This window comes from Pseudopodoces humilis, chromosome 1 (assembly GCF_049639895.1).
Source record: "Pseudopodoces humilis isolate 2021_Gansu_Grassland_sample_001 chromosome 1, ASM4963989v1, whole genome shotgun sequence".
NCBI classification, from domain to species: Eukaryota; Metazoa; Chordata; class Aves; order Passeriformes; family Paridae; genus Pseudopodoces; species Pseudopodoces humilis.
The window spans coordinates 20,693,922-20,755,735 of NC_142200.1; the positions used below are offsets into that span (position 1 = coordinate 20,693,922).

The 61,814-nt window shown below is 39.6% G+C and overlaps 1 protein-coding gene across 2 annotated transcripts; it reads left to right on the forward strand.

The window, feature by feature from the left end:
• Positions 1-356: 356 nt before the first annotated feature.
• On the forward strand, positions 357-58,383 carry RNF19A (ring finger protein 19A, RBR E3 ubiquitin protein ligase). Of its 2 annotated transcripts, XM_014257619.2 has the most exons (11): positions 357-491; positions 3,377-3,531; positions 37,090-37,840; positions 43,678-43,886; positions 45,775-45,919; positions 46,441-46,603; positions 51,136-51,250; positions 53,244-53,405; positions 54,077-54,290; positions 55,664-55,807; positions 56,169-58,383. In XM_014257619.2, the coding sequence occupies exons 3-11, from the start codon at positions 37,224-37,226 to the stop codon at positions 56,851-56,853; spliced, it is 2,454 nt and encodes an 817-aa protein (XP_014113094.1). In that variant the 5' UTR covers positions 357-491; positions 3,377-3,531; positions 37,090-37,223; the 3' UTR covers positions 56,854-58,383. The 2 variants fall into 2 exon arrangements, with proteins under 2 accessions (XP_014113094.1, XP_005517044.1); XM_005516987.3 differs by lacking the exon at positions 3,377-3,531.
• Positions 58,384-61,814: the final 3,431 nt, after the last annotated feature.

Sequence of the window (61,814 nt, forward strand, 5' to 3'; positions counted from 1 at the left end):
TACCTTGTGCTGCTGCTGCTGCTGCAGCAGGCAGCGCTGCGGCGTCCCCCGCCACGGGGGCAGAGACACCGCACCCACCCCGCCGGCTCCGAGCGTCCCCTGCACCGCGCCGGGGGCGGCAGGGAGCGGGTGCCCCGGGAGGCGCCCCCGGCTCCACCGCGGGGTCCGCAGCGCTCCCGCCCGCCGGGGCCGCCCTGCCGGGGGCGGGCGAGGGGCGGCACCGCCGTGCGCGTTGACCACAGCGCGGCGCGGAAACCGACGGCCCGGGCGCCGCCTCCCCCGCGGGCAGCCCCGGCCCCGGTCCCGGCCCCGCGTCGCCCCGCCCCGACCCGGCCGGGCGGTGCCGCCCCCTCCGTTCCTCACTCACACACACACAGACACACACACACACACACACACAGACACACAGAGACACACATAGGGAGGCGCTTCCTGCGCGGCGCCGGGCTCGGGCGAGCGGAGCAGCGCCGCTTCCTCCCGCCGACTCACAGGTATGGGGGGTGGGTCCGCGGCGGGGCGGGGGGCGCCGAGGGGCCCGGCGGTGGCGGCGTCCCCCGGCTCGGGCCTCTGCCGGCGGCCGCCGCCCTGAGCGTGGCGGCGGGTGAGGGGTGGAGCGGAACGTCCGAGCCGGAGCCGCCTCTGGGCGGGAGCCCGAGCCCGGCGGGGAGAGGGCCCGGGAGCGTCCTGGGGGCCGGGGGGAAGTCGGCGGCGTCCCCCGCTGCTCTTCACATTGCTGGAGGGTGAAGTCATCGTCCATTGTCTCCCCCCGGGCGGGGCGAGCGGCCCGTGGCGGAGGAGGGGGGCACGGCCGGCCCCCAGGGCTGGGGGAGCCCCGGGTGGGCCCCGCTCGGCCCCGGCGCGGCGGACGCGGTGTGCGGGGAGGAGCTGCCGCCCTCCGCCGGCTTGGGTGGGCCGCGGGGGCCCCTCGGCCGGCGCCGCGTTTCGCCGCCCGGCAGCGGCAAGGGGCCGGGGGCCTGGGAGCTCCGGCACTGGAACTTGCGGGGCACCAGGACACCTGGCACAGGGAGAGGAGCTCGAGCAGCTCCAGGGCCTCCAACGCACCCCGGGGGCACCGTTCACACCCTCCCTCCTGAGAGTTTCTAGTTGACCCCTCTGTGGTCTGTTGCCCACCCTGGATCCGGTGGTCGGAGGAGTGGAGGAGTTTGCAGGGATATACTGCATCTCGGCTGTGAAGGCGGTGGGGGACAGGCAGTGGGAATAGCCCGCGTCCTGCCGAGTGTTTTCCTTGCACAGGTCCTTCTGCAAAGCTGGGAGTTTTCCACCTGGCAGTTTGCTATACACACGCAGCAGCTACTGCAGGCGCACGTTCGAAAGATAGGGAAGAATTGGTAACAAACTGTGTGAAAAGCCAGCGTGCATGTAAGTGAGCTGAAGAGGTGATGGCTGGCGAAGGGAAGGCGTCCTTCTGCCTTTCTCCTGCTCCAGTACTGCCTCTTGACAGAAAGAAGTGGGGCTTTGCCAGAGGGGTAGTAGTGAAATGGAGTTATGGGAATATGCCAAAGGGTCAGTAGTAGAATTCTGTTAGTGCTGAGCAGAGAAATCAAAATCTGAAGCTTTCATGCCCTTGTGGTTGCTTATTGCATATGTGCCTGTGTTTCTCCACGAGGAGCACAACAAATCTTGTTTCTGTTGAAATACTGTAGTTTGCATTAGGACTGATTAGTGCTTTATCTCAGCCACCATCAGGGATAACATTATTTTATTAAGTGCAGTTTGGGGAAATGCATCTTGCAGGGTTTAATTCTGGAGACAAAACTAAACATAGATTCATTTTTTAAAATGAATTTTCCTTTTCAGTGTTTTTTTAATAATTAATATTTTTTTCAGTCAAAGAACCATATTTCAGTATCCTATTAGTTCTTATTAAATTCACTGGAAAATAAAGTTTCTGATTTCAGGTCAGACTGAAGTAAAATTATGAATTGCCCAGCTAACAGAATTCACTCAAATGCTTAGAAATGATGGCTGTGTAACGTTACTTAGCAGTTTACAAAATCTGGCACTTACTTAACTGTAAACATTTAAATGCTTGTACTTCAAGCTTTCAGAAAGCTGAGAAAGCGCTTTTTTATTTTTAATTGTGTGTGAACTCAGCCTCTTTGTCCAGAAAATGAAAGTTTCAGTTTTGCACAATGATTATAATGCTAATCTTGAAAACGAGTTCAGTAAAAGGCTTACATATGTGTAACTCTTCTGTGTGCGTATTTCTTGAAGTATGCCAGTTTCAACTGTGTTTTATACAATTCAGCATTTAAATTGAATTCAAGCTGTTATGTTTATGTTGTCAGCTATTTTTGAGTTTGTGGACATCAGATCATCATTTCTAAAAGGAGTTTAAGTGTGGTTTTCTTCTCTCTCCTTCAACTTAAGTGTATCAGACAAATGACACATTCCTTATGCAGAGCAATCATCAGGTTTTGATGAATTGTACTAGCTGAGGCTCAGGAGGAAAGAAGATGCTTGACAGATGTATTTGTTTACCTTAGTAGAGAGTACAAATACTGGTCGCCATTAGTAAATGAATCATTAAAACTCACTTAGCTATGGGATTCCCAGTTAACATTAATAGACACATTAGGAAAATTTGTTTCACGTAAATATTATCAACCTGTGAAAGAACATAAGCCCTTGAATTCTTTTGGCAGTTAGGTAGAGTCTTTTGTGCTGGAAAATATATGGTATATGCTTTCCCCCCCTTCATATTCTTAATTAACAGCATTTAGCTACTATTCCCCTTGAGAAGAACTTCAGACTGAATTTGTTCAATGAGTAGGTGATTCTCCCTAACTAATACAGTATGTAGGGTTTTCTCCCCCGTTTCCTGGCCCTCTTTGATCCATGCTTAGTCTTTTTAAAGTATTCCTTAAAAGACAGAACACACACACCACCCCTCTTCCTTCCCTGATGACAATGTAGGATTGCCTTAATCTTTTCATAGGACTTCTGAATCTTGGTTTGGAAGCACTAAGAAAGATCTTTGAGCTCTGAAGTACGGCTATATCACTGTCCTCTGATGGCCTTTAGCCAAGCTTGTGGTCTCCATTAGGGGGTCAGTTTACTCTGGCCGTGGTCAGACATCCATATTAGCTTTGTGATTTGTTTTCTGAATTGTACGTAAACATCATGTACTGGCCTAGCAGAATAAATTTTAATACCTGAATTAAACGAGTTGATGGATACATGTCTCAGGTTCTACTCTTACTGTGATTTGTGGTTTGTAGCTGAGATGTGAGTCAGTCTGATTCTTTCTGAGGGTCAGCGAAAGCTCATTGAATGATTAGTAGAAGTATTGATTTTAACACTGGCTAATCCATAAAGAAGTTGATTTCAGATTTTTGTCTTGTGTTTATCTTAGCTCTGTTTCCATTGTGCTTTCTGTGTTAACGAATGGAAGATGTGTAGCTGAATGAATCAGTGTACCCAATACAGCTTCAAGACACTGGGACTGGTGTTGGATCTTACTGCTAAAGGCATGTGAATTGCACCTGGAAGTAGACTTCTACCAAGAAGGTAAAAAGTTACATCGAGTCTTAGGGAACTGATTGTTTTTATAAGTGGCGCAATGTACCATTTTTTTCCCCAGTAGGAATAATATGGAAGAAGCTGTATCAGTACCTCTTAAAACAGTTTGGCAGGTTTTTTTATGCTTCTATTTTTCACAAGAGGAGACTTTCTTTTATTTCTGAGTCTCTGAAGTGAAAGTTCTATTCTTGTTTTATTTTAATTTTAGTTCATTTCAAGTAGTTTGTATTTAAAATCATCAATTAAATCATCTTTAAGGAAAAATGTATGCCTTTGTGAGTTTTATATAGATTACACATCAGATACTGTTGTGCTCTACTTTAATCCTGAAACTTACAAGTAGAATTCAAAGTAGAATTACACTCTTCCCCCTTAAGTATTCACTTCAGGGATTACTTCAGCAGATTTCTTCAGATGCTTTCTAAAATTCATTTCTTGATGCATTATAATAATAAATAGGTATTTAGTCTGTTGCTGATATTTATGGATTTCTTCCAGACTTCTGTAAAGTAATGTTCACCTCATTATCACAGTAATGTTTTAATGTACTTTCTGTAAGTTTATTTGTTAGTTGATGGAAAGAGACTTTGCAGAAGAGATTTCACTCATCTGCGTCATAAGGTGGCTCAGTCTTTTCATCAGTGATCTTGATTGTTTCATGTACATTTCTGGCAGTTCTCAAGCACTTCATAACAGTGTTTTACCTTGGTTTTGGTTGCTGGTTCTTCTCTGGCATGGCTTGCTTATTTTTTCTGGTTTTTTTTCCTCTTAGTAGAAGTACTGACTCAAGGATCCAAACCAAAGCAGTAGGTATCTAGGAAGAGCCAAAAATGTTGTGTGGGACTAGAATATTACAGAGCTCTACAAGAAGTTTTCTTCCTGTTGTAAGCATGTCTTAGGCCAGCTTTAGAATGGTCTTTGAGCTCTCAAAGTAGAATTTGTAGAAGGAAGAAAGGCTCCACAGGTGAGCTGTGAGATGTCATTTGTGATACCACCCTTAGGTGGCAAGTGAGACAGGCTTTGAGTGTCTGTTTTGCTTTACCTTCATTGATGTTGTGGCATACTTACTAGAAGAATTAACCATACCGTGGGGCTTATCCATGGAAAAAAAAAAGTGGGAGTACTTTCATTTTAGACTACTTTTTTTTGTAATGGGAAGATTACTGTTGGCTTTTCTACTCTTAAGCCAAACACTAATTACAATTGTTAAGACGAGGATAGTTTATTGCCTTTTTATCCTTTTTTTTTTTTTTTTTTTTTTTTGAAAGGTGAGTTTCCAAAGATTGACTTTGCATCTAGACATACTGCCCCAGTCTGGAAAGTTGATATAAAAGTTATTTTAACCTAAATGCAAAATGACCTAATGAAATGAGCTTAAAGTTTCATATATACAGGTGTTTCCTCAGGCATTAAAACTTCCTCTCTTTAGAGGCCAGCATATCCCCTAGTGATGTCTTCAGCGAGACATTTAAAGGGTATCTTGCAGAAATAAATGTTTGTACCAATTTAGTTTGGTATAGTCACTTGGTTTTGCTTCCTAAATAGAGCACAACTCTATTAATGCAAGTATCCTGTTATTGTTCAGCACAAACTGTCATTGTCCATGTCTATAGACTATGTCAGTTCTGTTCTGCTTCCATTTATAGTTGAGACAAATTACTGTTAAACAAACGTTTTTCCATAGGTCCTTTAGTTGCTCCCGTAAGGCAGATTAGAGCTTACTCTAAATTGGAGCTCCTGGCTGTCCCCTTCTGTTGTTCCATTTAGTGGATGAAGAACTGCTTCAGCAAGAGGACTAAATCTAGGGAAATTGTATGCAGTAAGAATCATGTTGTTTTGTTCTCATTGTGTTTCACTGATGCTGCATATCCTTAATAAATAAAATTACCACTTTTAAATTTCTTGGTTAATGATCTGATTTTTCACATAAAACCAAACTTTGTGAGCCACATCAAATAATCAAGTTCTATTTTTATCCTAAAATGCTTAATTTGTTAGACCATTTTGTGCATTGTGTACAACTTATGGTGAGACAAATTTACCTCACACATATTTTCAAGAAATGCTTTTTAGGGAGTGCAAAGTGGTCTTTGCACCTTGGGGGATCTTCTGGACAGTGGAGGTTCAGGTGGGATTGCAGGTTTCAGTTGAGCCATGGGGCTTTGGCAGTGCTGCCTGGCTAGTGTTCTGGATATGATGGCACCACAGCACTAGTGCTGCTGTGCCTTGTTTTTATTTTTAAGTATTTTTACAAAATAACCTTGTTAACTGCTCTTAGACAAATAAGAGTCTTTCTTAGCACCATAACAGTTGCATTCCAGAGGAAAATACTATTGGTGTTGCTATGCCTAAATGCGTCATTCATCTGTTTCCTTTGCTAAAAGTACATGGTGCTCAGTACTTACTGTATATTTCTGTGAAGCTGGACAAGGGGAGGGATGTTTTGGCAGATCTTCTGCAGTATCGTCATTCAGAACTCAATCTCAGGAAGAAACATTTATACTTTTTTTTAGGAAATGGAAGGCTTTTATTTTGTGTAAATTAGATAGCTGAGCAGTGCTTTAGGCTTTTTATGACCTGAAATTTGGGGCCATATGCCAAGCCCATATTTAGTGTTGCAGCTCTTCCTTGTATCAAGATCTAATAGGAGTTCCCCAGTCAATGTTTTAGTGAGCATTAATTAACATCTGTACAGGAACTGTATACAGTAAGTGACAGTGCTGACAGAGAGTGGTTGTTGCAACATACTGTTTGGCTTTTCTCCTTCATATTGAAATGCATTATGTAAGGAACTTCCAGGTGTCCCTCAGACTTCTGATAGAGGAAGATCATTTGGATGGGAATAAATAGTAATTGTAGTTAAATCATCCTGCTGGCAAAGACGAAGCCTGATAAGAAACATTTTCTTCTGGTCAGTCATTGGGAAGTATCTTACTCTGAGTCTGCCTTTCATGTTTCCGTAATAAGCAATCTAATACATTGATCAATGCAAAAAAATGTCTCTGGAAGGTAGAGTGTGTTCAAGGTTACTTTATTTTTAGATTGTGTACTGGAAAAATAACTTTAATCAAAGTGTTCCCCACTGGGTGTCATGATGGAGGAGCTCTGAATTTGTGTTCTACTATACTATTAAGTCAAATATAAACAGAATAAAGCCTTTTAAATTAACTTTTTTTTTTCCTGAGTTGAAGACCTTGCTTCAGGTCACTGAGACAAGCAGCTACCTTTTCACTTTCATTTTACCTGTGAAGCTGTATCTGATACTTACTTTTTGTTTGAATTTGCTTTTATCAAAAGAAGAAGTTAAGCTTTCCTTTTTATGGTACTGCTAAAAATGTCTTGGGGTACCAGAAGCCCTTTTACTCATGGTCAGAGATAGAGGTATCAAACTTCTGGCTCCTTTTTAAGCAAAGGAAATGATAGTGCTTATAGTCTGTGATTCCAGGCTGATGCTTTACTGAAGTGTAAGATTTTACAGTTAGTGTAAGTCTTATCTGTGGGACAACATAGAGGAGAAACCTAAAAAGCTGTTGTGCATGCTGCTCTTCCTTTCACATCACCATGGTTTTAATCCATCTGCATTTTGACTGAAAGGTTTTGGTGCCTAATGATCAAAAGTATTTTCCTCCTAAAGTTCCTATATGACTAGTTTGAGGTTTTTTTGATCTCCTCTCTTCCTTCAACTTCCTATTTCCTATTGCATTTTCTTGCCTTTATGTGCCTGTGTGCATTGTTTGGACTTTGTGGTGGTTGTGCATAGCTGCAGAAAAGTAGACTGCCTTCTGTGACCTGACACCAGGCAGAAATTCAGCCAGGGCAAGAATAGAAGAGAGCCTGTAAACTCAGCACAGGAGTCCTGAGTCTTTCCATTATTAACAATTAAAGATGATTCCAAGATAAATTAGGTAATGGATTAACTAACTCATGAAAAGAGAACAAGGATAAACAAAGAGATATATCCTGCTTTGCAAGAATTTAGATGATTAGGATTACATGCTGCCTGCATGTCTGGGAAAGGAAGAACAAACTTCCCTGTTTTCAGTGTTTAATTTTCTTAGTAGATAAGGTATATGTTGTGACAGATTAATTCAACAGCAGAAGATAAGTTTAAGCTTTGCAGGAGGTGTTTTTACTGGGGAATGGGTTAAGAAATAGAAGCATCCTGTTTAGTCCTGCTCAGCAATGTTACAGCTTTTGCTTCAAAACAGTAAGCAGTGAAAATGGTTTCTTCCTACCTCCTACACCCTGTCCTAATCAGCATAATATCTTGGCTGGATCTAGACCAAGAACTGTTGATTGAGTAAAATATGAAGACAGTGACATGGTTTTGTTTCATTGTTCCTTTTTTCTGTTTTGTTTCTGAGGTGTGAGATATTGCTGTTTTTTTTAATAGGGCTATACAGTCATACAATTTTTCTTATCTCAAAGGTCATACAATATTACCTTTCTGTTTTAAGGGTAACAAATAATCTGTAAGTCACAGTTGCAACCTAAATTGTCTTTCACAAGCTGTGGGGATCTTTTCACTGTATGCTTTTTAAAGCCACTTTATGGAGAATTGCATATGCACAATTAATATAAAGCCACAATGCACTGCATTTGTGGGATGGATTTTCATATTATTATTTTCTGTAAGTTTGCTTTTGTTTCTCTCTGGTGGATGAAAATAAAAATAATAAAAAATATTGGTAATAAAAAATACTTGATATGGTTGGTATTTCTCATGAAATGGTGAAAATGCACCTCTAAGTATGCAGACTAATAGTTTTATTGTGCTAAAAATCATTCAGTGAGAGAATAAATTAGAATCCTGAAAGGAAGGAGCTTCCAGTTGGCAGGACAGTGAACAGAAATGCAACACTTCATGGGAAGCCTTGGGTAGATGGATGCTTTTGTCTGTAAAAACGCAGTGTGGGAATGAAGCTCTCTGTAAAATACAGTTCTTTTGAAGTTAGAACTATTCACCTTTGAAGTTCATCCCTGAAATAGGGATGAACAGTGTTACTATAGATTAGTATCTGGATGTGGGTGATTTTGGAGTATTAGGTGATGAAGTCTTATTTTGGTGGTCTGATTTTCTTTCAAAAAAAGGGAGTTTATTAGATTTAACTTCATTATCACAAGTCTCAGGTCATAAAAACAGTTGACTGGAGTACAGCTTTGTGTATGTATTATTGAAGTCATTACCTACTTGCAGTAGCTTTAACTTACCTAATGTACATTTTGCAAAACAGTGCATTTTGTAGGTGAAGAATGGATCAGGTTTTCATTGTGTACAGAATGCAAGAACACTATTGTAAAGACATAGAAAACAGCTTTAGGATGCTGGTAGTTTAAATGTTTCTCCGAAACCATGATAATGAGTGGACTAGAAATACTAGAAAGGGCAAGGTATGGCTTCTGCAGCAATTACATGACTGGTTTGCCCAGGCTTTGAAATGTGAAGGACTGCACATATGAACGAAAAGTGAAACTGATTCTGCCACTGCATGCAATTAATTGTAACTTTAAGGTTTCAGGTAAAATTCTCAAATGTTAAGAAAGGCCAGAATTAAAGTTGAAGAAGCAACCATAGCTAGATTATCATTTGTGCCTACCTTTATTAAGTTACTGTTCTTAATTATACAGCTGTGCTTTTTCCCCCTGCAGAAGCATTCTTCAGAATACAGTTGCTCGCTCTACTGGGGTATCCATCTACTTTGGGCAGAAATAAATGTAGTCTCTAGGGCAGTTCTTTCCATTGAATAAGAGATATAATGCAAATAGAGCAAAAAAAGATTTTTATCTTGTCTGAAATAGGCATCTGAATCTTGGCTGTTTTTGTTTGGGGTAGGGATGTGTGTATACTATTGATACTGAAGGTATCTTTGAACATATTTACTGTGTAACATGCCCAAGAACTTACTTTCATTTAGGCTATCTCACATCAGGCACCTGAGGTGGTAAATAAATTAATACTTAATCATATTCTAATATTGTATCTGTTAATATATGTGCATCATGCTACTTCAGTGGAATGAGTATGGTTTTGACTATTTCAGTAATATTAATCTAACACGGTGGTGCTCTGCAATGACTTATGAGGAAATCAATTTCTTCTTTCAATGTAGCATTATGCAGTAGTTATTTATTTGTTTATTTAATATGTTTTATGGGAAGTGCAGTGAGTAAAAACGAACAAAATCCTGACCAGTGACCTGATAAGTGTGTACCAGGCAAAGACATTATTTGGTGGTGGGGGGAAAGGGATAGAAGCCATGCAGTTAAACTGTCATAACTTACTTCAGCAATCATTTCCAAATGCAGCTTCATCAAGGAAAGAGAATTAAATTAATGTAGTTTGTGTGTTGTTTTGTATCCATTAAAAATAATAACTGCAGTCATATCAGGAGGCTTGGAAGCTGCAAACTAGGCAGACTGGTGCTGTTTTGAGCTAGTAGTATCTAATAATACTGTGTTATGCTTTATAGGGATTGACCTGAGACAGTATGATCCACGTGCTTGTGTAGAGTGTTTTATGTCTGTCTTTGGACTGTAGGGGAAGGCTTGCTTTGACAGTACAAGCTGGTTTTTTTTTTTGTCACCAGCAATGTAACATTTATTTTCTGCATCATTAAGAGTGTTTTATGCAAATCCTGTTTATATTTAGCCAGTAAAGATTTTTGTTAGGATGATACCGTAGCAGATCTAAAATCACATCCTTTTCAATACCTAATCTGATGTCTTTACTTTTTCTCTCCCGTGACTGAGATGCCTTTCCTCTAAGTTTCCTGTTCAACTACTCTGTAGAATCTTTCTTGCTTTTTTTGACTTGTTTTCATCTAGTGTTTGTGATCAGCCAGTCCATTCTGTCTCTCATACATAATCTCTTATTACTTGTGCTAAAGTTCATAGATTACTCCCCCAAACAACACTGTTAGTTTCCTCACTCTGCAATCCCTATTTTTTTCTTACATATTTCTCTTTAGCATGCTCTGATGGAGTTGCTGTTCAGCCTTCCAGTTTTGGTGCAGGTTTCGGTCGCCTTTCTGGCAGCCATCACTTTTGACTTGTTGGAATTGCAGCACGGTTTAGGTTGAAATCCCACCCCTTCCACATTTGGTTGAAGTTTCTTCTACATTGCTGCCACTTATTAGTTGGATGTTGGAAAAGATAAGTCAGCTTCCTACTTTTATTTTCTGGTACTTTGATTGAGGCATATTGTTCACCTGGAAGTGAAAGGAAAATTCTCTTCAGTTCCAGGCTGGATCAAGTTTAGTAGAGATATTAGCAGATAAAATATGTGCTTTTTGTTGAAGACTGGGTATCTTTTTCTCACATTCCTGAAAATTTGCAAGCATGGATATATTCACATTGCTGGAAGGGTGATAAAATGTACATCCAAGTTACACAGGCCAGAATTCAAATTCCAGCTTCAAAGTGTGCTAGTGCTAAACATTTCCAGAGAAAACACTGTAAGTTTGTGATTTATTTTCTCTTCTAGGATAATTTTCTCCATTAGATTGTTGTGGTTTTTTGAGCTGTGGTGTTTTCATGTTAATGTCTTAAGTACTCTGGTTGAAATAAGAGTTCTGAAGAAGATTCTAGTATATAACTTTCAAACCGATTTGCTTGAGAAGATTCAAAGCAGGTTGGAAAATAGGATGCTAGAGTGGGAAGTGTCAGGCAGTCATAATAATAACTAGCCTTTCTTTTAACAAGAAAATACTGTGTTTTGAAGTAAATTACTTGCTAAACTGTAAAAATGAGGTGACACAGTGCATTTAACTTATGACTTTTTCTGCTTTCAATAGCATAGTTATATTTTTCCAATTGGACTTAATCTGACTGTGTGCTTACATTCTCCTCCCCCATAACATCTGCTGTTTAACCATGAGGTGCTATATCCATCTTTGCTTTAAAAGCCTGCTGCTGCTTTTTGTAGGACTGCTGTACTCTTTTGTGTGCTGCTGGTATCCAGCATCTATAGAGTGAGTTCTGGTAAATGATTGCCTTTTGGGAGTTAGTCCCACAGAATAGTGTATAAACTAGTTTGGAAACTTGGCTGCAAGCCAAAGGACATTGTTAATTTAGTAAATAGAATGTTATGCTCGTTACCACCTTCTATTTTTTAATCCCTTTCTCTTGGAATTCACTAACCTACTAGCCGTTCATATAATGCAATGAGTGTCCTTGCTCCTATTCAGATCCAAAGATTTAGCTTAAACCTCTACTACAGGCAGTTTAAACCAAATGCCTGACCTTGTTCTGAAGAGTGAAAGGTGGTCCTGTTCTGAATTTATGCTTCAGGGTGGGTTAACCTGCAACAAGAGTCAGCATGGGCCACTGCTTGTACTAATTTAACCCTCTGAAGCTAATTCAGTGGGGCCTGCTTCTGTAGGATTCTGAAAATATGCAGTGAAGTTTACTGAGCATAAAGTCCCTCTATACCAGAGCTTCTTGCTCTGTACATTGGAAAAATTGTATTCTCTTTAATATTTAAATATTTTCATATTTTAAAATACGTCCTTATCTATGTATCTATCTACCTACATTCATGTATATCTGCCTTGTCTCTGTCCACACTGAGTTGCTTTGTGCATTGTTGGACGAAATTATATTAAAATACAAAAAACCTGCAAGCTGCCTAATTGCACATTAATATAATTTTGTAAATGTATTTTTTTCCTGCTAAAATACATTTCTTAAAGCTATATTTAGTTTAATTAGTCTTAAACGAGTCCAGATGTTACTGTAACTTCAGTGATAACTGATTTATAAAAGGAGTATGTTTGAACTGAAACTGAGGGCATTGAAAGCAAGTGATGTAGTATCTCATGGAATTATGCAATCTAGCTTAAAGGGGGAGGTTGTGTTGTTTGTTTGTTTGTTTTAACTGTCATGTCCCTAGGTACCTTACTACATTATTTTGGTGATGCTAAGGATTTTCTTCATATATTTACAGCTTGAAGTCATGTTGGTGTTTTCTTGTCACTATGATAATTTTATTTTGTGCTTAGGACCACAAAACATGCATGGCTTGCTAGTACTGTGAAATACTATCTTATGGTTGCTTTCTTTTAATACAGTAGTGAGATAAATACTAAATTCCTATGTTCTAGCAGGTAACATAAGGAAATGCTTGAAAGATCTCCTGGGCTGACATAAAGTTTGTTTTTCAGAAGTTTAAGTAGCTTTTCAATGAAATTATTCACCTGCTTCCTCTAATGTATTTGTGTAACGGTTTTCTTTGGAACTGTAGGAGGAAATAAGTGGTTTCAAGTAAACAGTGAAGCTCCTGACTTCAAAGTACTTCTTTCAAAAGTGAAACAACCTTACTTTCCTTTCTCAAATAAATAAAAACCAAATGTACCTTTCCGTCTTACATTTTTTATTCGTATGTGTAAATCTGAAGGGATTTTCCTCTTGAGTCTTCCATAGCAAAAGGACTATTACTATCAAACACCTCAGATTGGATTATATTAGGGAAATTGTTTAGTGGTGGACTTAATAGTGTTGTGTTAACACTTTGGACTCAATGATTTCAGGTGTCTTTTCCAACATAACCGATTCTATGAATTTATGTTGGAAAAGGTTTACTGGACTCATTCTAAATTTGCATATCTTTATTATAGTGGCGTAAGAATAAGAGTTTTCCATGGAGATGAGCTCCCTGGTTGAAAGAGGCAATACAGATAATTTAGTTTTGTAGTGGTTACTGCAGGGCAGTGTCTCTTCTTCAGTGACTCCTTACCTAGAGTATCCCAAAACCATAGGTAGCAAGTATCTCATGCTTTGCTTAACCAGGACATTACTTAAGGAATATAATTAAAATAGAATAGTTTTACTGGCAAGGTTGCTTAATTAGGATGTCTACAGATACTTGATTTTTAAATAAGCTGATTTATGCACACAAACATGCAAAATTGTTGGATGCCTTTTTGTTTTCGTTTTTCTTACTATAGCTACAGTATTGAATGCTCCTGAAATTGTCATATTTAGATTTCACTGCCAGTTCATTTCTTCTGCAGATCTGACCTGTGAGGACCGCTTCCCCGCATTCTCTTGGGATGCCATGTGTTTAATATTCTTGCTGTGTCTGTATAAGTGTGTGGTTAGCATTTTAAAAGACATGATGCTTTATGTTTGCTTTGGTCTGTTACCAAAACATTTTATTAAAGTTTGCTCCATTTATATTATGCTCTGTAGGGAAGTGCTTTCAGCAAGCTCTTGGAAATAATGTAATTTCCAAGATTTTTACCAGTTCAGCTCTGTTTCACAGCAGCTTTTTGATAGCTTTGGAGAAACATTTATCAAGTCCTTGATTGGTGAAATACTTTACTCGTGTTGACAAACCAGACCAGGTGTAAGCTACATACAAATACAAGGGCTATGCTTTATAAACTTGATGTTCTCCCTGGCTCAGTAGTTAGCTTGACTTCCTCTTGTCTTTATTCAGGGCATAATACTAAATATTTGTATCAAAATTGTGAAATTATTTGGCATAAGAAATCTGTCACAACTAGATGAGGTTGTACTTTGATTCATTAGAATAAAGTTACTTTAATTCTTTTTTAAGGAAGCTTTTCTTCACAAGCTTGTTTATTGGTTAGAATAAGTTAGTACACTTACATTGTAATATAGTATACTGCTTTCCATCATGTATTTGGTATTTTGGGAAAGACTAAAAATAAAAAACAACACATTTGTTGGAAAACTGAGATACTAATGCACATTTATATGGCCATAAAATTTTAACTTCAAGGTTATCTGTGTGATTTAACACTTTTAACTAGCTTGTTCCTCAGCAAAAATTGTATGCTAATACTGTTTTTAAAAGGCAGATTTTGAGTTACTGGACCATCTGAAATCCAAGGCATCAGTTTAAAAATTGTCCTTCCTGCCGGCTGTGATTGCAGACTATTCTATGGCTTATTATTATTATATTTCTGAGGCATTTAAAACAATGAGGAAAAAAGATTTGCAATAAAAATAATTCTTTTGAATAACTGGATTAGTGTTACAATATTAGATTTTTTAAAAATTTAAGTAATTTGATAAAATGTGTGGACTCTTATAGATGTTAGATGTAATGAGAAGGGAATATGGAAATAGGAGAGAGTTATTTCACTCTGTTCTGTAAAAGAAAAAACAAAGTTTAGTGACATGCAGAGGATCAGAATGTTCCTGCTATATTCCTTTTTTTTTTGGTAGCTGATACAGTGATTGACAGGAGTTCAAATTTCTCCTCCACTTTTAAAATTAAACCAATCTGAATCCAAGTTCCTTCCTCAGCCCTGACTGGGTAAGGACATAAACTATAAGTTGGTTTTGAGAGACAAGTTTGTTTCTGACCCCTCTGGGTGGCTGGTGAAATCTTGGCAGTGTGGGATTAAATCGGTGTCAGCTGAAAGACATCCAGCGTGTTTCAGGGTGTTTCTGTCCCACCTTTAATAATGCTTCACAAATGAGAAAAAAATGTGCTGCCAATTTGCCATAAAAATTATTATTAAGAAAAAACCTGTGCCTGCACAGGATTCAATTTTGTTAATTTCCTTCCCCCATAGATTAGTTTTGATTGGGGGCACCAGGGAGTGGAGAGAACATTTTGGTGCAAAATTGAAATTCAAGGAACTAGTGCGGTCTCTAGTTGGCGTCATAACCTGGTTCTGTTGTTCTTTTATATATGCAATTCGACAGCAGTCTTAAAATGTCATGTGATACCATGAATCAAAATAATCTGGCTATTGACTGCCATTTTATTATTTTGTGGAAAAGCTTTCTCTTGAATAGCTAGCTTTTCTATTTTTATTTTTTTTTTGACATGGTTATTTTTCACTCCTCTTAAATAACAGATGGGACAGACCAGAAGAAATGGTGCTCAAAGATGACAGGATTTTACACTTTGATGGGAAAGTGGTTTCAGAGCTTGTTGGTGTCATTGTATGTTACTTCTCACAGTTCATTGAAGGAAGTCCAAGTGAAAAGCAGATGCATTATCACCAACATATCTGTAAAATGGAGGCCCGGATTTGTTGGAAATAAAGCCTCTTGTGTGGCAAAGCTGGAGAGAAAATGAAGGGTTCACTGTAATTTGGCACTGATGCTTGTTTGGCAGTCCTCCCACCTTTCTTATCTTGGCTGGTGTTCCATCAGTCAATGAACTTGTATATGGATCATGATGCATCAGCAAGACTCCTGTGATATGACATAATATAAAGAAAAAGAAGACCCTAATCTGTTTTCCTTTTCTGAACAATCCATAGATACTCTACCATCAGTTAAAACTATGATTTTTAGATCAATTTGTCTGTAGAAGTTCCTGTCACTTTAAAAAATAATGAATCTTATGTAAGATCAAAAAATTTCATGGTGTTTCTTCTCAAGATTTATTATTTCAGCCTGATTAATTGCTTATTTTTCTGCTAACCACTGACAAAAGGAAAAATAAGTATTTTCCAACTGTTTGTTTGTAAATCTAGAAAATATGTAATTCACTGTGTTACGGGTGGCTGTGTGTGGCTGCAAATGATGCAGAGATTTCTGCAGTACTTCATCAGCCTCAGGTCATGCACTTGCTTCCCTGGCTGACACTGCTGTTGCAAGGCTTCACATCTTTCTAGGTAGAAATCCAGTTCTGATAGGAGAAAGATGAGGATAAGTTAGAACTTCTGTCCTCACATTATAGTGTAAGAACTAGAATATATTCAGTTGGATTAATAGCAAATTAAGTCCTGATTTTTGAAGGAGCAGTTCTTTGAGCTGTGTTTCATTTGGCTGTTGGGCTCATTGCCATAGATTTTCTCGGGTATTCACAGTGCTGACAGAGAGATTTGGTATTTATATGGATGGCAGTATAGAAGGTACTAGATCATAGTGGCTGGGAGATAAATGTGCTTCTTGAATCTGAAACCACTCTGACACATTAAAAGTTTGTGTTTAGGGCCTGGGACCAATAAGAAATTTGTTGCATGACCTTTCCTTCTAAAGGTTTCAACACTTTTCTGTTAAAATTCAGAGTCAGTACATTAAATTCTTTGAAATTGTTTATGTCTGTTTTTTATCAAGTGTTTGTCTTTCCTTCTAGACGTGTCTTTCCTTCAAGGATGAGAAACGTGTACTGTTGAATGGCATTAAATACCTCCAGGCTACCATTACAGACCATATACTTTGCTGAACAAAAGAAAATGTAACTGGTCTTCCTCCAGTGATGTCACTTCTGTGGAGGATATTGTACTGTAAAATGAGCAGGAGATAAAAGGGAGAAACAGTTGTTTGTACTGACATAGTCTGTGGATATTTGGGACAGATGATGGAGTTACATACGAAGGAGTAAAAAGCATTCTTTATTTCTGTTCCAAATGATGGTGGGATTTATAAATGTTTTTAAGGACAGCCCGTGGTGATGAGTGGACTGGTGTGCTACATATGTTAAAGTACAAGCAAGTAAGAACAAGCTGTGGAGTTACTGTGGCTTAATGCTTAGCAGCTCAGACAGAGGAGGGTGATCACTGCTGTCATCCCAGTCTGGCTGTGAGATAAGAGATGTTCTCTTCTGTCCATTGTCAGCTGTTCTTTGCATTGTCTTTGAGAGTTAGGCAAGTCACATTATCTGGCTGCTTCAAACATCTGTCTGTAAAATGAGTGATGCATCCTTTCTCTTCATGTTTTGTTCTTAGAATTTGTACTAGATATGAAAAAATGCACCTACATGTGCTAAAAGTGTATGATATAATGGAAATGGTCTTGGTAGGTATTTATTTGGACTGGGGCTACTACCTCAAGTAAACATCAAACAATTCCTCTTTTTAGGAGTTTGTTAGGAGCTACAAGTATTGCGTATACAACTGTGTATACAATACTTAGAACTGACAATACCTTATATAAGTAAGATAAATACTTCATATTATGAAGCCAGGCATTCAGATTATTGGTTATATTTCATTCAAAATGTAGTTGGTCTAAAGCAAAAAAAAATCCCACCAAATATTGTTTCTGAGAATGCAGAGGAAAAGTTTCTTAATGTTTAAAAATACATTGCAGTGCAACTGCCCTGGGAATGTTATAATATCTGGGTTTTGGATCAGAGGTTGAAGGGTTTTTAGTTTTCTTTTGCTTTTATTTTCTTAGAGAAGCCTTGCTGCGTCTTTTTTCTATCTCTGTGAATACTTGCAAGGAATGGCAAATTTTTAGAAAGCGGTTTTGAACATTTTCTTTAAAGACTGATCGCTGTAGCACCAAAATTCTGAACATTTCACAGACAGCTCCACTTTTTCAGCCATTGTAGCAAGTGGTGAGGTACTTAAATTTTGTATCATGGCTGCTGGGCATCAAGTCAATGATGAGAGACCCAAGTGAGAAGGGGGAATGCTTCCTTCTGCTCTTGATTCTCTGCCAGGATGAAAGGCTTGAGACAGAGTGGGAGCTGTCTGCCTTCAGTTAAAGGAGGTGCAGGAAAACGTGATGGGCAGAGGCAATGAAGAGGTAGAAAGGAAAGGGATAAGGGAGGAGTGGGACGAAAAGGTTGCATGAAGGAATTGAGGGTGATGTAGACTGAAACAGCTGGTTATAAACCAAATCTCCCTTTTTATGCCAGCTTTCCCTGTTTCACATTTATGCTCTTGAACTACAGCACCTGCAAAAGAACATTATATAAAAAAAGAAGAGGCTGTTCACAGGTCCTTAACACCTGCTAATTATTGACCAACATCTGGGGAGGAGGGATGGAAAGGTTTACATGAAGTTTTGCCATGCACAGCCCTCTCAGCTACCACCTGTGTCTGCTGTTGCAGGAGCATGGGTTTATTTCACAGGACTCCTCCTTTAAGATGTATTCCACAACCCCTAGTTCAAAACATGCTGTAGTAGACTGTAGTGTCCTTGAGAGAAGGCATTCTTCTAGCTTTGTTGTCCTCTTTAGAAACCCATGGGCCAGTGTTAATCAAATCTGTCACGGGGATAGAAGTTTCAAAGAGAAACTAATTCTAGTTAATGCTGGCTGAGTCTTGTCACTTGGTGCCTGCAAATTATTAAATTGCAGAAAATTTGTGTAAGAGAACAGTCTCATGCCCTGACAACAGAAAAAAATACTGTTGGCGTTTAAATCATTAGACAACAGCCACGTTATTTGGGATGTGCTGGGATATAAACTTAAGATAGGGAATGCTAGAACAAGGAATCTGTGGCACCTCATTTGTACACTGTTTGTAGTGTTGTACAAGGCCCTTATAGAACAGTTAGGTGTTTTCCTATATGCCCACCTTCAGACTTTCAGGTGTTGCTCAGCAGGTCAGTGCTGTCAGTGCTCAGCCTAAGTTTTGAAACTATACAGCTCTATATTGATGCAAAACAGCCTTAGAACTTTGGCAGCCCACAATATCATAATCTCATTTCAGGTGACAGCATTAACTTTGGTGTCTCTTTCCCATTTTGCAAATTTGGAAAATAATCTTCCATTGCAGAATTTCTGTGAAGATTTCACAGGACTGCTTTGAAGATTGATTTTCTAATGATTTTGAAGCCTTTAGTCTGGTAAAAATATCTTAAGGATTTGTGTAGTATTTGTGAATTCAGTGTTGTATAATGTTGTTATAAAGCAAAAAATATACAACATGTAGACATGGAGACTCATTTAGTATGGAAATGAGAAAAAGCCACGACTCTAATGAGGCCACTCCAGAAAAATCAGTATGTCTATGTGATTCTGTAGGAAGTTCAGAAACTGGACACAGCCTTTAGGATCTCCCCAAGGCCTGGAAATGACTGCTAGAACACTAAGTGGTATCCAGCAGAGGTCTTCAAGCTTCTCTTTCTGCAGCTCACCTACCTGATGCTATACTCACCACTGCTTGTGTGGGAAGCAACTGGCCCCACTTAATCTGTATCTGCCAGTCCTGGTAGTTTGATCTTTGTTATGGACAGGGGGAGAGATGTCCTGATGTCCCTGGAAACGGTGACAAGGATCAGGTATCACAGCCAGCTGTCATAGGTGCTGAAACTCGACCAAAATTTGCATTGCCTTCCAGTGCACCAGCTACGCTGTCAATTGGCTGCATGGGGGATGCTGACTTTAGTTTTTATGAACAGCTTGCTTTCTGGAATCCTTAATTTTTGAGCACTCAGGTGTGCAATATTAAATGTCCTTATAGTTCTTAGTGTAGCTTTGTGTGCCTCTGTTATCTGAAGTGTATTTGATAATATTGTGTGTCACAAGCAGGTAATTTATTTATCGGGGAAAGGAACTTCTGGGGGGGAAGAAGGAGGGCAAGATTTTGTCTTCTATAATTACATTAGCAGTGATGTGATGACTTGCTTTCATTTGTTTTTGCCAGGTATGGATGGTATGGCTGTGTAGAACTTTTATGTACTAGAGTTAAATGCACTCTAGGAAATGGTTCTATATTAAAAAGTCATTTAACACAACAGTTTTATTGTCCTCATTGCTAGAAAATGACTTGGTAGCTCCTGTTTTTTTGGTGGATCTTGATACTGTAGACAAACATGAAAGGATTAGGAAAAGTGTTTTTAGTAAGGCAGAAAGTCAAAGTAACAACCAGAATTCTCAGGAATGCTGAAACAGACATGATCCAAACTTTTATATTCATTTCCTTCTTTGTTATTAGGCCAGACTTAAGGACGGAATAGATGTCACTTACACAATTACTCTACACCAGTGAGTACCTAATAGGAGAGGGCAACTTCTAGATACTTCTGGGTTTTTTTCTTACTGTCTTGAAAACAATCTGTGTCACATCCTCCCCTCTTTCCCTTCTCTCAGTAATTTGTATGCCATATTGGTAAGGTCAGATTAGTGAACAAACAATACTGAATCTATGTGTCATTTATATAGAATTGTGCTTTGTACAGTAGGTTAACTTTCACTCCACACATTCATATTTCTTTTTCTCATTTTTCTTCTCTCCCCTTCTGTCTCAGAACAGTCTTCTAGTATTGTGGCTTCTGAGGTTAGTATGTGACTGGACATTTGGGGAGAATGGATGGGGATTGTACCAAGACAGGGAAGCCTTTTAGGTTTTAGTAGTGCTTTGCTCTTCCATTCAAAAGCCACAAATGCAGCTGGAGGTGCTGTAACTTCTCTAATGGGAAAGTGTAGGCAGATATAAACTACCTCAGTCATATCAAAAGTGAAATTTAAACAAAATGCTATGTTTTTTGGTGTAGCTGTTATCTTCCCAGAAAGGAATGGTCAGCCTGACCAGCAGGTATTAAAAAAGGCTGCACTCAGCATATAATTTTAGGTTAAGGTGTGTTAGTGTAAGTAAAGAACGTAAGTCTTGTGAGCTGTAACAATCCCTTTTTGGACATAGTGTTGTACCATGTGAGTTGACCTGGCAGATTGTTCTTCTAGTTTATTTGCATTTATCATTCATAATCTCTACCTGTACTGATGTTTGAATCCTTTTAAATGTGCCTTAGTCTTTCAGCTTCCTTAAATTCCATCACACGACTCACAGTTGTACCACTGTGATGGCTGCAAGGTGACAACAGATTTGCTCTTCAGAGGAGGGTTCTTTAAAAATACTGGCTAAAACAGCAGCAGAGTACTTCTGTAGCTGCACACAACTTGAAGAGAGTGAGGAATCATTTATGTTCTTTCATACAGTATTTGATACTTTTCTGTCCCTGGAATTATTTGCGGATGAGTCATGAACAGTGTGATTGCAAATCAGAAAGGTCAGAAATCAGGACAGAAAGAGAATTTTTACAAATACCTTTGTTCATAATCCTAAAAGATATGAACATGAAGGAACAGCTAAAAGAACTTCAGAATTATTTCTGAATAACTTTTCTGTTACAGCTTTTCTTTTTAGTGCAATGTTGACTAACTGTTTAGAAAATAGAATAAGCTCCCCTTACTGAAAAGACAATATACTAGAAATGTTAAAGACACTGCATTCTTTTCAGAACAGAATTTGTTATTATCTGCTGTTTTCAATTACAGACTTGAAGCTTCTAAATAACTACTAAATCATTAAAGCTCCTGCTTTATCAACTTACCTATGTTAAAATAATCTGATTAAAATGTCTCACTTGTAGACCACTAGAACTCTTTTGACATTTTATATGCCCTATTTCTCAGGTAAAGTCACTGAAAAAGTTAATCCTACGATGGAAACAGATGTGCAGCCAACATTTTTGAAGAGGACTTTCGTTCCTCATTAACAGTGATTGTGCTTGTTTTATTCTCTGTTCTGGCACTGGTAGAGTGTGTGATTCATTTTTGTCTCGTGCTAGCTGTAGCAAGGAAACCACACACACATTGCAATGTTACAAGGCTAGAGAAGTACATTTCAGACTGAATATGAAACAATCATCAAGAATATTTATGCATTCTGTTGAAGTTTCACCCTGCGTTATAAAGCAGATTTGCAGAAAAAAAACAAAAGCCCTTGCACAGATGTATTTCACGTTTGCTGTAGGCACTTCAGTGCTGCCTGAAGAGTGGAGCTGGTGATAACACTCCATTCTGAAATCCTAAATGCTTTCAGAGTTTGTTTATTCTGTTTGTTTTTTCCTCCCCACCCAGCCTGAGAAAACCTAACACATTTTAACAATTTGTTTCAGTGGCCAAAAGAAAGGTCTGGGTTCAGACTACAGTTTAGGAGTTAACACCTGTGTAGTAAAATTTACAGTTCAGGAGAAGCAAGCTGTGATATCAGATTTTCTAAAGAGTAGCTGGCATAATGTTGCAGGTATTTTGTACTGACCTGGTCTTGCTGTGGGATAGCAAATACAAATAAAGGTTTGTCCAGATCACAGTGCAATAAGTTGGAATGGGATAGTAAACTGCAGTTAATTCAGTACTGTTTGATAGTGTCACCAGGTTATCTAGAGACAGATGTGGCTCTTTGTGAATATGAAACTTGAAGCTCTTTGTGTTTGGTTTTCATTTAAATGTCAACATCATCTCTGGTTTGTCTGGTGTCTCTGTCAGATGCTCAGTTTTCTCCCCAAGATGATTTTCATTAATGAACAGACCCATGTCAGGGACCGTGGAAGCTAAGTATCATTTTCTTTGAGTGTTCAATGCAGATTTATAAAATCCACATTATAAATCTGTTTCAGAATGCTGTCTTCAGGTGAGGGTTCTATTTCATCTGGCTCTTGCGGGGTGTCAGGTAGAAGCTCTGACTGAAGTGAGGAGCCTTTTATTATAAATGTAGCTGAGAGTAAGGCATGAATCACAGAATTCACAGAATGACTAAGTTGGAAGCAACCTTCAAGATCATCGAATCCAACCCATGCCCTAATTAGACCATGGCACCGAGTGCCACATTCAGTCTTATTTTAAACACATCCAGGGATGGTGAATCCACCACCTCTCCGGGCAGACCATTCTAATACTTTATCACCCTCCTGTAAAAAACTTTTTCCTAATATCCGCATCTATCCTAATATCCAACCTTTCCCTTGGCGCAGCTTAAGGCTGTGTCCTCTCGATCTGTCAGTTGTTGCCTGGAGAAAGAGACCAACCCCCACCTGACTACACCAACCTTTCAGGAAGTTGATAAGTGATAAGGGATCCTCTGAGTCTCCTTTTTCTGCAGGCTAAATAACCCGAGCTCCCTCAGTCACTCCTCACAGGATTTGTGTTCCAAGCCCCTCACCAGCCTTGTTGCCTCCTCTGGACATGCGTAAGCATCTCAATGTCCTTCCTAAACTGAGATGGTTGCAAGGTCATACTGCTTACAGACTTGAGTGTGAGGATCTGTGACATGAGCCATCACATTTGTGAATGTGCCTTCATGTTTTTGTGTAGATTGCTGAGAGTGAATGCTATGTTTCTGAGTAAAAATTCAGAATGTTACTGCTTGTTGGATTGGTGCAAAGGTGAGCCCTGGTCACTGTTTAAAAACAAAAAAGAGAGAGAGAGACTTCTGAGTTATTTTTAGATATTTTTTTCGTATTATTGTTCATTCCCCAGGCAGCCAGTGTGAGGTATTCTGCCACCGCCACGGACCAGTGTCTGCAGGCAGTTTCAGCAATCACTTAGTCTTCAGCAATCCACAGAGTGTACAAACTGTTAGCTTTGGCTCTGGTTTCTGCTTCTAGAATAATTCAAATGTTTCTTACTTGAGGCATCTGGTTTGTTTTTGGAAGGTGGAAAAGAAGGCAGATGCGCTGCTGTCTGCCGTCACTGTGTCTGGGTCGGGCGGTGTGGCCCGAAGGGACGAGGCATGCCGGGCTGGTGCTGCCTTCTGCCGGCCCGGCCAGGAGGATGCGCCCGGGGCAGGGCTACGCCTCCACCTTGCCTTGCCTGGCCTTGCCTGGCCTTGCCTGGCCTTGCCTGGCCTTGCCTGGCCTTGCCTGGCCTTGCCTTCCCTTGCCTGGCCTTGCCTGGCCTTGCCTGGCCTTGCCTGGCCTTGCCTGGCCTTGCCTGGCCTTGCCTGGCCTTGCCTTCCCTTGCCTGGCCTTGCCTTCCCTTGCCTGGCCTTGCCTTCCCTTGCCTGGCCTCGCCTTCCCTTGCCTGGCCTCGCCTTCCCTTGCCTGGCCTCGCCTTCCCTTGCCTGGCCTCGCCTTCCCTTGCCTGGCCTCGCCTTCCCTTGCCTGGCCTCGCCTTCCCTTGCCTGGCCTCGCCTTCCCTTGCCTGGCCTCGCCTTCCCTTGCCTGGCCTCGCCTTCCCTTGCCTGGCCTCGCCTTCCCTTGCCTGGCCTCGCCTTCCCTTGCCTGGCCTCGCCTTCCCTTGCCTGGCCTCGCCTTCCCTTGCCTGGCCTCGCCTTCCCTTGCCTGGCCTCGCCTTCCCTTGCCTGGCCTCGCCTTCCCTTGCCTGGCCTCGCCTTCCCTTGCCTGGCCTCGCCTTCCCTTGCCTGGCCTCGCCTTCCCTTGCCTGGCCTCGCCTTCCCTTGCCTGGCCTCGCCTTCCCTTGCCTGGCCTCGCCTTCCCTTGCCTGGCCTCGCCTTCCCTTGCCTGGCCTCGCCTTCCCTTGCCTGGCCTCGCCTTCCCTTGCCTGGCCTCGCCTTCCCTTGCCTGGCCTCGCCTTCCCTTGCCTGGCCTCGCCTTCCCTTGCCTGGCCTCGCCTTCCCTTGCCTGGCCTCGCCTTCCCTTGCCTGGCCTCGCCTTCCCTTGCCTGGCCTCGCCTTCCCTTGCCTGGCCTCGCCTTCCCTTGCCTGGCCTCGCCTTCCCTTGCCTGGCCTCGCCTTCCCTTGCCTGGCCTCGCCTTCCCTTGCCTGGCCTCGCCTTCCCTTGCCTGGCCTCGCCTTCCCTTGCCTGGCCTCGCCTTCCCTTGCCTGGCCTCGCCTTCCCTTGCCTGGCCTCGCCTTCCCTTGCCTGGCCTTGCCTTCCCTTGCCTGGCCGGCTCTCCAGCCGCCGCTGACCTCCGCGGCTCTTCCGGCTGCTGCTCCGTTCCCTTCCTGCCTGTGCTTGACAGAGAATTTACCTGAAGCCTGCAAAGCGAGCCGGTCACATGGACAGACTGTGCCAGATACAGTCTAGTCTCGGGCTGAAAAACTGAATTTGTCCTCCCCCTCTTCCTGCTCTTTTGCATTCATTTTCCGATTCAGGAATGCAAGCTCTGAGTTCCACAGCACAATGGAGACTTAATGTCACTATTTCTAAAGAGTCTGCTGGGAAGAAAACTCTGACGTCAGCAAAGTTAGGGTGAGGTTTTGCTTTGAGCCTCACATTGAGCCGCTCGCCTCTGGAATAAAGGCATGCTGGAATGGAAACAGTGCTTGGGAGGTGTCACTGGGAGTCGTCCTTGTAGCCTGCTACTCGCTGTATGTCTTTTGTGGGTAGAAAATGTACTTGATAAACTATGTTTTCTCCCATTTGTTTATTACAGGCATTTCAGAATATTCTGTAAATATTTGTGCCTGATACTATTGGCTGGCAGGACATTGCTTTTAGCATTTTAAACTGCAGTTACAGTAACAGGTCTTTGCTGGTGTTTCAAGTGAAGATATTTTTTAGAGGCAAATTAAATATATTGCTCAAGGACTTACACCCCCCAGCCCCCGCCCCGTGCTAACACTAGGTTTAGGTAAGCAAAAAGAAAATAAATCAGTAATCATCTACTACAATTTGAAATTCTTAATGGTTAACTTATAAGTAGAAAGAAAGAAAATACTCAAAGACACTGAATTTATGAGCCACCAGAGAAACTGGTGTTTTAGATTTAAGATGAACAGAGATTTGACTTTTGTTGTTGCTGATTAAACAAATATCTATGACTTGAAAATAAATATGAAAGCCTGTGTGTTATATTCAGTTTAAGGTACTTGTTTCATCTAAAATGTATCTGCATGCAGACAGCTCAGGAAAGCTATATTTAAGGCCATCAGAGCAGAACTGTGGATGCCACTGTGACAGGATTCAGAGTCAAGCTGTAGGGTTGTGGCTGATTTTAAAAATAAACAAGAAGCATTTTTGTTTGCAAATTGTTTGTGCTGCTTTTTGAAGGAAGAAATCATCTCAACACTTGAGGGCTGGATCTCAGGTTTAGGTTAACAGGTACTCATGGCTGGAGGCAGCATCTTCTGTACTAATTCAGTTTACCAAATCTGATATTTCTGTGGTCTAGGAAGCTTTTAAATCTGACTTAAGGTGTTAGGTTTTTTTAAAGATTTACTAAAAAGGGGACAGTTGAAGGCATATTACCAGTGTTACTATTTAAAAGCCACAAAGTATGGTTTTACCTCAGAACCTGAAATAACGCAGGTTTGTTTGAAGACTATAATTAGGAAGTGTTTAGCTGTTCTAAATAATGGAGAAAATAAGCACAGTAGCTTTTCTAGGAATTGCATTATGCTTGCTTCATGTTTTCTGCCTGTAATTGTTGGAAATAAATTATGTGTCACAGTCAGTTGCACAAAGGGGCCCAACTAATGATGTTTCTATAATTATGTAGAAAGAGCTGATTAAGATGATGTTTTGGAGGAAAAAAGTAACATCCAGCACAGAAAGGGTAGGTGAATTTGAGTGTGAGGGGGTGAATGGAGGGGAAAAGGCTTTGCAATCCCTCCTCAAAAGCATGAGGGTGAGGGAGTTATATTTCAGAATTACTTCTGGTATTGTGTGGCCTGTCAATGGAGGTATAATTCACTAATTTAATAGTTAACAGAGTGAGTGGAATAGTGCAGCTACATCTTGACGCACACTCATTTGTGTCACTAAGCACTAAGAACTGCTGTAGCATCCTCAGCTGGCAGAGGAACATCACTGTAGGTCTTCTGCAGTTATTTTTTGACTTGGTATTCTGTTGGTAAATGTGTGAAACATAGGAAACCTTTGAATATTTATTTTTTAAAATTTGGTGTGAAGCTTTCTGGCCATCCAGAATGTGGTAGCACTGCTAGGGTCTCGTCAGCACTTTGTGACCCAGTGTGTCACCTGACACGAGGCCTCTGGCTAATGCAGCGGCTTGCAGGGGATTCACAAATTCCCCTGTGTTGATTCATGCTTGGACACCATTAACAAGGCAATAAAGCCTAAGAAAGTTTCATAAGATTAAGTCTTTAAAGCCATGAGTGGGTGTGCTTGTGATGACTTTTCTACCTATTTTACGCAGTACCTGTTTTACATAGACAAACTCTGCTTGCTTCTCAGTCTGTGTTGATGTCAATGAAAACTGTTTGGAAAAACTCTCATCAACCTGTCTAAATCCTGCTGTGTGCTGACATAGCATATATTTTAACATAGTATGATGTTGTAGGTGGGATAATTGTGCTGGCAGAATAACTCCTCCTATTGGCATGTACTGTATTTCCAGTATAGGTACAGCAGTAGATGTACTTTAAATGACTGGCATTCAGCTTTTTCTTGCTTTGTGCTTTTTAACTAGTGTTTACACTATTTACAGTGCTAGTGGAGTCTGCCTGTAAATGCTGCTAGATCATTCCCCTTCTCTTGTGCTGAGTAGGCTCAGTCTTTTCAACCTGGTGTTTTTTATTTATTTATTTTGAGCAGGACTAGAACAATCCTTTCCATTAATTCTTTCTTCCAAAGAGACATCAGTAAGAATTAAATTTTCACCTAGTGTATTCATAAGCAAAGATCTGTGGCTAGTCCATTTGGTTTTGCCTTCCTTTTTTAATGTTCTCCCTTCATTTTACATTAAGTTCAGCTGTGAGATAAGTTTCATGGTACTTCTGCCGTTTCCTGACGCCAGTGGTTTTTTTGGAGGCAGCGAGTTTCCTGTCTGGAAGCTACAGGCAGTGTTTCTGGCAGGATGGAGTATTTTTGTTTCCCTGGCTAGACCTTTCCCTGTCTTTGTTTTTGTCTCTTTTTCCCTCTGTTGTTCTTATTTTTTTATTTTTTTTTTAATCTCGGGCTGTATTTATTTGATATTGCAGTGGTTAATTTAGAACCATCATTACAAAAAAACTGACTTGGTGATTTGGAATAGGTCCATGCAGGATTTTTTAGTTAATGTACTTGACAGAATAAATTAATAGATCAGGCTGCAGAGAATTGAATGTGTTTTGCTAGGTTTTGACCTAATCTCACCTCTTGAGTGAACAGGAGTGGTTGGTCAGGCTGGTGCAACTTTGTACCTGACCTGAGGGCAGTTTCAAAAGTTGTGGCATTAGCCATAACAGAGTTCAGAAAACTGTCATAGTTTCTGTCTGTATCCTTGACTTGCTGCTGCTAGAATAGACAGGCATGGATTATTCATTCAGTCATCCAAGCTTTTTTGAAAGTTTTATATTGAATTATATTTACCAAAATTACTAGTTCTCTGTAAAGGGATATCAAAGGAGACCAATGCAGGGCAGTTGTTCAGTTCTCAAGGGCTGAGATGCTGGCAAATTAAGTTACTGTGAGTTTCCACAGTGACTTTCAGAAACTGTGAACAAGTTCTTATCACCATGGTAAGGTCTCGTTAGTCAGCCTGACCTGATGTAACTGGAAGAATTCAAAACTTTTACTAACTTTTCAGTAATTCCCTTTTAATTAGTTTACTTTAAAAGTTTTATTCAAAGTATATCTGTATATATGTTTGGGGTTTTTTTAAGTGGTAAAATAGCACCAAATGTTTAAAAAAGTAATCCATTAATAGCTTCCAGCATTTCTTAGTTGGAGGCAAAGCTATTTCAAGATCAGGGGGGTGGGGGAGTGGAATACTGTGTTCGTGGATTGTTTTTCTATATTTTTTCTTTGTCTCCCCTGCTTCCAAAATAGAGGTTGATTATGCCAGAGATAAAACAGAGCTGGAAGATGCTGCCAGTCAGACAGTCAATAATACCTTCCCTCAGTGGAAGACAGAAACTTTGGCTCTTGCTGAATTTAAAAATCATTAGGAGCCAGGAACTGCAATCTGTAACCTCTTACATATCCCCTCAAGCTGCTGTCTTTGGTATGCTGTTCAAATTCTGTCTATGTGCTCTCTCTGGAATGCCTTCTCAAGGTTCCAGATCTCTCTACTACAATATTTATCCCACCTTATATCTTGGTAGACTTTATTTGATTTGTTTCTATAGCAGGGCAGACTTGTAAGCCTGCTTGAATACAAAAGCTTGTAGAATTCTGTATGTAGCCATTGCTGTTTGACCAGGCAAAATTACAGACCTGAAATTAAATCTGCCTATTCTGGAAATTTGTTTGTATTGGTTAGTTTCATTTTGGAACAGTTTTCTGTAGGAATGATCTCAGCATTCAGGAGTGTTGCAATGTTTTCCACTTGCAGGATTGGTGACACTGCAGGAAACAAAGAATGTCTTTTGTTATTTCACTGGTGTATGTCTTTATTCTGATTATTTGCAATATGTAATGTAGAATAAAAAGCAACTGCAGGAATGAAAGTATTAATACAGTTAGGTTAAACCTCTTTTTTGGTACATAGCAGAGGCAGCTTGTGCAGTTTTTAAATCCTTTAGTGTTGCTTTCACTTTTCAGACCACTAGCTAGTCAAATATTTTAGAACATTACTTATATATCTATATATAGATATGGATACATAAAAATAAATCTCTCCACAGTATACAGAAGTGAAAATACATGCCCATCATTGCACTAAGAGAGTACATTCTAGTTACTTTTGCAAGGAAAGCATTGTCTAAGTATGAAGATTTTAATGATTAAAGGATTAAAAAAAATGTCTTGGTGATTTTTGTTTTGCTTCCTTCTTGGTTTTGTTGTGGGGTTTTTTTCCCTTTAGTGTTTCCAAGACTTTGGTTTCCTCTTGGCAGAGTTTGGTGTACATTTGTTTGCAGAAGGAACCACAGTGCACCGGAGAAGCTTTTGACACGCAAGCGAGTGCGTGGATGAGCTAAGATTCTCTGCTGGGTTAGATAAGGGAAAATTGCAGAGATCTTATTTGCAACAGACACAGCCCTGCAGATGCACAAATAGAAAGAGTCTCTCCACTGAGTTCTTAGCTTTGGTCGATCACTGCACACAGTACACCCAGATTTAATGCTGCTGGTTTGGAAAATTAATGTTTTTAGAATTTAAGGAATTCTTTCCCCTTTGCCACCAGACCGAGGGAAGCACTTTGAGTGTACTCTCTTCTTCGTAGGCATTATCTGCAAGAGGAGCAGTTTTGCCAATCATTTGTTCAGAGACTTTCAGAATGAGTTGAGCAGCTTGCAAGACTTCCTTTACTAATAGCAGCTGTCATGGACACATGATACAGGATGTATTGCTCATAAATTTCTAAGGAAGAAACATAACTTTTTTTTTAATAAGCTGTTGAAGATGTTTCTAGCTGTCAGGATTGGTTTGTCATGTGCTACATACCATTGTGAATTTTAAAACAAAACATTGTATTTCAGTTTGCTTTTGACAATTCTGTAGGCTTCTCTGTATTTTAAATACTGTCAACCTTTTGGTTTTTCATGCCCAGTCAGACTCTTGCAGTCCTTGAGCCCAAGTGGGTTCATAGTCAGTCTGTTTGTGTCATTGTTTTACAAACAATATTGCTTTGTTCCGTAAGTGAAAATAGAATTTCCAGATAATTGACACAGGACCTTAAGGAAAAATAAAGTGCAGTCAGAACAAACTGAGACATAGTAACAGTGCAGTAGAGATAATTTAATCTCTGCCTCACAAATGCTTTTCTCTTAATTCTTGTATGATAGTATCCATGAATATCAGAGTTTTTTAATAACATCAAGTCATAGAACTATGTGGGTTGAAAGGGATGTTAAAGATCATCTTGTTCCAACCCCCTGCCCTGAAAAGCAGGGATACCACCCACTAGATGAGGCTGGTCAGGGTCCCATCCAGCCTAGTCTAGAACACTCCCAGGAATGGGGCATCCATAGCTTCTCTGGGCAGTTTGTGCCGGTGCCTCACTATGCTCTGGGTAAAGAATTTCTTCCTGACATCTAACCTAAATCTCCCCATAAGAAGTCAGGAGAGACTAATTATTAGAAGACTTTCCCTAAAGTAAACTGACTCTGCATTGTAGAAACTTCCATATGTTAAAGCAACTCCTATTGCTCCTGGAAGACCCCTTGTTCCTCACTTGTCACTGGTCTAATGGCCTACATGTGCCAAGCTGGCTTAGTCCAGAGTTTGACTTCCTCTCAAATTAGGGATAAGGGCCCTACTCTGTTTTGCTTACTGTGCTGATATGGGCATGTCCCAGATCTTGTCAACACCTTCACTGAGATACTGTGAGCTCCAGTGTGAAATTAGTGAGTGCTCGGTATGGTACTTGCTGGGAACTCTGCTACCAGTCTTTTGGATTTATGTAAATTAAAGAAGTGGTATTATTTCACTGCAGCTGTTTTTCAGTCATTTAAAGATGATATGTGAAGTTTTAAGTCTTGATATGGCAAATTTTTAGAGGTTTTTCAAAAACTTAATTGTGGATTTGGGAATTCTGTTTTTGGAATAATGGCCTCTGCAGCTATCGATAGTCCATTGTAAGCATAAAGAAATGAGATGTAATTAACTAAATGATCAAGTGATTTTCACTCTGGAAAGGATTTACTAGTAGTAGGAGCAACTCCAGTAACCCTTTTAATAAATGTTCTTTATGCTTTAAGAAACACATTCACATATGTGGCTCTTAGAACAAAGCAGGATAGAAAGTAGAAGCAAAAATATCTGAAAGATGATACTTACTTCCATAACATGTAAATTGCCATACTGGTGCCCTTCTTTGAAGGAGAAAAGTCATAATGAAGTAAAATTTGCATAAGCATATGTTTAGTTTTACGTGGTTCAGTTTGATTTAAGTAAATTATCTAAGAGGCTTTGATGAATTTTTTTTGCATCCTGTATGTCATATTGTAACAAATCACTGTAAATATTTAATAAGTATCTGTATATCTGAATTTATGTTAAAAGCTTGAGAAATCTTCTGATACAAATTTGTTAACTTTCTTTTGTAGAATTAACTTTTCAGTTTAATACAAATACCATCAACCCTTTATTTCACCTTTTATTAGAAATCAAAGTTAGAAGACATAAAAAATGCCACACAAATTAAGTTGAAGTCTCTTAAACACTACATGGAAAATGTTGGTATTCTTGATCTTATATTATGAAGGGAAGTATACTGAAGGAATCATAAAGGTATTCTGCTAATTGTTGCAGTTAAGCATTTCACCAACACAGTATGCATTTGCCTAACACAATATGCTGCATCATGTTACCATTAAAGGATTTTATTTTTCATCTTAGTGCATACAAAGGTTCTGCCAGAACCTTTGTTGTTTCAACATAATTTCCATCTGTTTTCTTCCAAGTTGCAAAGTGTTGGTTCTGTTTGTACTTAATCATCTGTAATAAAACCAAATAACAGTCCTAACATGCCCTGACATCATGTGCATTGACATGACTATGGTGAGATGTTTTTAATGGGACAGAGTATTGCAGGAGCACATAGATGTCAATATTTTAACTTGTGAAAGATGTTAAACTTTTCCAGGCTGCTCATCACTCTTTTAAATCAGCACTGCCGGATGTATACTTGAACCTGAGGCATGTGAAAAGCGAGTAGGGGTATATTCTTTTAGAAATCCTCAGGGAAATATGTTTGTATTTTTCTGCCTGTTTTAAAAACTGTTGTGGAATGAGCTGACATTTAAAGAATGGCCATTGTAATGAGGTACTTGTTTGCCATTTCAAAATCCTGTGCATTGGTATTTCATTTAGTAGCTTCACCTTTTGCATATTTTTATTTTACATTTTATTCCACTATGTCTATAGGTCTTAGATCATGGATTAAATGAAAAGGAAAATTTGGTTTTGATGCCTCTTTTAGGTGATTATAGATACTTCTATGTTAAGCACATCACAGCTTAGAAATTGTAGGGTGCTGTGTGATTGACAGGAGATGCTCATAGGAAGAGGGAAGCAGAAATTATCTGTGATGGTGGTTGAAATTCAAGCTCTGAAGGTTTTTTTTACAGCACTCTTTAAGCTGGATCAATGCATTTTAGAAAGCAGCTAGAGAATATAGATGTTGGGAATTGAAGATGTCAGAAAGGAAGCTATTAAGAGTCAGTTTTAATCAAGAAGTAGCTTTCAGTATGCTAAAAGAGTTGGCACCTGGTTAAATCATTGGAGGAGCAAATGCGTAAGATGAAGAGAGTTTGTTTGAAACAGAAGTCTAGATTTGCCATTTAAACTCCAATTACACGAGGGAATATTTAAGGTACTTTAGTGAGGATGTAGTTACATCTATGTTTATGGTGGGTTTTCTCCTTTCCTACACTGATGTTTAAGCCTGCCTTTGTTTTGCAAACACGTGTGAAGCTGTTTGTCTTGATGGCAAAGTGGTTTTTTTGCCCCTGTACACCAGATTGAATGTGTAATGGAAGAGCAGGCAGCATGCTGAGCTTGTGCCTCTGATGTGTTTGGAGCATGAGGGAGCTAATCTCCCCCAGCAGCTGTTTATGGAGGTAGGTGTTTGTCACTCTCTTCTTGCAAAATTAACAGGGTTATTCTCAGCTGTACTTAGGGCGTTTCCAAAGTGTTTTGAAATTGATGAGAACAGCAAAGATTGTGCCATGGAGAGCCATATTAGAAGATACTCATCACCCCACTCACCTCTTGAGTTGAAATCTTCTCCCTTCGAAGATTATTCCCTTTCCATCTCCCTCCATTATATGGTCAGCGATAGCATTTACTTAAAGGGGCATGGTCAAAAAAAACTATTGAAGGAATTTAGCTGGATGCTCATTAGGTTTCCCTAGCAATATTTCAGGCAGGGTAGCAGAAGGAACAGATAACAGCTTAATACTGAGTTTTAGGTGAGTTGCAGCTGTAAATGTCATTTATGCATCTTCAGGTGACAAGGTGTGTTTGTGCTGTGGCAGCTGGTGTTTTGTGGTAAGTCTATGGCACGAGCAGAATGTAAAGCACGACTGGAATTTAGATTTGTGGTAGGGCTTTGGGCATGGTGGGAAGCCAGAAATATGTTTTTTCTGTAGTCAGTAAGTGCTTTTGAGGAAATGTTGAGAACAGTGGTGAAATTAAAAGTTTGAGAATTTATACTCTCTGGTTTTTCTGTTTGCTTGTTGTTGCCCATATTAGTTTCTTCTTTGTGTTGACAGAGTTCATACTGGTCAGTGAAAGTAATGCAAAATCTGCAATATATGTTGCTTCAAAATCAGATTCTTGTTATAACCATGGTTTGTATGTCTCAGCTCATTTCAATTAGTTGGATTTCAGAGCTTCAGTTTGCACACAGCATATCCCCTTCCTGTGGACTCGTTACTGGAATAATATGGCATTGTGTTCTCTGGCTGCACAGAATCAAGTATTTTTTACTTCTTTTTATCAGCAGAAACATGCAGATACTGTTTTGGGTTGGGCAACATGAGAACTGGCCTGTGCTCCAGATTGTGCTAGTAAAGCTTTTATGGTTTTGTACAGTTCTGATCATTATTAGCATTGTAACATTTGTCTTCATTTTTTCCTCTAATAAATCATCTACTGAATTTTTTCACTTAAGCAAAGTCATCTTGGAGCGTCACTAGAATGTCAGTCCAAAATTACTATATAAGGAAGAGCTTGATTTTTAAAACTAGTTTTATGCATTTAAATGTAAAGAGCATAATTGATGATTGTCTGAAATAACTGGCAACTTTTCTTTTCAAAAATCCTGTCAAATTTTCCTTAGAAGAGCAGTCTGCTATTTTAGAGAGACTGCTTATCAGATCCTATTATGCAGAGAGAGCTATGAGATGTACTGGTCTCTTTTTTTACAGCATGGGAGAATCTTTGTTTATTTAAAAAGAAAAAAAGTAAAACTGGTTCATCAACAGAACTGCTATTTCTTGATTTTGTACATCTGTTGGAACTGGCAGAAATGCTGTAATACACATTCTTTCCTCTCCAGAGAAAGGGAGGAGGGGAAGGCTTGTAGTCATAGGCTTGGCTGTGTTACTGTGTTTACTTCCTACCTTTTTCTATTTGATTCTTAAAAACAAACAAAAACAACCCCTCCCCCCCCATCCAAAAAAACAACAGACTTTTTGCCTGTAATGAATGCTTTGCTTGCTGTTCACCTTGTTCATGAACTCTCCTAGGTTAGGAGGTTGGTGCTTTCCACTGCCCTGGTAGTATCTGTGTGAACATACCAATGTTAGTAATTATCAAATTATAAAAATGCTTTTAAGGTTATTCTTGCACTTCTAAGCATATAAATTTAATTGTCAGCAATGGACTGTATCTGTAGCATGTTTCAGACATGGTCTACCTGTTGTCTATCTATGATATAACACAATACCAAAATCTTGACAGAAGGATGTCTTTGTCAAAACTAGGGAGCAATTCTTTTAGACTTTGAGAGTAAGCTTATTTTTTTTTAATATGTTCACAGTGGTATGATTTTCCTTTATTAGAAAAAAAAGAGGAAAGAAGAAAGCAGTAATAATTCACCATTTGAAAAACAGAATATGGTGGCTTTTTAATTCTTAAAAAAACCTCTAGGGGCTCAAAGTATGAGACCTCTTTTTATCAAAACCAGGAGATGTACAGTTTTTTTGGTTGGGGTTTTTGTGTGGGGTTGGGATTATTTTTTCCTTTTTTCTCTTTAATTTTTACACTTGAGGAAGGTAGTGTTCTTGTGGAGCACTGCCATATACTGGGTGATGGTCTAAACAGAATAGTGTTGTCTTGGCTACCTGCTGGTACATACTGACCACCTACCTATGGTGGTGTGAAGAGGGCCCAGCAGTGGTTCTGCTGCAAGCATTGCTCTGGTGAGATGGACAGCCTATGGGCTATTTCTGTGTTTCCTCTTTGGAGAGGGATTCCTGTTTCCGCTGCTGGTCAGCGGTCCGCTGAAACTTCCCTAGTCTTGACCCAAGCAGTTCAGTAATCCCATTCCGGAGACTACAGCACGTGTTTGGATTTGTGCCCGTCTCTAATGGGTGTGCAGACTGTTTAGCTCTTACAGAGGCATTAATCTCTACATTCCTTTGTTTCTACCTTTGGACTTAGTTTTAGTATCCAGTTTCTGATTTTATCTTTTGGTGAGGTCATAGAAACCCATTCACACCTCTCTGGGGGATCAGTTGGGAAACACTGAGGAAAGAAAGGACGCTGGCAGTAGTTTTGCATGCAGCTTTGCAACTCTGGTGTCACATAAGAAATGCCTTCTCATTCTTCTGTTATAGATGCAGTTCACCAAAAGTTAAAAAAATTCCCTTGTAGCTTCCAAGAAGTGGGAATAGTTGCAATTTTGGTAGAACGTAGTGGTTTTGGTTGGAGATAATTTGCTGCTTTTTCCTCTGACAGAGGAAAATACAAAGAGTTCTTTCTTCTCACTGTGCAATTGCTTAAGCAGCAGAGAATGGAAAGAAATCCTTGGTGTCATCTTGTACGTAGGTAATAACTGAAGCTTGATATGTGATGGGAATCTGGTTTGGGGACTTTTTTTTTCTTCTTTTTTTTTTTTTTTGTTTTTTCCTTACAGAAATGCATCTGATAAAAAATTCAAATGTTGTCACCTTAACTGTAGTCTTTGCTGTGCCCTTCAACTTCTATATAATCAAGCAGTGTTGGCTGTCACTTACTCTGCAGCTCTGCTGCCTGAAATATTCAGATGCCTTATGCTATAAATATGCATACATCTCTGAGAACCCTCAGATTTTGAGAATATCTTCAGTTGTTTAGCCACAGTGATTTAATTTCTGCTGTCAGTCTAAATGGTTAAAAAAACACTGAGAAATCTTTCTTTTAATTAACTGTATTGGATTTATACTTGACCTTATCACATGTGCAGAAAATGAAAGGTAGAGAAAACAGAAAAGTCTCTAATGCTGTAAGCCTGTTGCTAAACTTTATAGAAGAACTTGCAGATTTACTTAGTTGTCGCCTTGAGTTCTGGTAATTTCTACACATGCATCAGCACATGCACACTCTCTGTTTCCCTTGGGGGAGCAGGGAAGTGCAGATGCCGTTCTCTGCACTGATTAAGTGCAACAAAGATAGTCCTTGACCAGAAGGAAATTTCAGGCTTGTTAAGATAAGGAGGATGTGAAGGCTAGAAAAAGCTGACAGAAAGAGGTATTAGGTCAGATGGTGAGGAAAAGATGGTAGTAATAGGAATAACAGGTCACTAGAGTGCTGTGACCTTTCAGAACCAATAGTGATAGTTGTGATTCTAATCCTGTTTTCTTTTCATCTCTCCTCCTTATACAGGGAATTCTTCTGAAGAATTTGCTGGAAACAAATATATGTGAATTTTCTGCATGAAGACTCTCAAACTGGATTACGTAATAATATGCCTGTATCCTCTGCCTCTATTTGATCTTTAAAAATGATTAGGATTGTATATGAAATTTAACCTCTTTCTGATGAGTGACCTAGACATGAGTTTACATCGGCAAATGGGCTCTGATCGGGACCTGCAGTCTTCTGCTTCCTCTGTGAGCTTGCCATCAGTTAAAAAGGCACCAAAGAAAAGAAGAATTTCATTGGGCTCACTTTTTCGGAGAAAAAAAGACACGAAACGCAAGTCAAGGGATTTAAATGGAGGTGTTGATGGAATTGCAAGTATTGAAAGCATTCATTCAGAAATGTGTACAGACAAGAACTCTGTTTTCTCCACATGTACCTCGTCTGATAATGGTACAACCTCTAGCAGCAAACCAAGTGGAGACTTCATGGAATGCCCCTTGTGCCTTTTGCGGCACTCCAAGGACAGGTTCCCAGAGATAATGACTTGTCACCATAGATCTTGTGTGGATTGCTTGCGTCAGTATCTCCGGATAGAAATCTCTGAGAGCAGAGTTAATATTAGCTGCCCAGAATGCTCAGAACGTTTTAATCCTCATGATATTCGTTTGATACTAAATGATGACATCTTGATGGAAAAATATGAAGAGTTTATGCTTAGGCGATGGCTGGTTGCGGATCCTGATTGTAGGTGGTGCCCAGCTCCAGATTGTGGGTATGTATTTTTCCTATATTTGCAAACAAGTGACAGTGTAAATACATAATTTTCATAGCATTATGATTTTTAAAAAGTTACTTGCTTTAGCATTGTTACACTTGTTACAGTTGTAGAAGTAGGTAGCAGGCAGAATTCTCTTTAGTTAAAAAAAAGACAAGAAATCAAAACAAATGAAAATGAAAACAACAATATGAACTACCCCAAGCCACATCCACCTTCTAAAATAAAATGCTTTCTCAAGTAGGTTTTTCTTTTTTTTCTGCACAGAGAGAATTTCAGCAATGTCAAGCAACTTTTATTGGTAGATACCTGCCATTTATTTACAGCAAGCAAAAGAAATTTAGATGTTGCACTGCCAAGGCAATGGTACAAAGCTCAGACTAAAGACAATTGAAAATTTGGTGACTAACTTAATTTGTTAAAACATAGTGGGTAATTTGACTTTTTAACTGTGAAAAATTATTTAAGCTTTTATTTGGATTAAAAGGCCTCTCCTGCTTCAGATATCTTCCATCTTGTGGCTGGTTGAGACAGCACTTGTTGCCTGTCAGCAGGATTCTGATGTAGGATAATCAGCTTGTTCCTGCTTATTATGTGAGGAACGTAATGTTTTAACTTTGCTTTAATACTTTAAACAGTTCTGAAACCGTGCTGAATTCTAAGTAGGCTGAACACCACTGAGCAGCAGCTCATCATGCTTTTGTGCTGCTGGTGTGTCATTCTTCAGCAAGCTGCTTTTTTAGAGATTGTTTGTGTTATAATACTGCTTAAAGATTGTAGGCATGGCTGCAATCCAGATGTGCAGTGCACACTAAAAACTCAGAGGCTGACAGCTCTGTTTCAAAGCCTCACAGAGGAGCAATAAGTAGAATGAAGAAAAGGAAGAATGTTGCAGGAAAACAAGCAAGACAGAACTTACTGGTAGGTAGATTAAATAACTCCAATATTTAAATAATAAATCCAATATAACTCCAGGTGCTTAATGTTTAGGACTTATTTCAAATACAGTTTTGCTTTCATACTTTGAAAGAAACAGAATTTGCTAATGTCAAAAGCAGGGACTGGAAAGGTTTCATATCCAGTCCAAAGTGGATGGCATTGCTCTGGCATAGTTTGACAACAGAAGGAAAATAACTTGAGGGATGTTTTGGTTGCATGAGCTCGTAACAAAGTCATATGGACAAAGCCAGTACAGTTTACTCTTAGTATTTTGGTACTGCAAAAGAAAACAACCACTAGAAGGTATTATTTGATAGGCAGAAGTATGCTTTGCCCTGAGTTTTTGTGTTAAAAACAGTTACTCAAGTTGAGGAGCAGTGTTTAAGACTTGTCAGACTATTTTCTATTAAACCATATTTCAGTGTTTCAGATACATTTTTAGTACTAATTAAGTAGACTAAGGCAGATTTGTTTAACCTGTTTTGGTTTTTATGCTTCAGTTTTCTTATCTGTTTAAAAAAGAAAAATCCTAAGTATCTTTTAATGGTCAGAAACTGTGATGATAATTGCTATGGTTTCACCATTATAAAAATAAAAAGTGGGTCTTCAGAGCAAAGTTAAAGTTTGATGCAGTCATGTGGGACCACAGCAATGCCTTGGTATGCAGCAAGTATTTCAGTCGTTTCTCCAGAACTGCTTGTTGCATGCTCCATACTCTGGAGGGCAGTCCTGTGGAAAATACAGTATATTGCAAGGCAGATAAACTCTGCCAATGTCTGTGTGAAGGGAACAAGCTTGCACTGCATGGGCAACCTTATGTTGTACTTTTGATACCGTTATTTTTCCTAATATACTTAAAGTGGCAGGGAAATGCTTCACAGTGATAGATGAATTCTGCTTTTAATGCACAGATAGTGCCTCCTCACTGAATTCTCATTACTAGTTTTAAGTGGAATAAAGTTGTCTACTTGGGTACTTCTCAGGAGGGTCACTGATTCTGGTTGTCTTGCTAAACAAACAAGAGCTCTTGCAATCATGTTTTGTCTTTTTCCCATCCTTCTCCTGATTGTTTTGAAACCTTCAGAACCCTTAGATAGCAGGCATTGAGAATTCAGCAAAAGTTAATCTAAGTAATTTAGGGGAAGGAGCATACTGCTTGAACTGCAGAAAGACCATCAGTAGTGCCTCCAGCAAGAGTAGTACCTGTGTAGGAATCCTCCAGTTAAATTTTTTAATTTGGCTTTCAGGCAGCCACCACAGCACTGTCTGACAAGTCTGTATGTGCCCAACTGAGGGAAGGCACACAGAGGGAGGTAGGAAGAAGTGGGAGTGGTGTGGAAAGTAGTAATGGGAATTTGATACTGTGGTGGAGCTTAGCAAAAAGATGAGGAAAGAAACTGTACAGGTGTGAGGTTTAGGGAAGCAAACACTACTCAGACTTCCATAGAAGAGCCTTTGCTAACAATTGTTGTTCAGAGGTGATGCATGACATACAGTACACACAACTTCAGATCAGCAGGCATTTGCTCTAATAATTATATGGTGCAACAGTAGTCACAGTTTCTAATTGCTTTGGCAGCTAATCCAGTTGTACAATATGCAATTAAAGCTGAGGGTTTTTTTTTTCTTTTTCTGAGCAGTTTTTGAAATGTAGTACTGACTGAATGCATTAGGGCTATGACCTTTTAGCATGGATCAAGTATTTCATGAAGGAGCTGGATGGAATGCATTTACTAAATTTGCAATTAACCCCAAAGTAGGAGAGGTACAATAACTTCATAGGATAGCATAATTTCCTGAAGTTGACTTTAAGTTTAGAAACAAGTACTGTAATAAATAGGAAATTGGTGTGAAATGGAGCATTTTGGTAGGAAAAAATTACTGCACAAATAGGTAAAAAATGGATGGTGCACAACAGTGCTTCAGCTCTTCTCAGCGTTGATCAAACACCCTTTGTAGTATTGTTTCAGGGTTCAGGCATCACACTAAGTAAAAAATCTAGACCAGATAAAGAGCAAATAATTATAAAAACTTTGATCCCTGAAATTAAAAAATGGAGGGAAACTAGATCAGTCTGTTAAAATACTGGGTTTTGGTTTTGTTTTTTTACATCATTGGTCTCCTAGGTTCTAAGGAAACAACAGTTAATAGTTGAGAAGTAAAAAAATATTTTTCCTCTCTGTTTCAACTCTGTTTGGGTAAAAACAAGTCCTAGGTACAGCAAAACATGAACCAAACAGATCTTGAAACAAAGTTATCTACAGTACCAAGTGTATTGTTATTACCTCTGTCACAGTGGAGAATTTCTTATCCTCCCAACAGCAGAACGGCAGATCAGTTTGGAGAAGAGCCTCTGCTACAGCAGCTCTGCCCTGGATGGGCTGCCTGAGCTGAGGGGTCTCCTGCACTAGAGCATCCCAGTGCCAGAATGGTGCATGCCACTGGCACCACTGACTTTCTGACCCTGGGCTGCTTCATCCGCAGCTTCTGTTGCAAGCTCAAATGCATCCCACTTGTGGTTGTTACCTGAAACACTGCCTGAAACACTGTACAAGTCTGGACCAGCAGTGGCTTGATAAGGAGATGCTGTCACATAGCTTATCCTTCCCCGGGGAAGGAGCACTGATGGGAAACCTCATGAACCTTCTCCTAGACCAATATCTTTACATTCTGTTTTTCATACCAGTTCTCCAGTGTAATTTTAACAAGCATTACTGAATCAATATTCCAAATGTGTTCTGTCTTTTCTTCTGTTTGAATTATTTAATGGTTTTGCTCTGAAATTGTATTGCTGACATCATTAGAAGAGAGCAGCGATTCCTAAATTATAATACCTTTATCAAGCAAAAAGCAGATCATGCAAGAATACGGTTTCTTGATCCATCTTTTCACTGTGCAGCTTTCAATTAATTGCTCACTCTGGTTTTTGTTTTACTGGGTATTACTTTGAGTTCAGTTGGTTGTCCCTTTTCTCAGCCTAAACAAGGACTTCAGGCTTTCACATCTCCTTTAAAAAGAATGCAAATGTTAAAATTAAACCTGTAATCCTGTACAGCTTAAACTGAGATTTGCTCTGGTCTGAAAAGTTACTTTCTAAAGGTGTACCAAATACATCAGTCCCAGTTAGGGCATGCTTTCAGGGATATGCCCATGCTTTACTAGTGATAGGAAGGCAGCAGGATATAAATTGATAGTTTATTCTGTGTCTTAGACTTGAGATTTTTTTGGTCTAACATTAGCAAGCTGTGAATGTATCCTTGTATGTTGAAGAAGTGTTTGGATCAGAGTCTCTTTGTGTACATGCAAAGCAATTATCTCTTCAGTTTGCAGAAAGTGGGGGAAATGAAGCTGATTAACTTGGCAGCAATATAGAAGAGTCTAGCAATTATTGAAATAAATCTCTACTTGGAAAGCAAGAAATATTTGTAAACAGACAAGCATGTATCTCATTTGTAACTGCATCATCTGTAAGTTAAACATTGGAAGTCCTATTTGTTTGCAAGATTTCCTCAGTAGGAACATCAAATATGCTGTTTTAAAACAATAATAGAAGGGATTGGATTTGCATTAATTTTGCAGAGTTTCAGATCTAGCTATGTAAATGAAAATAGCTAAATTTTAAGATAGGCTTGTGAGTGGGAATATTTTAAAAGTATCATTACTAATAAAGAGTATTTTGAGTTAATTTATGCAACTGCTATAAAATGGACAGGGGCTAAAAGTAAACAGTCTTTTAGAATAAAATTACATTCATTTGAACAGACAGAAGCTTAAGTTTTGTTGCATTTATAAATCCGTTGAAGTCTACTCAGGGACCCTGCTCATGTGAATAAAAGCATACATCTGTTTTGAATGTTCATACCAGTAGAGTTAGTATTTTATATTTAAAAGAAAGCAATTGCATAAGATCATTGGAAAAAGCTACAATGGGTATGAATTAGTAAACATGTATACATGTATACATATGTTTGTATTTGCTGTTAATATAAACACATTGTGTTTATATCACGTGAACTTTGAAATGCAGGTCTAATGAAGGAATAGTTTGTTAACTTCAACTCTCATTGTATAGAACTGTTCATGTGGTGTCTGATTACAAATTAGTGTAACACAGTTTTGTAGGTCTCAATATTCTTGGAGGTGTTTTGCTCTGTAGTATTGTCAGAGTAAAGGTGGCATTGAGGCCTGAACTCTTAATAACTTTTGCATTTATGTTTGAAATATATTTTTAAAAATGCCTTAATTATTGAGAAACCAAAATCCATTTTATAAAATACTTTGTTGTTTTGACATTTTAAAATACAGAGAGTTAACAAACATCTATTTAAAGTGTAAGCAGTGATATTCATGATGAAAGGCAACTAGCAAAATCCTAAAATGTCTTGCAGTGCCAATGAGATGTCTTTACAGCTGTAGGTTACGCTGCAGGTCACTTAGCTGGGATCCTCCCTCTTGGACAGGGTCAACCTAAGACAAGCCTATAGTGACCAGGACACTTTTGAAACGATAACTTTTCCTAATTGCTTAAACACCTTTTTTGGGTTTATTGTCCCACTCTTCTAACCTGTGGTTTCTTGGTGACTGGAAACCTTACAGTATTGCATTCAGCTTTAAGTACATTATATTTGAGTACTGCATGGAGTCAAGGTGAGTGAGTGTTGCAGTGATTATAGTATTTCTGTACAATCTTAATATAATGCAGTGGCAGTAGAGTTGTGGAGAGAGGTGTTCAGGAACTGGTGCTGGCCACCTCCTGAAGGAAATAGGCAGCTCCTGATGTCCACTGACTTTGTACCTGCTTCAGCTGCTCTGGCAGCTGTCTAGTCAGCTTTGTTCTATTATTTAGAACTGGTTTTATTAACAAAATTCTCTCTTGTCCCTCTTGATTGTTGAAGATACGCTGTGATCGCGTTTGGATGTGCCAGCTGCCCCAAACTGACATGTGGACGAGAAGGTTGTGGAACTGAGTTTTGCTACCACTGTAAGCAAATCTGGCATCCCAACCAGACCTGCGATGCTGCTCGCCAGGAGAGAGCTCAGAGTCTGCGCCTGAGAACACTTCGTTCTTCATCTATCAGTTACAGCCAGGAATCTGGAGCAGCAGGTATTTGTGACTGGGGTGTCTGTAAAACATCTCTTCTGTATATGTGCACAATTAACCCTAGATAAGGAAAGAATGAAATGGTGACATGATATATAGATACTAAATGCTTTGTCTTTCAGAAACATAAAATAACAATTCTAAATTTGAATTAAAATTTTAAATGCTATGCTTTGAAGTACTCTCTCAGAACATCTGACTTAAGTCTTAAAAGCTTGTCATCGTTTTAAGTTCTTTGTAGTTGAAAAATGTGTAATCAAATTAACTTGCTGCAAGGCATCCCAGATTTAGCATGCTGATTGTTTTAGTTCTGTCACTTAGTACACTTGTTTTCTCCACTGTAGGTGAAATTTCACAGCTGTTAAAACTGGTAACCACTGATTTTCTGTTTTCAAAAAGACTGTTACTCTGATGTGAGATCTGATGTTTTACATCTTTCTTAGTACTACTTTCTACTTTTCAAGGAAATGCTCATCTGTCGTGTCTACCAGAAGCCAAACAATTCTATCTCTTAAAGCTGAGTTTGTTTGTAACTCCCAATAAAAAGAGAGAGAATAAACTATTCAGAGTAGTGTTTAGCATATCAGGATTTCAGTTTGCTGTTGATAAGAACTGGCTCTGAATTACACCAAACTCTTGATTTATTTGGCAGCTTTTGTCTCTGCCTGAACAAGCAAGGTTGATACTTGGGGTAAAGTGTCTCACTTGCACCTTGTAGTTAGAGCTGTTTTTCTCCAATCCAGCCCCAGACTTGAGAGTCTCTTTGTAGTTTGCACTGGCTTATTTTAACAATGCATCCCATCTTGCCCTAAAAATTGGCATCTTGCTCTAGTTCTCAAATAAATTTGCAAATAAGCTAAATAAATTAGCACAGCAGCTCCTTTCCTTATCCTTTCAATTCCTTTCAGCCTGAAGAGCAGTAGTTCTGCCTTTCCTGTGCTGAAGAACTTGCTCTGTTTACTTTCTGCCCTGTAGGCTGTACATGTGCTCCCATGTGAGAGTAGCTAATGAATCCTTGCAGCTGCTTACTCCTTGTGCACTGAGGCTGGTAGAGGTATGTTTTTCTGCTGGTTCTGCACCTCTTTAGGTATTCTTTGTATGAAGTATGAGCTCTCCTTTCCCTTTGTCCCACCTAGTAGCACCAAGGCAGCAAACTTGGAGTTCTGCGCTAGGAGCTGCAAGGTATTTCTGCTGCTGTGAATAAATAGCTTTTCCTAAAGTGCAGGTACTAAACAGGAGTGCAGATCACAACTGTGGTGTGTGTGTATATTTCACTGTTGCTCAATGACCCCTTGTTTGACAGAGCTGGTTATTTAACCTCATTTTTCCACATTTGACTTGGGAACACGAAGATTCTCCAGAGTTTTCTTCTGCTACACTATAATTTTTTAGGGAGTAAGTATAAAGTAGGGCTTTGAAAAGGACTTAAGAGGAGGCTGGCGATACCAAAGAAGTACATTAATGTGAATGGGGAGATGGATTTAAGATACCATAAAAGAGTGGAGACTGAATATTCAAGTATAAGATTCAGCATGAAATGTAAAAGAGGATTATATTTAAAGAGACCATATTATCAGTCCTGTGTTAGCATACATATTTAATGTCAGACTCTAATATAAATTTCATTAAGCTTAGAAAATCCTTGAATAGACAGTATGCATTAACTATTCAGTTACTTGAATGTGGTCTAATACACCTTGTTTTCATTAGGTTTGCTCGGTCCAGGGTTTGTAAAAACAAATTTGATACCAAGCCATAGCCAAATGAAGATTTGTAAAGCAACCTTATTTCAGATAATGGTTCAGTCAGTTTTCCCAAATGTATGTCTGCATTGTGATTATATTTGCTTGTCTAAGGAACTGATACAATTTTAATATTCATTTTTAAACAGCTGATGACATAAAGCCATGCCCACGCTGTGCTGCTTATATAATAAAAATGAATGATGGAAGCTGCAATCATATGACATGTGCTGTCTGTGGCTGTGAATTCTGTTGGCTATGTATGAAAGAGATCTCAGATTTGCATTATTTAAGGTATGTTTAAAAAAAACCCAGTTCTGTGTGGTTGGTAATTTGTTTTCTCAAGTATTTAGAAGGAGATTCCCAAGTGCTGTAAGTCTGGCTTTCTTCCTCTTGGAGTAGCTGAAGTACTAATATCTGAGAATTAAGTAATTTCATTACATGTATTTTTAAAAATATTTTGTAAATTTTATGCATGCAACATGTTCTTAGTACAAATCAAGTATTTTAGATTAACACACCCTCTTATTACTGATGTCTTAATACAGCTGTATTGTCTTGGTATTAGGCAATGCAGAAGTTCTGATTATACACGTTACTGTGAGCCATAGATTGGTGTGTAGCAATATGCTTCTTGTTAAATTGCAAAATATGTTCTCAAAGCAAAAGCAAAATCTGAAAAAATAACTGCTGATATTACATCTGTAACTTGAACCTAAGGACAATAATTTTGTAACCTAAGAAATGTTCTGTAGTGTATAAGGACGTCAATTTATTTACAGTTTCTTCACAGCTTTCTTATTTCTCTCTATTAGCCCATCAGGTTGCACATTTTGGGGAAAGAAACCATGGAGCCGTAAGAAGAAAATCCTGTGGCAACTAGGGACACTTGTTGGAGCTCCTGTAGGAATTGCCTTAATAGCTGGCATTGCTATTCCTGCTATGATTATTGGAATTCCTGTGTATGTGGGACGTAAGGTAAAAAGTGCTTCAACTCCCAGCATGGTTCAGTTTTACCTTCTGCTGTATGACTTGGGTGGTACTATGTTCAGTTGGGTATCTTAACTGGCCTCTAAAATAAAAACCAAAACAAAAACCCAAACAATCTCCAAAAAACCAAACCAACCAACCCCTGCTTTGTTTAAGGATATTTGTATAAGTTGTACAAGAACAAAAAGCAGTGTTTCTAAGAATCTAGATTATCTTAAAACCTGCAGAGCAAAACACTAAACAATTTCCCATTTCTGCATCTTGCCGTGAAAGCTCCTGAATGCTTTTTCAAAATTGCTCTGGTTTTAATCTCTGGTTCCTCTTCTGTCCTTTAGAATTAAACAATCTTTAGAGCACAAGGAAGACAAAAAGGAATTTTTTTTGAATTTTTTTTTTTAAAGCAGATAGTTACCAGAACTTTAGTATAAAATTATGCTAGTTCAGGTTTGTGCACACACATATTTAGCATTTATACTCAGCAGCTTGTTAATTGCCTTGGGCCAGTCCACCAATGTGGAGCAATGTTCAGTGCTAGCTAGCCTGTCTTCATTTTACTTCTGGGAAGGAGCTAGAAATGATTGTGTTAATCAGAAGGCAGTTGATAAATTTCCTCTTAAAAATATAACAGCATTTACTATAAAGTAATCAACAAACTCTTGTATATAATTTAGGATATAGCAATAAGTTATCTAGATCTTTTGGAAATGGGCTTTTTGAAATGATGGCTTGGAAGATTTGTTTTTCTGCTTTTACCAGCATGGATTCTTGCAGTGACTGGCACAGGCTCATGATTCTGCATTTACTGGGGAGGGAAGGGGGAGTGTGACTGCTAGACAAAATGTTCAGGGGTGCAGCTTTTCCACTGTATTTATTTAATCTTTTTCTTTCTAGCAAGTACCCTACTTTCTGCTGCAGTTGGGTTTTGGCCCTTCTATTCTGTTATGGCTTAGTCCCATATGGTCACTGGAACCTTCTAAGTGAGGAGAGGAAGAAGACAGCAGTTACCTCTTTCAAATTACTTTTGCATGATCAGCTTTTCTCATTATGTTTTGGAATAGGAACCCATCACAGAGCACCTTTCATGTATTAATGTCTCAGAGGGACGTTTGTGAGGGCAGTTTCGTGAGAATTTCTGTTGTACCCCAGTATGTAGTGGTCATTTCTCTATGATGCCTGTCAAATATTGGCACTTCAAAATGTCTTATCATGGCGATCCCACAGGCCCTTCAAGCTTGGTATTCTTAGAAAAACTCACTGTTTTTAACATTGGTATAGGAAGAAAATTTGCATTACATTTCTACTGTCGTATTCTTCAGCCGATCCTTTTGTTTTGCAATATGCTGTTATATATTTAATGATATTTTAGGTCGATTCTTAACAAACCTAGCACTTGCATCTTTTCTTGACAAACTGTCAAGAAGACACTAGGTTTCTGATTCTCCTCTTCTGCATTTCTTTGTACTCGTTCATGCCATCTTTTTGTCCAGTTTGAATACAGCAGTGAAGCTGCAGCATTACTACTGCTGAGTTAAATGAAAGGGTGATTCTGTGCCAGTAATTAGCAGTTACTTCTTCTTCAACGACATGCTATTTTCATTTTGTGTACTCTAAAACATAAACCCTTTCCCATGTACTGGTAATTCAAGCAATTGGCTTCTTCCTATGGGTAGTCCTGAACTCGTTGCCATTCAGCTGCATCTGGTCATTTCAGGCCATTTCAGCTGCATTTTGTCATTTCACACCATTTCTTCAGCTGCTCACCACTGGAGTTAATTCTGGCATTCTTGCAACCGTGCCAGATTGTATTGGCCTGGATTTCAACACACACATTCCTTTCCTTCCATCTTCCACATTAATGAAAATGTTCAGTACTCTTGGATCCAAGGCACATTGCCTGGAAGAAGTATGGAGGGAAGAGTCTCAATTTGGGTACTAACAAAAAATGACTATTCACATGTTTTCTGTAGTTTCACATGAAGCTTAGTAGATTTTTCTTATCCCTTTTTTTTAAAATTTGGACCATTATAACTCCTTGTGTGTCATACAAAAATGTAAGAATTTAATTAGGCAGTGTATGACATCTGTTTCTCCCCATTCTCAAGGCTGAGTTATCTTGTTACAGGAGAAAATTAAATTGGCATAATTTATACTTGAAAAAAAAATCAGTGTGACCTTTTTGTTTCCTATCTTTGCTTTGATGTCTACAAGGTCCCAGTTTTCAGGAAATGAAAGTTCTGTTGAGCGGTCTTCTATTTCCTCCGCTTCTTGTTTTGTACCTTTTTAAGATTATCCTTGCTGTTTAACCATTTCCAATTTCCTGGATTTTTTTTCCAGACATCAACTAATAATAATACTTTTCAAAAATTACTATTAATGTCTCTTAAATTTGGCCTGCTGAGCTGTTTTTCAGATCAGCTCATGTAAGTACACTTCAATCTGCTGCATTTGTACAGATCTTACTTCTTCATCACCAGTTGTCTGGCTCACAGTTGATCTTCAATGACAACAGAACGGAAAAGAAAATAGGAACAGGTCTCCAGTTTCATCTGCTGGCTGTCCTTTGTTTTTGTTAAACAGCAAATTGATCCAATTTGGTCTTCCTCTTACTAGCCCTGTACTAGTAGAGTAATTTCTTCTTGACTTTGATATCCCTTGCTTTTCGTCTCCTCAGAAAGTTGAACCTTTCTGATTCTGGCCTAACATCCTCATGCTGTTCTTCTATACCCATTCATAGTAATCTGACCTACTTTCTATTTTCTTAATGCTGCTGCTGCTTTGGTAAAGGAAGCTTTATTGTTCTTTTTCAACATTCTGTCTGGCCTTTGCATTGGAAGAGTTTGTGCTTGTGCTTTGATAGTTTCCTTGAGGAAACAGAGGAAAGTGTTCTGGTTTTATAGATATAAGTCTTGTAACCTAATAGCTTTCTGTGTTTATTGAAATCTCTCTTCTAGCCTAGTATTTTTGTTTGGTTTTTCTTTATTATTTAGTCAATATCCAGAAATTTCTTATTTCATAGTAGTTTCTATCAGTGTAACTTTCTATCTGGATGTTTTAAATCAACTTCTACTCTGTAACCTTTTCCTTCCATTCCTTTATTTTTCTTTTAGGAATTCCTTTATTTGTGTTTAAGGAATTCAGTAACCTTTATGGATGTCTGTTTGTTGTATTATGCCTTTTGTTTCTGGAGTTATAATGGTCCATAACAGTAAAATTCAGCGCCTTAGGCGATCCTGCTAATTGCTCAGAGCCCCATGAAACCTAATCTTTCTGGGTATATAATTCTTACACACTCATACTGTTAGAGTGTTCATGTTCAATTCTCCCTTTTTAATCCATAGGCATGTTCAATATTCAAGTGCTCTCTCACTCTGTATTTCTCTCTGTATAATGTACCTCAGAGCAAGTAAATGCATTCTCTTTGCACAAAGCACAGTGCCTTCTCTGCCCTTTCCTTGCCTGCCTTGTCTGAACAAATATAAAGACTATTTATTCCAAAATGAGAACAACCCTACCAAATCTCTAATTGAAATTATATTTTAGAAAGCACGTCATTCACTAGCATGATAATTTAGAAAGCATGGCATGCAAGTCATCTTTTGTTATTATCTTCTTGTGTACTCACCTTTTGTGCTCTTCCTTAGATGGAGTGAGGATTAACTTGGCTTTGTGACAGCCATTAGGATATCTGTTGTTCCTTTGTAATTATATCATAGCCAAGAATGATGACAGATGTAGTGGATACCTCTGAGAAACCATGTTCCTAGAGAGAGAGTAAAGGAAACACAGATTTAACACATACAGGGAAATCTCTAGAACAGTGGTCTTCAAAGGCCTTTTGAGTTCATGTGGGGTTTGTGGCAGGTGAGTTTAGGGCAGTCACATTTCAGAGTTATTGCTGATTTGAACCATCAGTAAGAGGTTTGGGTAGCAGATTTCTCAGTAAACAGAAGCACAGCTAAGACTCAGGTTTGCAAAAACATTTCTTGTCCCAACAGCTTGTCATGAGGGGGTGCTGCAGCAATGGAGTTCTTGCTTTCCCCTCCTTCCAAGCTTTGTTTTGTGAAGGCTCTCTCGTGGCTCTGTTATGTCAGCCTGTTTCTATAGATCTAGTAATCTGTGAAAGCTTTAACTCCGTACTGTTCAGGGAGGAGACAACTGGGAATAAGGCGTGTCAGTTTGATCATATGTGGTAATTCTTTTATCCTGAAAATTTGTCTACTTTTCCCAGCCATGTCAGCTGGAGTAATGATTAAACAAAACTCTTCAATTACTTAGCTCTTCAAACTTGAGGCTGAGAATAAATGCTTAATTGCTGGATGGGAGGACTTCTTTTAAGAGACTGCCTAAAATTAGGATGTGTATAAATTTATTTTCTTTGAGATAAGAAATAAATCATTGCATAGAATGTGATCTGTCTGGAAGACAACAGGGTACAGCTTCAAACTATGTCACTTCTTCCATTATTGCTGCATTATTGATGTTGAGAATACTCTAAACCCTCTTTCTTTCCTTCTTTCAAGATTCACAATCGATACGAAGGCAAAGACATTTCAAAGCACAAGCGGAACTTGGCTATAGCAGGTGGTGTAACCTTATCTGTAATTGTTTCTCCGGTTGTAGCTGCAGTAACTGTAGGTAAGCAAATATTACTATTTTGTGTCTTGGTAGCACCTTCCAACCAGAACTCTATAAACACTCATGAATAACACAGCTAAGTGCTGTAGTTTCCTTTTATAGGTGAAGGAACCAAGACGAGGAGGAGTCTGAGGTTATACATTTACTGGGGCAGAATCAAGAGTACAGTACTTGATTTTAACATAGCATTTCCTGAAGAATTAAAACTAATTTTTATCTTGAAAATTTGAAGTTTCCACATTGTCGCCTCTGGCTTTCAAGATTGAAGTATTTAAAGGTTTTTTTTAAATGACCAAGAAAAAACTGTTGCCACAGAGTCCATTCATACTTCAATAACTTCATAGCAGAACAAAAATGTTCTCTTACACTTAACATTGCAGTAGTTAACAAACCACTTGTTTTACTCTGGGAGTCAGTTTAAATTGCATCATACTCTTTATCATGATGATTGTTGAGGATAACTTTAAAGAAGAATCTTGCTGTTCATTACAAAATAGTTGTCTTATCTTCCCAGGCAATTTCAAGATCACTGTAAACCTAGATTTTTTTTGAAAGGGGGGTACTTGCCTGGCACTGTCTTGCTTCTTTGTTGAAGCATAGACATCTTCACAGTTGCACAGTAAGCTGCTGTGGATAGCTGACCCACACTAAGACCCACCATTTAGTTTTTAAGCTGGGTCAGCCCCTGTACACACAGTTTTGTCTGTAGTGTTCCCTCTTGTGCCAGAAGCAATGCTGAAAAAGTGATGAGTAACCCCTGGAAGACGTGGCCACTTTTAGCCAGTGATGGTTCAAATTGGCCAGGAATTTGTGGCTTTAAACTGCTTGTTATCAGTGGTGGACCACTGTGCAAATGAGGATATGCCAGCCATGAAACTGGTGTCAGTCTGCATTGCATTGTTCTCATGTGGCTGTGGTGTCAGATCCCTGCTAAACAGGTGGTGGGACACAAAGTTTCATAGTTGTATTTATAGGTCTGCCTTACTTAATTTCTCTCAAGCTGTTTCTTATTCCTGAACATAGATGAAGCATGGCTTTTCAGGGAAAGCAGTGTGGTTTTATTTTATGGAGTTTTACTCTTGCCCCATTGCCATCAACACATGCCCTCCAGTCTCAGGGTTTCTCATTGTCTGGTTTCCAAAATAATGACCATAAGAATGTAGAATTCCTCTTTGAATGTGAGCAATTTCTAGTGAAGGAGACTTTGTATAATTGGAGCCCTTCTTTTAGATTAGAATGAGTAGCCTTTCTGTTACATCTGCTTCTCTCCTGACTCTTCCAGAATGTGCCAACTTGACATTTTTCAATCTGCTGGGTTTTGTACCTTCTGTATACTTCATTAGCAAAGCCATGGGATGATTTAATTCATATGCCAAAGGACTAACTTCCATTGTCCATTCAAAGTGGTGGGATGGATGTGTACGCTTTGGTCTGCAATTCCTTTAGCTGGTTTCTCTTAATTCCTCCACAGATTTGTTTACTTTTAAGGAAAATTTATATTGAAAAATCCCAGAGTAATAAAAATAGTGTTAAGTCCTATTAAACTGATAGCAAAGCCATGTCTTCCTTCAGTGAATGTAAATTGAAGCTCCTTATTAAAGTAGTAGAGGTACTAACATTTTTAGTTAGGTAACATTTGAAATAGATCTCTGCTATTTCTGCCTCTCAGGTGGAACAGTGGAGTCCCCAGTGGAGCTTTTGTGACTCTTTAATTTTGTTTGTAAAGTATGTCATGGACATACGGAAAGTATTAGTTCATCAATCATTACGCTTCTCTTCCTACCAATGCTGAAAGGACATTCTGCCTGCTAAAAGCACTTTCCTGTCATTTCACCTCAGTGATTTACCAGCATTTCTTAATTTTGCTCCCTCCTGGTCTCTTTCAAGTGTAATATTAATCAAATATTAAGTAATCTTGGAAAATGAAATTGCCTTTATGAAAGGCTCTAAAATAAAAGTCACTTTTAATGAAAGACTCTACTTCCCTCTGTAGGTATTGGTGTTCCTATTATGCTGGCTTATGTGTATGGAGTTGTTCCAATTTCCCTCTGCCGAAGTGGAGGCTGTGGTGTGTCAGCTGGCAATGGAAAAGGTGTCAGGATAGAATTTGATGATGAAAATGATATAAATGTCGGTGGAACAAATGCAGCTGTAGGTAAGAAAATTCAGTGTTCCATTTTCTATAAATATGGGCTTTGTGACTTGTATTTCCTATCTTAGATACTAGAGTAGTTACTTGCATTTGGGGCATCTTCTGCTCATTGCTGAAGTTGCACCTCTCAGATGATAATCACTTCTCTGTGTAATTTTGTACTGAGTTGTATTACAAGTATTAAAGCCTTTCTTGCCCATTTTAATCAAAGTCAAACTCAAGTTTTCTCCATAGGTAAAAGTTTTAACATAGCATTAATGTGGCTCTTTCAGAATCCTGTGCAAGCTGGTTAGATTTTTTTATTTTTAATAGGGCTAACAAAAGACTGGTCTGATGCTTCAATTTTTTGGTTACATGGCACTATCCTGTGTGATGGGGTGTCTGCATTCCTTTCAACCATGTTTCCTGTCTTATCCATGATAATTTTTTGCTATCTTAAGTATGTGATGTCAGGCGTAGCCATTATGGCAGCTCCAAGAAAGGTGTCTTTTTTCATTATTTCCTGTTGGTTGTGGGGTTTTGGGTTCTTTTTTTTTGACCAAGTTCTCTTTTTGCAACCATGTTTTATAAATCCTCCTTCTCAGCATAATTTCAGAAACAGCTTTCGTGGTCACATTCTAGAAACAGCTCAGTGCTGCTTCCATAGCTGAGGAGCCTTCTCTGTTTCCGTGTAGATACCACGTCGGTGGCGGAGGCGCGTCACAACCCCAGCATAGGGGAGGGGAGTGTCGGGGGCCTGACGGGCAGCCTGAGCGCCAGCGGCAGCCACATGGACAGGATCGGAGCCATCCGAGACAACCTGAGTGAGACAGCGAGCACCATGGCCCTGGCTGGGGCCAGCATCACGGGCAGCCTCTCAGGGAGTGCCATGGTGAACTGCTTTAACAGGTGAGGGACCTGCTCCCAGCCCTGCTCTGTCCTGCTCCGCCTGTAGGCACCAGAAGTGCACCTCCTCAGTTTTCCGGTTCTTGCTTTTTGATGCCGGTTCCTGTTAAAAGGAACTGTCTCTGGGAAATAAACAGCTCATCCCTGACAAAACTTACTGATTTTCAAGAGATCCTGCCTGACCACAGTCCTCAAGACTTGGATTTTGTTTAGGCTGAGTGGGACCTGAGACCTTGTTGTGCTGCCCCAGGAGAGCTGCCTGTAGGCCGGAGTCAGAGGGAGGCAGTTCATCTCTAATGCAGTTTTGTTCTCTGGTACACCTCACCCAAAAGTCAGAACTGCTGACTCATTCAGTCTGCAGGCACCAAGCTGTGCCTTCAGAACAGCTGGGTGGAGTGGGGACTCCAAATGGACTTCAGGCAGGAGGGGAGGCAGATGAACCTGGCTTTGCCAAGGTGGCAGCTTCTTGTCATGTGCTCAATGCCTTCTGTGAATTTGGGCCTTCTGGTGGCTGGCTCTTCTGCACCCTGAAGAGAAAGGGAGTACGTAGAAAGGATTGTTAGCATGTGGAGTTCAGGATGGAATTTTCTCCTTAAATCAGCTGCCAGCACTGCTCATTTTGAGTAATTTGGCAGTCCAGGCTATATAGAATAGAAAGAGTGGGATAGAATCAAGAGTTCCCCTCTGCTGGGACAGGTGTACCAGGCTGTGACTGCTGAGTGAGGTATACATACCCTCTTCTTTAAGGAGCTGAGAGTTAAAACAGAAAAAACCAAAACACTTAAATTTCACTGTCAGAACACAGATAAGCAAGACACTTGGAAAAAAGCTTGTAATTTGATTTCTGGTTTATCTGCTCAGCCTAACTTAAGATTGGTCAGGTTTCTATTATTCCTGTTGTGGTTGATAGCAATACAATGTAAAGCAGACTACAGAACACAGAGTTCTCTGCCTCTTATTTGATTAGTAGTAATTTGCAGCAGGGGAAACATGGGAACTATGATGTCCTGAATTTATGTACCCTTCTGATTGTTTTTACTGCTTTCGAGTACTGTCTGCAGAACTGTAGCTAAACTGGGAAGTTGTCCTTGTAAATCTCAGGAGGGAAAGAATACAGAACTTTTGGTTAATGCCTTTAGGGAATTAATCTGGTTTTGCTTTGAGGTGTTTGTTTGCTTGGTTCTAATCAAAGAATAGTAATTTTTGACAATGGGAATGGAGAACATGTCAATAGGGTAAATAAGCACATCTGTACTGGAGTGACTCAGGAACTCTGTTACTTACTTATTTACTGCCATCTACAAGATGACACTAATTTTCAGTTTGTGTGCTTTACCTGTTGTGGTAGTGTATGCAACTTTCTCTTTGTCTCAAAGGCTGGAAGTACAAGCAGATGTGCAGAAGGAGCGATACAGTCTGAGTGGAGAATCTGGCACGGTTAGCTTGGGAACAGTCAGTGACAATGCCAGTACCAAAGCAATGGCAGGATCCATTCTGAACTCCTACATCCCTTTGGACAGGTAAGAGAAATATAGTGAAAATAGAATATTTATAAGTCTTGCTTATTAAAGGATATTTTAAGCATGCTTCAGCTGTTCTACATTCAAGATTAGACTTTGAAGCTGTAGATTTTGTTACAAATGGACTTACATGTGACTGCTTACTGCATTTTGCCAGGGTTATTTCCAAAGAGGAACGCCATTTCTGTAGCTCAGAAAAGCATTTGTTCGTTCAGACTTTGTGTTTTCCTTTGGGCTGTTTATTTGGTTAAACATTTCTCCTTACGAGATGCATCCCTCTCACTGTGTTTGTTGGAAAGCAGCAAGAGTTTGTTCCACCCCCCGATGACCACTGACACTCACGGATTCTCCCCTGTTCCAGGGAAAGTAACAGCCTGGAAGTGCAGGTGGATATCGAATCCAAGCCTGCCAAGTTCCGGCACCACAGCGGCAGCAGCAGCGTAGAGGACGGCGGCGCTGCCGGGCGCGGCCCCGCCGGCTGCTCCGGCCCGCCCGAAGGCAAAGCCGGCGCCACCAAGTGGTCCAAGGACAGCACGGCGGGGAAGAAGTGCAAAGGTAAGCTGAGAAAGAAGAGTAGCATGAAGATTAATGAGACGAGAGAGGACATGGATGCTCAGCTGTTGGAACAGCAAAGCACAAACTCCAGTGAATTTGACTCTCCCTCTCTGAGCGATAGTATTCCATCTGTAGCAGATTCACACTCCAGCCATTTCTCTGAGTTCAGTTGCTCAGATATGGAAAGTATGAAAACTTCCTGTAGCCACGGTTCCAGCGACTATCACACTCGCTTTACCACAGTCAGTGTTCTCCCAGAGGTGGAAAACGATCGCTTGGAAAACTCTCCACAGCCGAGTGGAATCCCTGTGCCTGTTCCAACAGCCCCAAGCACTGATGTTCCACAGCTGTGTTACATTGCTGAGGAAAGCATTAATAATGGATCTTCAACAAATGTAGATTTAGGTGTTGGTGAAACACTGAAAGAAACAAACAACAACCATTCACAACAGGCTGTGGAATTAAGCACTGCTATTCAGACTGAAATGTAAATCTATAAGTGCTGCAAAAATGTATTTGCCACTAAAGAACCCTGTCGAAGCTGGTTGAATCACACGCGACTTCTGTAAGCTTCGGGTGACCAGCAGAAGCAAGGTTTTGATACAACTGCATTTTCTATATATTTGTCTGATAAGGCAAAATACTTCCTATGGATCTTTGACCTGTGTGAAGAGACATGAAGGCTTTAACCAAGTGCATTACAGCAGTACAAATACGTCCATGTTTTGTATTTTTGCCACAACTTTGCTTGAAAGCGTATACTTGGTGTATTTAGATAAAAACTGGTAAATCTTAATATGTTAAATGCTGAAATGAATAATATGTCCTGCACTGTTCACTTGGAAAATATAGGGTTTGGGATAAAGGGTGTTAGCTGAGCATTAGTGACTTAAAACCATTCTTGTGTGAACTCTTAAATTTAAGGGAAGCAAAGACCTGCAGAGACCTATACAAACATACTTCAACAGTGAATATTCAGAATGATAATTTTGTTTCATAACTGGACACACTGTATTTAGAATGCATGTAGAATGAACTGCATATCTTCAGATGGATGTAGCCTGTGTCAGAAGTGTTTGTATGTGTGTACACTTTGAGCAGGGTTATGGCTTTTACATAATTTCAAAACATAAGAAATTGGTACCTAATATAAGGTGGAATGGAGACATCACCTGTGTAGAACAGTGGGGTTATCTATTTATTCATGCAACCAATCATGCAGCAGATAAGGCTACTATATAGTGTATAAAAACTGTAAAATAACAATCCAGTGATTTCTAAGCATTGTAGAAAAGCAGATGCAGTCACCTTTCATTAAGGGGAAAATTGGTGCCCCATCCATTCTTGGTGCCTTTGGAAAAGACTGGGTTTAAAGTGCCTGGTCGTTTGAGGATTTTACTGTAATGTTTTCCAGAATGTCCTCTTTGGCCACCTTGGATCACAAAAGAAAATCCTAGTGAATAAAATGACTGTCATAGATACAATAATGACGTATTGGCCTACCAAAGACTCACTCAGGCTTTAGGGGACATGACATCTCTTTGCAAGACATGCCTGTCTTCAGTCCCGGAATCTTAAGTGTGGTGCAATGACTGCCCTAGTGCAAAGATGGGTTCCAAATATGCTGGCTTTTTCTTTTTCTTTTGCATATGGAAGATGTACACCTGAACACAAGCTGAAGTTGGCCAAAGCGCCTGCACTGTTAACATTTTTTTGCTAAGTAATTCACTAAAATGAAAAAAAAAAGTTGTCAATCTCAGAATAACAGTTAACAATGTTCTGTCTTGTGTTTCATGTATTGCCATTATGGTGCTACTGGAAGTTTGATTGGATGAAAAAAATGCCATGAGCTACAGTCCTCTTCCATGACTTACCCTCACCAGTTTCAGTAATAGCTTATAACACTAGTGCCAGTTACGTTATTTGGTAATGCTTGTTACAGTATTTGTATATTTGCAATTCGGTTTTGCTCAATAATATGCGTGTAAACTGCATATCTGAAATAAATGTCTAAATACTGACTTCTAGTGGTCTCTTGTTTAATGTGCTGATCAGCCTTATGAAAATGTGTATGTTCCCTGGGAGCCTTCTTTCCTGTAAGGTGCTGATTGCCCTTATCTATTGCTGCTTCTAAATATTTTTATTTGATTAGGTGTGCCTTGGAAGTTGAGTGTTCTGATTCTTGCAATTTAAGATCTAAAGTCAGTTGCTTTTTGTACAAGATTTTGGCCTTCTCCAAGATGAAAAGAAATCTGAGCTGCCTCTCTGGCAGGCAGGACAGTAAATGGTTTTGTGAGAGGGATGCATTTCTGGCAGGAGCTCTTTAAACAAAACTGCACCATTTTGGCACAAGTCAGATCGCTGACTAAAACTGTTTTCTCTATCTGAAGTGATGCTCTTCTCAGTTCACATGGCCTGCAGAGAGAGTTCTTTCTGAAACACCACAGATTGACCAGAGTTTCTGGGTGACACCTGGTGGTTTTTGCTGAGCTGAACTGACTGTTCCTTAGGCTCATTTTCTCACCTGCATTGTGAGAGGCTGGGGAAGTGAGAAACTAAAACTGATGGAGATGCTCTGCAGAAGCCCAAGCTGAATAGCCTCATCCCAAACCCATATACAAGTTACACTTTTGTCAGATGGAAAGAGCTATTTCAGCAAGTTTAATTCTACCTCTTCATTTCTCAGGACCTCAGTTTTGCTGTGCAGGTAATTAGAAATACAGTTTACTCTTGTAAATAAATTTTATCAAATAATACCATTATTTTCAGTCACTCCAAAATCATCTGATAATTTTATACCTCACTTTTAAGAGGCAACATTAAAAAGCAGCTAAGTTCTTTCTGGAGATAAGATTTTAGCAGAAAACTGTTTTGCTGATTAATTTTGTAACATTTTTTAATTCAGAGGTAATATTTCATATATGAGACAGTCTTAACAGCACCCATAAATTTAATGCAGCGCCAAATTTTGAGTCTATAAAAAAGTGAAATACACACTTCCATTAATACACTAATGCAGAAGATAGTTCTCTTATTTACAGATCTACTGTAAGAATTCAATACATTTCTTTTTCACTGAAATAAATTTCTGGAAATATCAAGTTTACATTTTTTTCAGAAATTTTTTTCATGATTCATGGCAAATTTGACTAATTTGCGTTGGGTTGTGGATCTTGAAGAAATTTATTTTGCTATCTGTTGTATCTGAGACTATTTGAGATAGTTACAACATTAAAGCCATCATGAAAGCTTTCCTCATGCTGTTTGCATGTCTTTTTTGTAATGAAGCATCCAGGCTTGTACATCCATCCTTTAATTCAATCAGTGTCACAAAGTTTTGCAGTTCTGAGCTAATTACTTTTTACTGTTGCATAAAATTTTTTTGACTGACTTGCATCTCTTCCAGTCATTCAGATTGATTTTTTAAATAGTTGCCTACTTAGTAATACCACCACTCTAATAGATAATAATGCATTTTAAAGATAATCAAGCAGAAGGTTGAAAAATACTAGAATTAACTTAAAACCCTTTAATATTCTAATTCAGGTGAAATTGTGGTTGTCTTGAACAGAAACTTTGGAATTATTTTTATTTAGAATCACTTTCTGAAACGATGAAGATCTGAAGAGCAGAATTACTACCTTGACTGCTCCTGCCAGTCCCAAAGGTAACACACTGGTCATCCCTGAAGGAATAATCTGCTGTTGCTGAGAGAGTAAAATGGTTTCCCCGTGATCATTGAAGAACCCCCAGGCCTGATGGTGGTGAGAAGCACAGTCGCAGACTGGTGACAATGTCTTTGTTACCTGCAGTCTCAAAGGGGAGGAGAAACAGACAAAAGTGGCTATGAGATACTTGGTAATCAGAGCTGGTCTGGAGGAAAAATGAGTTTGAGTCACAGCCTCATGGGTGACACTGAATTTCTGTGCTGAACACAACCCCAAGTCTTGGCAGATGGCTCTGGAGATGAATCTGCTGCTGCACCTCACTCGTGTGCCAGGTCAGGAAACTGAGCATCTTCGAGCTGTGACTGTCTCAGCACCTGCCTGCACACAGGGACCAGCAGGAACCACTGTGGAGGGGGGAAAACCCAGCAAGCTGCCAGGTACAGCAGGTACAGCTCTCCTTGCACCATCCTGGCGAGCTGGCTTTATGAAGGGACTATTTTAGATTCCATCTCAACAATAAGGGCATTAAAATTCCCAACAGCCTAAATTACACTGGTTGTGCACCAGACCCGTGCTGATGGGGTTGCCTTTACTCACAGGCTGCATTCTCAAGACCTTTCTGAGCACAGCATTGTGTGAGGGGCACTTAATCCCCTTATAATCCCTCTTGTTTACAAGGAAAATCACTTTCATGTTGCTGACTGTGTTTACAAGGGTGGCATTTAGCAAGCAGCAACTGAGAAGTAGCACAGATTTGCAAGAAAATGGCACTGCCACAGCTGCCACAACTGAAACGTGTTACATCCTCTAGCGGGGGGCCCGGGCAGGCGCCCAGGGAAGGAGCGAGGACTCAGGGGTCGGTGATAATTTGTGCCCCTCAGTCAGCCGGGGTGAGCCCCTGCTCCAGCTGCCGGTCCTCACAGCTGCTGAGCAGAGTTACACTGTCTTGGGTCATAAATTGGGATCTACAGCAGGAAGAATCTTTGTTCCCTGCTGTTAAAAATTATTTTGTTTATTGTAATGAACAAGTCTTAAGTCTTCTGAAAGGCCTGGTCACCACAGGAGTAGCCCTTCATTTGTGCAACCGGGTTCTGTAAAGCAGAGCAGGTTTTGATGAGTGGAAATACATCCCACATAAGGACAAGCAGTGTGGTTTGCCAGTAACTGGGCTCTCACCATTGCCCAGGGAGAGTGGGAAGAGTGGTGGCCCTGTGGTACACTGACTTTTTGGCCAGGGAAGCAACACTGCCATGCTCATACTCTGCTTCTTGGTAACACCTGTCAGCCTGGAGCTGGCTTCTTGAAAAACATCAAAAATACTTTGAAAGGACCAAAGTAGCAACAGTGTGACCCCTTGTTCTCCTGCTATTCCCTGGCTGCTGTCTGCATTTTTAGTGGCTGCAGAAAGAATCTTGCTATCACCTCTAGTGTGAAAACCAGGGATGTGTGTCCAGGAGCAGCTGGGTCTCTGCAGGCCTGCTCAGCTCGGCTCTACAGGAGACATCCTCTGTGTGTGTGACTGGCTGCATTATTGCCACTGCAGGGTCACATTCAGTCCCCTGCTCCCATCACCTGCAGAACCAGTGCTCCTCCTGCTTTTGTCCTGCTGTTGGGTTTGGTTGGTTTGTTTTTGCAGAGCTGGATGTTAACACTGAGTGGATGAGTGACAAGCCAAGAACAGAACATCATGCTGGGATTGGGGTCTCCCTACCACAAAGCCAGGTAAGACATTTGGGGTGCTCCTGCTCCCCTCTTTTGCCTACTGTGTTGTTTCTGGGTGCTGG

Excerpts from the sequence above, each read along its gene's own strand:
- RNF19A (XM_014257619.2), top strand. The coding sequence starts at position 37,224 with ATGAAATTTAACCTCTTTCTGATGAGTGACCTAGACATGAGTTTACAT. Across the intron at positions 51,251-53,243 it reads TGTAGCTGCAGTAACTGTAG|GTATTGGTGTTCCTATTATG; the intron begins GTAAGCAAATAT and ends TTCCCTCTGTAG. Across the intron at positions 55,808-56,168 it reads TCCTACATCCCTTTGGACAG|GGAAAGTAACAGCCTGGAAG; the intron begins GTAAGAGAAATA and ends CCCCTGTTCCAG.